This window comes from Poecile atricapillus, chromosome Z (genome assembly GCF_030490865.1).
Source record: "Poecile atricapillus isolate bPoeAtr1 chromosome Z, bPoeAtr1.hap1, whole genome shotgun sequence".
NCBI classification, from domain to species: Eukaryota; Metazoa; Chordata; class Aves; order Passeriformes; family Paridae; genus Poecile; species Poecile atricapillus.
The window spans coordinates 120,875,472-120,947,560 of NC_081289.1; positions in this window are offsets into that span (position 1 = coordinate 120,875,472).

A 72,089-nucleotide genomic window follows, 5' to 3' on the forward strand; every position below is an offset into this window, starting at 1 on the left:
CATGCTAGAAAGCACTGGTTTCAGTACCTCAGCAGGCAGTGCCATGGTATCACCTCTGCATGGGGGTATTTCACCTCCCCTACACTGAATATTGACAGTCAAGGACAAATAGCAGAGCATAACGCCCAGATGTTTTGGGTGTCAGGACAGCACATTAACAAGACTAACCTGTCCGTTTAAAGCTATTCTATGCTTTTAATCTCAGCTCTGTATAGTCTCTGGGCTGTTTCCCACATTAAGATTTCAACAATTGGCATAAAACTCTCATTCTAACCATATCCTATCATGACTTTGTTTCACAGAAAACTTTTTATGACCCTATGACTGTTAAAAGCAGGAAAAATGTTTATTACTTTGTACATAGGCCCTCAACACTACTGTTTTCCATTAGACCTATGGGTTGGCTTTCACAGTCTGCTGGAAGTTCTAGAACAAGAAGAAGACAAACAATCAATCTGAAAGCCAAGCAGAAGCCTACCTGATTATACACACTGATGACTCTCAGTAGCCACTTTTTCATGGATTTAGCTATTTAGGTAAAGTGTTTGGGTGCTTGGGCCAGAAGAGGAGGTACAGAAGTCACCTGAGGAGAGGCTGCAGGACAGGTGCTGAGACCTGTCCTAGCAAGGGGAGGTGGATCACTCCACCTCCAGGCAGAGGGCATGTGGCAGAAGATTTGCTCTGTTCCAGGAAGGAAACAAGGACTGGTGTGTATGCGTGTGCAGGTGGGTGGGTTCAGCAGTGGAAGGGAACATGTCACACATATCCTGTGCCAGGAAGTAATTTCAACCTTCTCCTGGAGCAGCAAAATTGAATTTTTGTGTGGGGTACAGAGACACTTGAGCACTCTCTGCCAGAGTAATATAAATGAGTGACAGCAGGCTGAGAGAGAGGTCTAGCTATGAGAGTAGGGAAGCCAGCCAAGTGTCGCCTTTCCTTTGTTGGTGTTACCAGCATGTTGAGGAAATGCACTATAGCCATTGGTGTCATTTGTAGGAAGGTGAGATGAGACACAGCTAGAAAGTTATTTTTGTAGCAATCTGAGCAAAAGGGAAAAGGACATCTGCTTCATTGCTCTTCCCTGGTATGCTATGGTCATAATGAGAAGCATGGGGTTTTTATTCATCCCTGCATTTCTGAATATTGACATTAATTTCATTCTGTATGGAGAAATTTGTAGCTCATCCCTCTCTTTGCTATTGTGCCATTTTTTCCCCCACAAAAGTTATAATATTAATTGAAATCTAAAATTAATATCTGATTGGAATCTAAATTGAATAGGGAGCCACAGTTTTCCAGTTTTCTGCAATCATAAAATGACACGGCTGAGAGAGCTAAATCTAATTGTGTGGGGATTTAAAATAAAAATAAAAATCTTCCTGCTTCAGCACTTGCTTTTGTATTGTAATACGCCCAAACATAGAAAGCATTTCTAATCAAGTAACTAGAATTTCATGTCTGATTATGGATGCGTATTCATAAGAAATAACCTGGGAAACAACTGGGATTGGAGAACCATTTCTAAATGATATGTATCTGGTTTCTTCCAGCTGATAACATTTTCAGCATTTCTTGGGTGTGTTAGTTTTTAATTCAGTGCAAAGCTTCTACTCTAGTGGCACAGGAGAATGCATTGCTAACCTTGCGGCAGAGCAGTAAAGATGTCAGCAGCAGGTTTGATATTCAGTACTACAGTGCTCTGTGTAGAAGCTCCAGTGAACTGGGACTGGGTCTGTTCCAGACAGCATTTTGGTAAATCTTGCCCATTTTTAAACACACATTCATTCCCATTAATTTTATGGGAAAAGTGTGCTGGAGAAAATCCATAGGAAGTCCCTCGGTAGTGTGGGCACGATGACTCCTTTTTAAGCAGCTGCCACATTTTTAAGGTGTGAAAGGAAGTAATTTTACAATGATTCCCTTATGTGTGTTTTCAGTTTTGTAGCCTGAAGTGGGCAGCGTGGTATTAGTGACAAAGCTTCTCTTGATTTCATTGGTAGTAGATGAATGTAGGTCCTCATCTGAAGTTCTTGGAAGAAGCATTTGTTGGCTCCAGTAGGTTGAATAAAACTGATCCCTCTGTGTTTCAGTCACAAACTATCTAAGGGGCCTATCTGGGGAGTCTGGTGATTTGATTCTCTCTTTGAGAAACATCAGTTGTTATATGGGCACCCCTGGAGGCTGCCTGAATGTGCAGCTGAGATAAATTGTCTTCCAGCACTGCCTGGTTGTTCCATCTGGGATGGCTGGGTCAGCTGTGGGCCTTATTCAGGAGGTTTGGTTTATAGGTAGGGCTTAAGGCTGATTGTGGGTCTTGTGGGAATCACTCCCTTCAGCTGGTGCAGGGTCAGTGAGAGCTCAGAGGCTCTGGCTCTTCCAAAGGGATGTACAGAATCATCCTGGAAGAAGCTTTTCTTGATTTCTGAAGGGGTATAATGAAGATAACTAAAACAGGTTCTTCACCAGTTTTTCAGCTATAAGGTTGGTAAAAAAAATCATTGCTTAGTGGCACACACTAATCCTAGTATCAAAGAAAATTGTCAGTTTCTTGTTATCTGTATGCAAAATTGCTGTACTCTTATTTTGCAATATTATAAACTAATTATTGAATTAGATCTGCATAAATACTCTTGGGATGCTGTCTGCATCAGATTAGCTTCTCATTTCATGCAGATTACAAAGACACAGAGCTACATGCCAGTGGAGGTGGAAAGTACTGCCAGTAGTTTCTTTGCTGAGCAAGTATGCTGGTGGTCACAGACTCTGTCCTGCCCTAGTTATGGTTCTGTTGATCTCTAAATTGGCTTTTTAGGCAAAGGTCACATTGTGGTATCAATTACTGGCTACTACCTGGAAAATTTAATTTCATGCCCCCTAGTTGGTCTGCTTTATTCTCTACTATGATTGGCAACTGTTTCCCTGATGGTAACCAGAATAGCTCATTTACATGACGTGATTAAAATCCAGGAGCAAACTGATTTGGAAGGACAGCTTTAGGTTGCTAGCATAACCCAGTGAGCTCTTGAATAAGTGTGTTTGGATGAATAGAACAAAAGCTTCTTCTTGGCCTTTACAAAGGCTCTTAAGAAACTATGTTGTTTGTGATTTGTGTTGTGTCAATCTGTTCCTTGTCCAGTAGATATTTAGTTGATTCACTTATGAAAATCAGAGGAAATTAGTGAGCTAAGAAGTGCCTAATTTTGGATACTGAGATATCATGGTCTTGTTAATATTACTTATTTTTTAACATAAAAACTTTTGCTTGAAGATTGTCAAATCTTTTCTGTCTTTTGGAAGCCTCTGAGGAGTTTCTTAAATGCCTGGTTTGCAATTTAACAGATCTCAGTGCTATTTCTATGATCCAGAAAGCTGCACCTTCATTTATTCTTGGGAATTTCTTCACAAAGGATACATTATGTCATTTACTTTAAGGGGTAACTGCTAATCAAAATAAAGGGACATTTCTGCTTTTAAATTGTTTATGTCATGTAGGAGGTGACAGGCTGAATTGGGCCCTGGACAGCCTGGTGTTCCCACTCATGGCAGAGGGTTTGAAACAAGGTGATCTTTACGGTCCTGTCCATCACAAACAGTTCTATGATTTTATGAAACAGATCCTTTTCATGTGTCTTGAGGAACACAGTTTACCCACTTACTTATATGTTTACTCAAGGTAAGAGGACTGTTTCAGCTTCATGAAGAACAAGAATCCTAAAGAAAATATCTGTGAGGAATACAAGGAATTTTTAACTATTATTTATGTGAAGAAAGGCTTTTTTTTTTTGTTGTTACTGTGGCAGTAGAGTTTCCTAGACCAGGTACTCCAGGAATTTCACAGTCCAGATTAAAAACATTTCAAACAACTACTGCTTGGTTACTGGAATGACAGCTGTCAGCCTGCAGGTGCATTGTAGAGGCCTTTCTCAAGGGACATTTTGCCATAATGTGAAACAAGTCAATATTATTTGAAAATTATTTGTACAAGGTTCAAAGATGCATGTTGTGGAGTAGGATCAGAAGATTTCATAAGGCAGCAAGTTGGAATTTGGCCAGCTGAAGGATACAGGGCACTGAGTTCTAGGACTCAGTGTTTCTTTAATAGCATCCAAGAGGTTCTCCTTTTCTTTGAATTCAGATCAAATTGTCCAATCACTTCTCATCCATTTTCTAGCCTTTTTTGCCTATAGTACAGTTATAGTACAGTATACATAGTACAGTATAGTACAGTATACAGTATAGTATAGTTGGAGTTGTGACTGTTCCACTATGGTAAAATTTACTAAATAAGGGTATATATTCCTACCCCAGGAACTGGACAATATAGAGGTCTGCTCATCACTAAAACACTTTGATAAGACTCAGGAGACACAAATAAAATTTCTTTTATAATAATTTTCAATACAAAGTACTACAGACATAGCAATATCTCTACACGTTATTTCTTTTCTTGGAAGTGTGTTGCTCCCAAGAGTAATCCAGTTTCTAGCCCCAGATCCTGAAGTTATGCACTGGCATGTTGGAGGCTAGTGGATAACTAGATGATCCCCTTCCTCTTCGTAAGACTCTGCACTTGACCTCAGTCAGTCTCCAGAGGAAGCAGGGAATCCAGGCATTCATACGCCAGTTATGGGGTTTACTGTCCAGAATCTCTCCGAGGCAAAAGATTTTAGGGTAGATGCTCAAGCATTTTTACAACACTTGACAGGAAACCCAACAATGTCAGGAGGCAATCTAAATGCTAATACAAAGAATACGTTTGTCCTTTGAAATCGATGAGATTTTCTCATTTGAAAGGACATATGCATGTACGTGCTTTGTCAGATGACAGCAAAAATCCACTTTTTTTGCCTTATTTTAATTTTTAGTGAAAATGTAAATGTGCCATTATTTGTAACAGGAGCATTCCTGTTACAAATAATTTCACTTAGGATAAGAAGTTAGAATTGACTATTAGAGCACCAAGTTGCCAGACCCAGGCTTTGCTGGTAGGAATGTAATGAGCTGCTAGTGGTTTGGCATAGCAGTATTGTAGACAGACTGGCAGAAATCTGCAGGTCGGAGAGAAATACCATAGCTCTGGCCTCTAGAAAGTGAGGCAATTAACTCTCCATTCTTTTTAGAGGCCCACCCTTCTGTGACTTCCAGGAGTTACTCAGTAATGCTTGCCATTTTACTTTCCAGTCAGCATACCAATAGTAAGTACCTGCTCTGGCAAAACCAGAGCACTACCACTCAAACAGCAATTTGACAGTTTCACCGCTGATGATGGCTTGCTTCCAAACTGCACAGCACCCCTAGAACTACCTAAACTGCACACTGACATTGTGCAGTGACTAAGATACACTTACTGCCTCAAAAACTAACAGAGTTAAAATGGTATCATTTAAGTACAATGCATTAAAATGCATTTATTTTGTATAGATGATAAAAAACCAGAAATATAAAGCTGTTCTCAAAGTGCATTTAGCTTTTAAATCCTTGGTGCAGCATGTGCCACATCTCATTACAGATGTAAAGAAGCAGATACTTCTTGTTTTCTCTGTAGGCTGAAGTGGTGCTGACTTCCTGCAACATGTGATCTGGTACTCTATGAATACTCAGTTTCTGCAGCATTTTATAAGTACCACCAAATCAAATGCCAGCAAACATATGGGCTCCTGCCAGTCAATGCTTGATTTTTTTCCTGTCTTAACTTCTGTACTGATTGATATAAAACCTCCAACCAAGTTCTAGCAGTGAGGTTCTTTAAAGAATCCAAAGATGAACTATAAATTCAGTACTTTGCCTTTGTTGAGGATTTCTGGTATCATAAATCCAACTTCACATTCTTCAGAGTTCTTTGGTTATTTTTCTAAGGAGGGATCACCAGTCGCATGGAGGGGATTTAAGCACAGGGTAGGAAGTAAGTGCTCAATTCCTTTTTGTGTCTTTGTGAAGGTTTCCCACTGATGCCTACGATGAAGAGAACTGGAACAGCAGGCCTTACTTCATGCAGTCTGTAAGGATACTCTAGGCACTCTCCATATTTTTTGATATCCTAAGAAGTTTCTCATGTGGAAAAGGAATTATTGAATTCTGAATCCTAAATATTAAGAGGACATCAAGGATTGTACTCATTTCCAGGGAGAGGCAGTACAATACTTAAAAAATGACTTCTAATTCTAGTATCTTATTTTTCCCTGTTCTTTTTTCACCCTGTCTTTCTGTCCTCTCTTTCTAGCTGAAAGTCAAGACCCATAGCTGGAGGAAATAAAATGGCTATTTTGCAATAAGCTTTAAAATTAGCATGGTTCAATTTCAGCTCAGAACTAATAGATCTCTCTGCAGAAGGTCCTGAACCTCTTGTTTTGTGCATCTGTGTCTTGTATAATGAGAAGAACATAAGCAGCTGCCCTATTGGGAAAAAAAATCAGAAAAATTCACCACTTACCCGTTCTCTGCATTCAGGAGCTAGTGGTCATTCTAGCTTGGTAATGAAAGACTATTCCAGCCCCTCAGCATGTGTTATCAAGTAGCTTCAGGTTGTCCTTAATCACCTGATTACTTTTTCAGAGTTCAGACTAAATGATTTAACGATTCTCATGTGATTTCCCCATAAAGACTGTGTGCTGTAGGTTAGGACACACCACAGCGGGAAAGCTGAACATACTTGTTCCACTGCAGCAATAGCAGCAAACTTCCTTCCCTCCCTGCTTTCCCCTGCCCTTCGCCAAACCCTCTTCTCCCAGACCACATAACCATATGGTCAAGGTTATAAAACATAAAGGCCTCTGTCACTATAGCAATCCCAATAAAAAAGCCAGGGTAGAAGCCTTCATAAGGCTTAACCTTCATTTACATCTGATCCCTGGAGTGTTTAGCTCTGCAGTTTTTAAACACTGCTCATGTCCCCCATAAAAAAAATGTTTCCTATTTAAGTAGTAAAAGATTTACTGCATGAACATCCTTTTCCCACTCGGCTGGATTACACCTCTCCAGAGACAAAACACCAACCAGGCAGGGTAAAACACCTGCCTTATTAATACCGTTAATCACAAAGCAATGACGAGGAGCCTGACATGAAAAAACCTGGACCCTCTTTGAAGTTCAAAGAGCCTCTGCTTGGCCAAACAGACTTCAGCTAGGAGTAACAGGTGCCTTTCCCCACAAATGATGCTCTTCTACCTTGGGATAGCACAAGAATCCAGAGAGCTGCACTGCTCAGAGAGCCAGCACCCATTCTCTTGCCATCACCCACTCTGAGGAGGTCCCAGGAACTCTTTCTGATGGGGAAATACAGGCTCATCCTCCCAGCCCAGGCAGTCTGAATTAAAGAGGCATCCCACAATCACACACCCTCTTCTCAGGCAGGGCAGCAGCCTTCCTTGGGCCAGCCAAAGTGGCACTGCTGGCTTGCTCTGTTAAGACCAGACCACATGTCTTCACTAAACCTATCTATGTGCTGTGTCTGCGTTAGGGAGTATTTGGGGCCAGCCAGGTTTTTCCCTTGCCACAGCCTCTCTCTGTTTCTGGTACATGATGGAATTAAATATTACGGTGCCTAGGATGCCCAGATGGCTTATATGGCACAAATCTCTGCCCCAGGATGCCTGCAGAGAAAGGCAGATCATTATATTTTAAAGGTATCCTGACTTGGGTGACAATATCCTAAGCACTACTGGAACTAAAACTTAGACCCCTGTGTATCTGAAGGAGTTAGGGTCCTGTAGAGAGTGTTTGCAGCACTTTTACTTTAATCCAGGTCTAAGCAGCAAAGCTACCAGGAGGACTGTAGAAAATCTGTGGTTTCAGGGGTTAGCAGGAAATTTTGTCTCTACTGAGGCTTACTCACTACTACTTTAAAATATTAGCTGTCCACTAAAAATAGATTTTAATGATCCAGCATATTTTTACTTTGTATCAATAATTATATTGTTCAGTCTTCAAAATCCTCTTGGTATCTGACATGATTCAGAAAAAATCTAGCTGTATTTGCAGACTTACTTTGAAAACTCTCAGCACTGAAGCTCACCAGTATATCTGTAATCTTCTCCCCCCATTCTCACTCCCCCTCTTACTGTAGTCAGCTTCTGCTATTTCTGTACTGCAGTAGCATTTGCTGACATTTCCATGGGGATGTCATATATTAGGTAGCACTCCAGGCTTTGGTTAGCAGTACATGGTACATCTTGAAACAGTTAAATTCCTCATGCCATTTTGAAGTCAAAAGCCTGTTTCATTTAAAAGCTGGACTCCTGGCTGGTAACTTGTCTGGAATAGTGGGTGGCAGGTCAGTGCAATTTGAAATAGCTAGGACAGAGAAGGAAACCATGAAAAATGGAGCAATTACACTGCAGGTCAAGGTTTGTTATTGGGTGGCATGGTTTCAATTTGGCACTGAAGCATGGCAACAAGTCTACCAGGCATGTTAATGCATTTTTGTTATCTGCCATTTGTAAGCAGTATTAGAGGAGGGGGAAGTGGGAACATTTAGGAGTCCAATACTATCTTGAAGGCTTTGTCTATGATAGAGGGTTTTTTTTTTTATATTTTTTTTTTCCAAGGTAACCATTGTTAACTTAAAGTCTGTAATAAAAGCATTCACATGAAACTTTGAAAACTGTGAACTGTTTGCCAAGCTACAGATCAAAGGTGCTTGAAAAGATTGATACAATTTTTTTTTAGTAAAAAGTGCACATCTGGTCTGAAAATTGGTCTGCCAAGTTTCAGCCTAATGAACTTTGAAATCAGCCTCCTACCAGCAATTCTCTAAACCCAGATTTCTTATAGAGTATCTGGACAATTTTTATAGCCAGAAGGTACTCATATAATGACTATGTTCTGTGCTGGCAACTAATTGACTGACTCCTGATACAGTGTTGTTTCAAGCAAACAAAATTGGATTTAATTTGTCCCCCATCATTTATCAGCTGGCACATGAAGCCTGGATGTTAAACTTTTAATGCCTCAGAACAAGTTAAAGTAGCCCTAAGTCCAGCAGTGAAATGCACATCAACAAAAAACTGTTTATGCAGCACAGCTCTTCCCATGTTTTTTTCTTCCATGCCTTTTGCTTTATTATGCAGACACAAAGTTGTTTGGAAACCTAAAAGCTTTTGCTGAAGCTGGCGTTTGTTGGAAACACCCTTTTGTTCTGCACTTTCCTGATTGCCAGATGGGATGAACTCTTGACAGTTTAAAAGAAACAAAAGATCCTTGCTCATGCTCTGCCCTGAGAGTCAGCCCACAGAGCCAGAAGCTCATGCAGAAAGAAGAATTTCTTGCCATAACTAAAATGAAAAGCATATTTTTCCCAAAATTAACCCATTTAAAAAATCCTCAATCATTTGAACCTCCCTTAGAAATTAGATTTATTATAATGACAAAAGGTTTGAAAAACTGAATGCATTGGTTTTGCAAGCTGACCCTTGCAAAGCCCAACCAGAAAGGGGGCATTTAAGTTCACAAAATTTCCTTGCCCCCAGGCAGGTAAATGTGTATATCTCCAATAATCCTTCTGGCAAATGCCCTCTGTGTGGACCAGCAAAGCTCTTTTGTAAATGCTTTATCTCAAACCCACTTATCTGAACTCTGGCAAACTTCAAGTGAGAAGGTAATTAAGCCTCAGCACCATTTGTTTGTGTCCAGAAGAGTGATAGCATGCACAGAATCTCTATTATTAAATTACTTTTCTTATTGTTTCTCCACCATTATTAAAGCTAGAAATGTCTTCCTCATGACTCATTGGTACAAATTTGATAAAACTCCCGATACTCCTAAAAAGTCATATTTCTGAATTTACAGAAGTTTAAATTATCCTGGTTCAGTTTGGAGACACTGCTCAAGACAAGATGACAAGCACTTATGACTCCTTTGATTGTACTTTACAGATTTCCACTGATTTTAAAGACAAGCATCCCTCAACCAGACCCCCTGATGATCCCAGGTGCAGATCTCTGTTCCTAGAGACACCAGTACAGACAAAGTGGAACAAGAGATTCCCATGTAATGTCACAGTATCCTGTCAGTACATGGTCCGTGTGTTGATGGACAGGACCCATCTCTGACTGATTCTTTGAGTATACCCGCCCTCCTCAGAGTGACAGTGCTCTAGTAGCTCTCTGAGCTCTCTGAGTAGCTCTCTGAGATTTCCACCTTATCCTCTATTGGCAGGCCTTAGAACTATGTCTTAAAACTAGAATATAAGCAGTCACAGAAGAAATGAGATAACCCCGTGTTCTCTTAGAAGCACAGTGCATTGAGTTCATGCACTTGGATTCTTCAGACTCTTAACAGCTTTTTGTTGCTGAATATATGCAAGAAAGAAGCTGGGAAGAAGTACCGTACAGGAAAATTAATTATAGCATCTTGTTATGTGAAAGGCAAGCACATCTTTTGCATTTTACAGCCAGTGCCTTTGCAAAGAGCTGAGTATCTAAGTGGGTTACAGACTTTCACACTGGCACTACAGTATATTCTGGTTAGAGACATCCCTCTTTTGCAGTGTAGACATTGGAAAAAAATGATTTATTGATACTGTTTCTGCCTTTTGGTTTTTTTGACCCAAAAGGAGAAAGGAAGACAAAATGAGGGCTAGGAAAGATTTCCAAAATGTCATGCCTTATACTGTCCTAACTACAGTAAAGAATTTATGATAGTGATTTCCAGACTTCAAAAGTTTTCAACCAAACTGATTCAATTAAACATACTGCAACTTAAGCCAATGACATGCTTGTACAAATCACTTTTTTAAAATAGATTTTTTTTTCTTTTCTGGAATGTTGTTACCTTGGTTGAGGATTTGAACACCCAGTACTAACATCCACATTTTAAAGTTTTGTTCTTGCACAACAATGCAACAGCAGGCTGTGGTCAGAATAATTCAAACCCTTCTCTCTCCAGATAGTGATTAAAAATAAAAATATTTTTCTCCTTTTCTCAAAGTTATAAAGTTATGTGGGCACCAGATGACCAGACACATGTGAAAAGGAAAAAGAAAAGTTCTTTGAAAGACAGAAAGAATATAGTATTGCTGCAGGGAAGTCCAGCTGAGAAGAGCTAACCTATTATTTTCAGACAGGAACATTTCCTCTTTATACACTGGTGCTCCCTGTGTTGAATGGTAAACTCTGTACTTTGCTGTCACTTTGAGTATTGCTAACTGTAAGACATTCCTGGGCTCACATCAGGTATAAAATCTTCCTTGTTCTAACAGATATACAAGAATGTATTCCTTTCAGCATCACTCAATAGAGTTTACATTTAGATTACAGAGCTATACCTATAGATATTGCAATAAAAATCACAGGAATCTGGAGGACCTTATCTTTCTATGCATTGAAGAGTATAATTTCCAGTGTCAGCTGAGTCTGCATCTCATTGTGCTCCCAGGTATACAAAATATATGTGAAATTTCCTCAAAGAACTTACTGTTGCCCAGCTGTTAAGAGAGGCACATCTGTGGGTGCAGACTACAGAGAAATAGAGTAACAATAATCTGAAAATCTGCCTACATGATTTTTCTCACCATTATGAAAGAGAATGATAGCAAAATGAGGCCTGGCAAGAGTGGTTGTCATTTTTGGAAACACTTACGTACAGCCATAGCAAGCAGGAATAACATACTCATCAAGGGAAAGCTGATCCTATCTTTCAACAAATATTATATCTGTATGCACTGAAATCCAACGTCTGCAACAACTGTGACAATGATTTTCCAACCAGTGCTGAACTAGTTCATGTCCACAGAGCAGTCCTGCCTAAAATATTTTCATTTAAATATCTACTCAAAATGACTCCTGAGAACGTTAATCAGTATATGCAAAAGGGGTCTTGAATGATCTCTCACTCTTCTAGTCCTCACCTTCCCAGCCCTCACTCACAACTGGGTTATTACCATCCCTTTTGCTGTGTTATGTCCAATCCAGACAAGAAGACACAGGCTTGGTCTTTTTAAAAATTGTTTTTAAAGCAACATGCACACTTCTGTCTTTTTATTAGGAACAATTAGATAATTGCATAAACTGACCATTTGGCCTTTAAAAGAATAACAAAACAGTTACAGTTGCAAATACACCATTTGCATGTAGGCAATCCCTTACCTGCACTGCTGCTGATATAAACCTTAATATTTATTGTGACATTGTTGGACAGCAGAAGACATTATTGATGGTTTCCAGGTATTTATAAGGAATTGTACCAGTCTGCGTTGGAGACACAGGCCTCCCTTAGCAAAAGTGTTAAGGCTCTGGACTTCTCTGCCTCAGGGCTGACTCTACAGAGGTGTTGCCTAACCCCTGCTAGCAAGAATCTCCACAGTTTCCTGGTGTGGAGAGGAAGGAAATAGACTTTCACTGCCTTCTTGCATCACTTTGGGAACCTGGGACAAATGGCACATCTCAGCTTTATCTTCTCTGACTTACAGAGCACAGTGTCATTCCTCCATGTTTCAGATGTCTCTGAAAAAGCTGGTGGGGCAGAAGTGTTTTGCTACTCTGCAAGGATGCATGTGGCACTGGCCATACCTGCTTCAGAAAATTCCATGTTGTGTGATGAACTCACTCCCCACAAATATCTGGAAAATGTTACTATCAACTTACAGTTAAGTCAAGACATGAACCTTGGCTGACCTATTTGTGTAGTTCCCTCTAATCCCTCACTTCCTCACAAAAGAGGGTGAATGGTCTGAGAAACCCATGGACCTCTGTGTAAATTATAAATCTGCAGGGTTTTTAGTTTGGAGGATTTGAGGAAGGGATTTCAGGAAGTAGTGAGGAATAATGATGCTCTGGGGTATTTTATCATTTTTCATTGCAAGGGTTTGTACATACTGTCTGTGACTTCCCCAGGTGACTTGAAGGAAGGAACTGAACTATCTCAATATTTATATTTTGAGTGATATTAATCAAAATTGTATGTTAAATGATAGTGCTCTGTAATGTGAAAATTGCCATATCTCCAATACAGAAATAAGCTGTCCATACAAATAAAGTCAGACCTGATTTATATATAGTCCAGTAGAAAAGCATTCTTGACAGCAGCATTATTATAATATTTAATTTTTTCTTCTGGTGAATTATTTTCTGTACTTTCAAGATGCAAATGGCTAGCCTGATTCAGAGAGTGTGGGAAATACAGAAAGATATATAAGAGTATATGTAAGTGTACATGCTGTGACATTGTCAGAAATGTTCATACCTTTAGCTCATGGTTTTCTGCTGTTTGCTGTCCCAGGACCCCAGGGACTATGGTTGTTAAAGTACTCAGCTAAAGAGCTTTGAAAGTTTGTTAATGTGCTGTGGCACTTTTGGGCATGTATTTGATCAAAACAGATGAAACAAAGAGAGTGTGAGACTATGCCTTTTGAAAACTTATTTATACAAGAAGAGAGGGATGGTGCAGAGAGTTTGAGGTAGCTTCAAATTAACAGGTTTGAAGTTGATAATAGCCTTGTCATAGCAGCTCAGAGCTCAGTGAATATTAGCATACTCTGCTAAAGAGCAATCAAAATGCATATTAGTAATCTGAAATTATTTTCACTTTCCAAACATATCTCTGAATTATTTGCACCTGGTTCAGTATAATTTTTTCATCTGACACCTTCCAGAGAGCAGGGTCCTGCAATGTGCAATGTGCAAAGTGCAATGGCAACACTGTGGAAGGATTTCTTCCTTCAGCATTCACAGTTAATTAGAGAGGGTCTGCTGCAACACTTCATCCCTGTACCAGGGCAGGATTATTTCTGAGGAACAGTGTCTCGTTAAGGACTTTTGGGTTAGGTTCTTTTCCCCCTTGAACTGAAGATTGATGAGAGGGAGGCAATTTTCTCTTATTTGGTCTCAGTTATTTATTCTTTTCTTATCAGCATTACAAGGTACAAGGAGCTATGTGCACTATGATAGAAAGGGGTAAAGTGGCTAACAAAGATTCTTTTCAAGGTCTTTTATATGTCCATTTACCCAATTAACAGATGCCAACTAAATTATTTTTCTTAGTGACCCAATGACCCAACACTGCGGCATTCTTTATCCAATCACTTACTACCACCCAAAAACCTCTAGGAGAAGAACATGAAGAAAAAAGAAGAAAGACAAGAGACAACACCCTAAATCCTCCATCTTGTCTTCTGCTCTCTAAACTACCTTAAACTCTAAACTTCAACTCATTCACCCAGTGACTCAAGAAACCTTCTAATTCACACACATTTTCAGTCTTTTCTACTTAACTCTAACAGTTGTCTCCATGGTGCTATGTGAAACTCAGTGCTTTCTTGGGTGTCAGAGTTAGGCATTACAGATAAAGGTATATATCTTGCATCTCTGACCCCAACAGAACAGCAGCTGATATGTCCTGCCAAAATCACACATCTGTGGAATTAGAATTGTCTGGGACCTCCTCTAGAGCTCAGGAGAGGGTTATGCATACAATAAATTATGTGGAGAATAACAGATATATGACAACTGACTACAGAAACACAAAGGGATGTGCTAAAGAACTATCATGCTTGTCATTTATGAGCTTATAACAAAGGGGTAGATTTAAGATTCAGTTGGGAAAATCTGTCATTATTACTGGCCAGCATCTACAAATCTCAATGGCTAGTGTTAAGCTCCTAAATCTACTTTTGGGTATTTAAAGAAAAATTGTTCAGGTTTTCAGAGGTGGTGAAAAGTTGCCTTCCCAGTCCTCCTTTCCTACTGCAGAAAGCACAAATCCCCCTAAAGAGAAAAACTTCCAAATCCATGAAAATTTTAATCTCCTATAGACATTTCTCTCCTTTATTCTGGTAATGTGCTTCTTGTTCTGTCAATGTTGTCTCATTAGAGGAATCGGTCTGTTTAAAAATCGTAATTTTTAAACAGATGGGCCAAATATTTTCTTGGATGGCTCTCACTTGCTTCTGCAGTGCTCTCTAAAGCAGGAACATCAGCACATGGTAACATGACCACCTCTGCTCTGCTGTTAAATTGCAGTGTGAGACATACTGAAACCGAGGGCTGTAAAACTCCCTGCTTTATAAAGTCATATCCTGCAACCATGTGTGTACAATCTGTGTGTGTGCTGCCAGATTGTTAGGAAATTACTAAGTAAATGCAGAAGAAAGTTGGATTCTGGACCCAACTAGGAAGTAAGATCTACAGGTGTATGAATTAAAAGGAAATGACGAGGTTAAAAAACCCACAAAAGTAGATCCAGTGTTTTTGTCTGATGTAAACAGTGTTGGATGGCCTTGGCCCACATTATATTGAGCGAAAGGTCTCTGAATAAAGAGCTGCCCTTTTTTTGCAAAAAGTGAATGAATCCTCTCCTCAGGCTGCATCCTGCAGAAGTGGCATGGCAACCGGTTGGGTTTGTGCTTGGACATGAGGTAAAACCACTTCTTCATTGAAAGACCCCCCCTCCTTGCTTCATCAATACACAGCCTGAATCTAGATTATGTGTAGAGAAGTTTGCACCACCATCTGGTAAAAGAGATGAGGTTTATTTGCTGCAGAGGCTACAAGAGAGAGTTATTCACAGCGCTGGTAAGCAATAGGGCACAGTTTTCTTCTGCTGGGGTGGACAGCTCACTCCTACAAATAACACTTCTGCCCTTTCAGCCTCTGCTAACCCTTAGAAAGGCACCCACCTCTGCCTGATGGCCTTTGGGTGTAGATACCAAGGATCCTTGAGGTGCTTCCTTTCCTTTGCTTGTGTTTGCCTGTACCTGAGAGGTCGCAACCCTCATTCAGGTCCTTGATGGTATTTAGGAAATGGCAAAGACCATTTCCCTTTCCCACCCTGAGGCTGAACTTCCGACCCTGTGGTTCACCTCTGCCTGGGGTGCAGGTTGCCCTGGTGTGGGTGGGAGCAGCTCTTGGGAAGGCCTCATGGCATGGGAGGTGGCCATGGGTTGTGGTCTCAGGCAAAAACTCAAGCTGAGACCCAGGCTGCACATGGTGCTTGCTGGAAAAACTGCCTAAAGAAAATCCCAACAAACAACTCTCTTCTCCAGTGTGAATCCAGTTGCTTTCAACTTTTCCAGTTGCCTGCATGTGGTGCCTGTCCTTCCTTCATGCTATTTTAAATGTTCTCCACAACCTCTGGCCTGCTGGGATCAGAGGTGAAGCACCACTGCCCAAATGCAGAAGCAGCTGAGGGTCCTGGTGAGGTGGCATTTCCTCTCCACCCTGGATCCCTCATTTGCACTTCTTCTCAACAGTGTGTGCATCATCTTGCTGCCTCTGCTCTTCTTTTTGGAGAGGACCTGCAAGGGAGTGCACCCTGTGCCATAAGCCTCACCTTGCTGGTAGTGTGCTTACGTGGAGAAAATGCTGGATATTGGGAACTCATGAAATTGCAGTTAAATTCCTTGTTCTGCTTCCCACAGGACTCTGGGTAGCACCAATCTGAATGAAGATACTCATCTATGCTGAGAAAAATGCCTGGCTAAACACTTCTGGATCACCAGGAAACTATCAGCCACTTTGGGGGCTGAAATGCCTTTTTAAATGCCAGTCTTTAAATACATGCTTCAGCTCCTTTTAGCACGACAGTTGCAGCTATGGTTGTAAAATGCTCATGTGCTCTGTAAAGACAGCCACATAAATGGAGAAGCCTAGCCTTTTTTAGGAAGCTTTCCTAAATAAATTTAAACAAGCTGAGTTTCCTTGGTTTTAAAGGGCCAGTTTGCATGAAGAGTTATACCAAAAAGAGCTGGAGTGAGGCCCCAGATCCCAAACTTGCCATGCTTCTGCAGATCCCATGCCCAAAACAAGTGAACCAATGGGCAAGGTGTGTTGCCTGTAGCCATCTGACCATCTATCACCTCTCCCAGAACCAGACATAGGAGTGAGGTGCTTCTGTGCCAAGAGTTCCTACCTCACATACTGGGATTATTCCATAACCTGCTGGCAAAAATGTGTCTGTCCATGCAGAGTTCAATAACTTGCCTCTGTTGGCAGCTGCTGCCAGAAGCTAAGGATGAGGATCAAAGCAATCTGTGTGAACTCAAACATTACATACCTGTCCATGAAAAAGCTGCATGTACTGGCTGGGTGCCTCCAGTGATTCCTGACTTTTAGGGAATTTTCTCTGGGGACCCGATGTTTACCGCTCAGTAGAAGGGTATAAGGAACATATTTTTGATAAATATGGAGTGTTTCAATGACTTTATGTAATGAAACAACTGTAGAAGCATTTTGATCATAGAATCAAACCATACTTTATTATTTATAATCATGTATTTAACATAGAAACAATTATCTAGTTTTAGAATCCTGCTCTGTATAGCTGTTCACTTTACCAGTAACTAATTTTAATAAGGGTGCTATGAAAAGAAAATTCTAATTAGAGAGATGAATATAGACACAGAAAAGGAAAACATATACCTACTTCGATCTCAAAGTATTACATGTACTATTTTAAGCAACATATTTACTACAAACAGAAGGACAAGCAAATGTTTATTGCTTCTATCAGCACTAATGCAGAGTCCCTTTCGTTATTTCTTTAATCCAAACAGCTTCCTGGTAGATCCAAGATGTGAGGCCTTTCTGTAATGACTTGGCAAGAGAAAGGCTCCAGAACTTCTCTGCAAACACAATTAAGTTGCCAAGACAAGTCCTGTATTTGAATTAAAACTATAAATCTTTCATCTGCACCTACTCTACATCAAATAGCAGGAAAAGAGGCCCTCCCATCTAACAGTCTTAATTACCACAGCACTGCAGCCTTTGAGCATGACAGAGCCAATGATAGCCGACCCTGTGCTCCAGCCCGAGAGTGGGATCAGTGTGATGAATGGGAAATCTTGCTTGAAATATCACAGCAAAGGGAACAGCCTCAGATGGCAAATTAAGTGCCTAGCACACTGCTGGGGCTACACAAATACATAATAGTACCCTTTGCTTTGATCTGTTTATACTGGAATGAGCAGTATATTGAGGGCTTCAGTGTAAACACATCAAACTTTGTCTAGGAACGACCAGCCCTTGACACCTCCTTTCCCACACAAATGCTTGGTGGGATGGTGGCTTTTCCCCTCTCAAATGCCGCTTATAGCTCTGTTGTGCTTGGATTAGGAGAGATAGGCACTGTGGGTTTGTTATGGTTGTCTCTAATACTCCCGCCTAATTGCCCATACTAAGTAAAATAACTGTGAGTCTCCAGGGAGAACAGGACTTAGGAAGTTTCCTTTTCCTTTTCACAGTATTCAGGTAGCAGGTGAATCAAGTACTGTGGCAGCTGAGTGTTTGTTTGCCTTACAGCAGCTGTTCCCACCCTATGTAGTGTGGGTGTTGAGCAGCCCTCAAGACCCCCAGTAGTGTTTTCTCTTTAATTCTGAATGTTTTTTTGGTCAAGTGTTGAAGAGGGATGGTGGTCCATAAACAATGCTTACAGTATTTTATTGGCCCAAAACTAGGCAAATGAATATCTGAAGGCAGAGCCACATTTTCTGGTGTTGTGTGTGAAACAACTACTCAGGATGGGTTACCACACTTTCTGGTGTACTTATGATTCTGAGACACATCTGAAACTCTTTCTTTCTAATTGCTATATTGACTGCTAAACATTTCCTTTCTGGTCTTACTTCTATTTAATTTCTTAAGGTTTCACAGCATATTTCTTCCACTAAGGGGTCTTGCTAGCACAGTTTTCAATTCTGTCATGCAGAATTGAATATACCTTGTCTGACTAGCAGTATCAGTTATGAAGGAGAAGAGCTCATATGAGGTTTTGTATTTCACATATAGAGTGTAGAATGTTTTAATTGAAAAGACAAGAATACCCCTTCCTTCTTCCTTTTATTTTCTTGGAAAAAGAAACCCTTAAAAAGAAGGTATCATTAATTTGTACATTTAACATGATGAGGCTACAAAAATCTGCTTGTGAAAAAGTTTTGTAGCAGATGTTTTACACCAGTAGGGAATTCTTTAAATAATATTTTTCAGAGGAAAGGCTAAAGAGTGAAAATAAAAAAAAATTTAGCACACAATATATCAATGCATGAAAATAGTCTACACTTACAATCTTGTTGTATTAGGTTTCTATGATAAATAGAATATGCTATCTTGTATCATATAAATATGTGTCTGTATATATATGCATACATGTGCTTTTCTTTTTACATTTGTGTTTGTTACATTTCACAAAGAAATCCATCTGCATTTTGTCTTATGCATGGTACTTACTGTGCTTGCTACAAGAGCATTTGAAATTCACAACAAAAGCACATTAAAGCAATCAGGTAAACAAAGAATATGAACCCTGTAGAAAATTTATTTCAGGCATATTTTGAATCTGCAAAATCTGTTAGATTATACCCACAGGCATTACCCCCATGTAAAAAGGGAACTATCCAGCATAAAAGCAGACAGGAACAACAACAAAAAAGGTGACAGTGAAGTTTGTGCTGTCAGATCTGCATCCTTCACATATTCCACAGGAGGTATTCTCTTCATCTGTTATGCGTTTAGGCAGTGGTGGGTAGAGGGCTGTTGGCTGCTCCAGGGATATCCTGGGGGAAGCATCTCCTGATGGATGCTGCATGACTACAGACAGAGGTTAAAAGTGCAGGAGAGACTGTGAGAATCAAAGGATATAGCCAGGCCTATTTGCTTTGAGGAAAAACCATGTGAGTGTTTTAGGGTTTCCCTTCCAGTGCAATTAGTGGAGCTGCTTCATTAGCAGAAGTGTGTGGTGGGAATGCAACAATCCTGGTGGGAACACAGCCTTCCTGAATGTCTGGGAGGCCTGCCACTAGGTTTATCACAGCCTGAATTTCACCTCATGAGCTTGTAGTCTCTTGCTACAGAATATGAATAGTAAGGATGGGAACGGGGTATACATAATGCCATATTGCCAAAAAGGGGCAGAATTTTATTAAAAGCAATCCACTTTCGGCAGGCAAAGTGTTGGAACATGGAATTTAGAACAGGAAGTAGTGTAATTAACTTCATATTTCAGGGCAATATTATGCTAAATTCAATAAAATACAGCATGAAATAAGTGGCCCAGATTTTCAGGATATAAATTAGTAGAAACCAAATTTACTCTATAGCCTCAATGCAAAAAGGTACTATTATCTGTATATTATCTCAAATGACTGCTGTGTGCCCTGTCCATGCAGCATTTGCAGAAAATAAAACTTGGCCTGCTAGGTGCAGCTTCACTTTCAAGCGTACCGTGAAGGACATGTTTTATTTTGTCTTTTTATAGGCTTAATCAAGTATTTTAGATTTAAGGACTGAAACAGAAGAGTAATGCTAAAAACAACTGGGAAAGACATCCTTAGAGAGAAAGATTTTAGATCCTTAGAGAGAATGAGCACGACTCTGACACTGTATAAACATGATCTATCATCTCTCAAACTCTGTGCATGGACATGTTTTTGCTTGTACTTCCTGTCCACACTGCTTCTGCACAGGGTTAGCAGGGTCTACATGTTGTGGGTGAACATCATCAACATTCAGTTTGTATATGTTCAGTGTGTACCCAAAGAGTCACTATGTTGAAATGGAGCTGTCTGGGGAGAACATCCCCAAAACTGTGTGCACTCAGTTATGAAGAGAGTTGAGATACCACAGACAGCCCCTGCGGAACTTTTGTGAATTGTATTCACCCAGGACTGCTTTGATGGAAGGTGCACTAGGAATATTTCTGGGGATATGAATATTCATGTGTCTGTATTTGCAAATATTTGGATCTACCACCAGATATAAATCATCTTGGATTATGTACATTTTGTTAGGATGAAGGAGTTCTCCAACATAAAAGAAATTTTTCTCCCAGCTGTAACACCGAACTTACTAATGTGTTTAGCACAGTATACAGAATTCTTTTACACAGATTGTTGGTGAGCTGCCATCCTTGCTTTCTGTTTGCCTTAGGGGAAAATGACTCCCATAGCTGTAATTATTAGAGGTTATAATTGCTCCATAGGGTATGGAAAATTGTAGTGGTGAGGCTGGGCACTGAAAATTTAGAGAGGATGTAGAAAAGGAAATCAGAGAGGACTGCACAGGGGAGAGATTAGCTCTCATAAAATGACAGGCTTTACTGCTATTTGACTACAATCTGCAGTCCTCTTTAATTTCCATGTCAAAGAATACTAGTAAAATGAAGCCGTTGAAGGCATAATTTGTTTGTTATTTAGTGCTCCCCTACACAAGCCCACAAATGCTAGGTGTTTGAACAAAGATTCTAAGCCAGGCACCCCTCCCTTGAGAGCATGGGATGAGCAGGAGGCTGTGCTCAAGGGACAGGGAACCCTGTGTCCCCCTTCTTTCTCCCCTTCTCAGAGCAGCTGACCAGGCTGCAGGATCAGCTCTGCCCACAGTAACGCCCATGTGCGTGGCACTTGACACAAGTAGTAGGCTTGAGCTTATCCAGCTCACATGGGCTGAAATGTTGAGGGTTTATTTAATGGTATCAGCTTGTTGGATGGACAAGAAGAGAGGGGCCAGAGACTTCCAGTTGCTGGAGGGACTGGCAACCAGCAGGCAGAAATGAGAACAGGGGTCAGGTTGTAAGAAGAAGATGTGTGACTACAGATGGGATGTACAGCCCTGAGGAATTTAAAGCCCTTGAAAAACATTTGTTAAAATAACATATCATAAAGCTCAGATGTCACAAACTTGATGTTCAGGCTGCTCTAAAAGCCTTCAAAAGGCGGGAAGAGAATACTCTGACTTCTGCGAACAGCAAATACACACCATTTAGACCCAGTCACTGGCAGTATTGGCAGATAGAGCATGAACTCCAGAAAAAATGGGGTCTGGCTTATGATAAAGTGTTCTATTCCTTAGGAGTGAATGACTCCAACAAATGTAAAAGCATTACGATTTTCAAAAAATTCCAAGCAAATTCTTTTACAAGTAGGTAGTGGGAGAGAGAGGAGTTAAAAATATTTTTTTTTTACTTCTTTTTTTTCTTAAAAGTGGCTATGTCTGAAATTTGAGACCCAGACACACAAGGATTTTACTGTGATGTTTCCTTTTGCAACCGTAGGTAGAAGACTTACAGAGGTAGGATTGTGTGCCTGCAGTATCCAGACAACTCTCTGTGCTCAAGAGATACTTATAATTTGGCTGCATGATAGGAAAACAGTCAAGCTGTACAAGAAAACCTTTTAAGTTTCACTGAGTGCTGTATACTGTTGCTTTCAGTGTCCCGGGTAGAGCTATTATCTGAGCTATATATGTCGTGAAGCAAAGTTTGTTTCATCTCTTGCCTTTCTCTCTGATTGTAGTGGGAAAGGCAGTGGATGGCCAGCAGCTTTGCCCTCCTGTTCTCCTGGGGTCACGTTCTTTTCCCAGTCCCTGAAATCACAGCTGGTAAGGACTGAGACTGAGCAAAGTGTGAATTCAGCAATGAAAGCTCTTTCACTGCAAGCATTTCTTCAGCTTCGACTCCTGCTGGAGTTTATATGTTCAAAAGGATACTGTCTGTAAATTAGAAAATGAGTAAGGCTCACTCAGTTACTCCTAGTCACTCCAGTTTCTACAGCCACACCAAGCAACTGCAGAAACAATGCTGGCTGACAGAAAACTTGGTGAGTGAAGGCAGAATGAAAAGTCACCTGGATTTGTATTAAAAAACGATGAGTTACACCAGCAGCCTGCTTTGGCTCTGTTCTTAGTGAGACCCATCTGTTCTGAGGAAGCTGAGAACATTTCAAATAAAAGCATTTGTAATTTCAAAAACTCCTTTACACTTTTAGGGCAAAATGTCAGACCTTACTTCAACAGATTTCTGTCCCCAGAGTCAGAATTTGAGCCTACCTAAAGGACATTAGTCATCTCATACCAAATGCCCATAACTCAGCAATTTCCACCCAAAACAATTGATTAGAAACAATTGGATCCAGGTGGAATGGGCAAATCACTTGTTATTTCCCTTTTCTATTACTTTTAACTTATTGAATCTCTTTTAGAAGATAAAACATTGTTTGTAACCTAAGCAAACTTTCAGCTACAGCTGGTAGTTAGATTTGGAAATAGATGATATGTGATATGGTCCATATTTCAGGTGGCAGTGCCTGAAAACTAATAAAAGAGAGACGGGTTTGTGTTCTGATGTTATGTTAACATCATTTACGGTGTTATGTTTCTAACAGCAACTGGATTTTGGATGCCATTTAAGCAGTCGTATTCTACCTAATCATAGCATGATAGTCTCAACATTCATGACAGTGTGCCAAAAGATAGTTCTGTTCAGTTTGCAAGAGTAAGTTCAGTAGAAGGTTGCTCCAAGATTTTCCATCAGGAAATAAAGCGTAATGTCTTATTTTTCATTTATGTTCATTTTCTTCCTGAAGAAAAGAAGAAAGGGATCAGTAGGAGAAAGTTGTAAAAAAGATAAAGGAAGTATTTTAAAAGGGAAAGGTGAGAAAATTAGAAATTGCTAAATATGCTTACAGGCCATTCCCCCCAGGGTCTCAGAATGGCATCACTGGAGCTGACTCCACACTGACACTACAACATGAAATTTTCATATGAACCTTTAATGTGGGAAACAGCCTTTAACACTAGCAGAAATTGAAACAGATGAGCCAAAGAAAGCTGAAGGGCTTTTGGTAAAAACCCTAGGTGTAGGCACATGAAAGAGTCATTGCAGGGTGAATTAGAAGGTGAACTTCCAACATATCTATTGACCATCTGTAATTGCTTGTGTTACTGGCTCCTACTCTTCATACACAAGGGAGGCATGCTGCTCTTCTGCTGAAAGATAAACAACCTAAAATTATCTGTCATTCACTGTGGATAAAACCCTCCACACTGGCAGTTAGTGGGGGTTGTTATGATGCTCTGCTCATGCAGTGTGTTTTTACCCCACAAATTGTTCAAATATCTGTACCCACAAACTAGCCATATCCTGTGTGCTGATATTCTAGATATTCTTGTCTTGTATATTGCAAGGTTGCAGTTCACAGCATCTTCTGCCCACTGTTTTGAATGGACTAATCCATTAACAATGTATTAACAAAATAGCAAATTCCTAAGTGTGCTCATTAAAGCAGCCACTTCATAAATAGTGACCCACTAGGCACCACACATTCCCACAAATTTATTGAAGCTTCCCCAGAGGAAGAAGTTAGAGTCCCTTGAACAGGAGAACATTCTCTCTCAACAGGTCAAGAGCTTCCATGGCCTGTGAGAGAGGATGAGGTGAGAGCCTTTCCCTTCTGCTAAGGGATGCTAGCTGGCAGAGAAGCAGGGTAAGAGCAAGCTCCTCCCACAAGATGCTATGCAGCCATGTTCCTTCACTGGTATGGGTTTTGTTCAACTTTCTCCTGTCTGGTTTTCTCTCTGAAACATTTTTGTAGTATGCTATCAAATACAGGACACAAGGTGAACTCATTACATCAGCAAAGAAGCCTTGAAACAGACTGCTGTGAAACCCAAAAATTGGTAGTGAGGAACTTTGATCCAGAAATATGTCACATACTAGTCTCCCTCCTCACCATGCACTATAAAAGCCCAGCAGGTCCTAGAAACCACATCAGTCATGAGTGATTGAGTTTTCTTTAAGCAGAGAGCAATGATTAAAGTGGCAAAGCAGCTTGCTAAAAGATTAAACGTTGTTCTTGCCAACATGTTCCTCTATGCACTGTGTGCCCCATCATGAGATCTTTACCTGGGGCCCTGCCCAAGTCACCCCTGAAAACCCATCTCAGGACTATACAATTATCTGCACATTAATACTATGAAGACCCAAAGAAAATTACTATGAACTTTCCAAAATGCACCCACTCTGCTTTTCAGAGAGTGACGGGATCTCTGTTCCATTCAAAAGACTCTCTTTTCCGAGAAGTCAGGATATGGGAGATTTGGAGAGTACAAGGTATGAACTGCTCACTTTAAATCCTGAACTGAAACACTGTCCATAAACCTATCTGAAACATCAAACTTCTCAAATTCAAGTCTGAGTTTCTTGTGGCCTGACCCCCTCATAAGCCAGCTACCTTAATCAAGAGATTGTGTATCTACACTGACAAGCTTAGAAAAGGTTTACTTTTCCTTCTGAGCAAAAGTAAATTCTCATTTTACAATGTTGCATTGCTGAAAAAAATGAAACTTTCTTGGAAGGGCTTTCTGTTTCAAGTGAAGATGTCAGTCTCATTTTCAACTCTTCCAAGTCAGTGAATCTGTCTGGTTTAGTCACATGTCTTCATGGGAAAACCTCTTAGGAGCTGAGCCTCTGTCTCAGGAGATCCAACCTCCCCAGCTTGTTATTGCACAAAAACTCTGTGAAGATTGTGCTGCACCCTGTATTCCTCTGCAGGAGGACATAGCGTTTTGCTTAACTGCTACTTCCAGGAAAGTCTTTCAGCACCATCTAATTGCATTAGTGTATTTGTGACAGAGCTCCTAGAGTCATAGAATATGCAGCATGGACAAAAGGATATTGAAAAACAAGTCCTAAATTCCCACCTGAAATGTGAAGTGACTTCAATATCACACTGAAATTTATGGATACTACAAAAAGCTGGAAAATGGAAACCACAATTCTTGTCTCTCCTGCTGTGGTGTTGCTGTGTCAGGATTGCTTGACAGAATAAAATACAGAACTTAAAATTCACATTTCATACAAAACCATACCATTACTTATCATTCTGCATTTCAACATATTGTCTTACTTGAGTGTGAAGGAATATGTATGGAGTCCAGGAACATGTATCCTCCAGGACATTGGAAAGATAGGATTATCCAGATATACAGGCATGGATAAACTATTTTCCCAGAAGCAAAGTCTTTTAAAGTGATGGACATAGTAGGATTCAAAAAAGGCACACATATGGATTAAAGTGCTAGATTTTTTCCACATGAACTGTAAGGAAATATTGTTTGTTCTTCATATTTTGAAAAAAATTGACTTTTTACTGGAGCCTGAACCTGAGATTTAGGAACATGTGATCTTTTGGGTCACGCAATGATCTATCACATGCAGAGCTTGACTGAGACAAAACCCTGCTAACACCTTGGGCAGTTCACTTTGGACTACCTAAAATTCCCACTGCAAATGCAAATGGAAGTCCTGGACAGCCTCCTTGTATATCAGTATGAATGCATATTGTATGAATGCAGAAGAGAATTTTTTTTAAAAATATATGTATGACTCACTACATGAGGACAAGAGACTGATTTTAATTTTTGGTTTTGTTTTTGATTGGGTATTTTTGGGTTTGTTTTGTTTTGTTTGGGATTTTTTTGAAAATTCAGACGTCAAACCAGAAAACCGTGACATCTGGATTTTATTATGGATCGTGAATAAAATTTCAAAGTGTCTCAGATACCAGTTTTCAGCCTTATAACACAGGACCAAAATCAATATGGTAATTTTGAAAAAAAAAGTACCTTAATAATCTTGGAATTTGAAATAATTTGAGTCTTTTCAACCCAATCATCAAAGCTTGAGTCTACAAATGGGAGATGTTAAAGAACAACAAAGGCTTTGGACCAGTAAATTTGGACAGTAAAGATCTGTTTCATCTCTTCAGGCAATTTCAGTCTCATTTTGAAATAGAGACTAAAGAGTAGAAAACTCTTATCTGAATTTCATGTCAACTTTCTGACCTTATTGAAAGAACATTCTACCGTGAAATGGTCACCCATTACAATTAACTGTTTGAACTCAAACAGAAAATCTGAAACATTGAAATACCAAATAGGAACTGAGATGGCTGGTTCTCTTAAGAGTCTAAAAAGCCAGGGATCATAGTGTGGTAGTCTCTTTGGTCAAACCCAAAAGCTGCAGTATTTCCATAGACATCTCTAGATGCCCATCTCATTCACGGCAAGGACGTGTGTTGTTGACAGCAGTCTATTCCTAAGCAAGCTGTAGCGAACATCTTTGAGGGATATCTTGTACCTGAAGAAATGGAGAACAATTTGCCATGCATAAATATGAAATTAAAAATAATCATAAATCTGAAGCTAACCATCCAGTACTTATGTTACTGTGATCATCTCAGCATCTTTCCCTGAATTTAAGAGAATGCAGCATTAAAACTGTGAAATAATGTGCAACTGAGAATCTTCATTGATGATGTAGAAACTCAGATTTTGGAAGGTCAAAGCTGTTGTTTTTTTTTGAAAAAAGCCAAGAGGGTTTGTTTTTCACCCAAAGCATTTCATGTCAAGGACACTACACTTTCCAAGCCCTTACAGAGTAAAATCTATCTTGTCTTATAGGATTGAATTATTGAAACTGTATGTTTTGGAACTGAAGACAGCCGTAACACTAGTGTGACATTATGTTGATCTATATATCTAGGTTATTTTATTTAATCTGAGATTTTTAATATAAATGTCAGGAAGTCTGACTTTACATACCAAGAATTAACCTAGATCAACCTAAATTGTGCTATATATTACAGATTGAAGTAAAATTTGTGAGAATATAGTGAGAATAGAAAAACCATTTTGCTGAACTGTTCTTTAAATGTCTGTTCTGAAAGAAGCTCCCACTGTCAGTGAGGCAGCAGCTAAGTCACTCAACCTATTTACACACAAGCAAGTAGCTCTTTATACGGGGCAGAACAATTGAAATAGAGGTGAGGTCCCTGGTGGCCCAAGGCACGGACTCCTGACTGACAGGAGACTTGGTCCTGAGCTGATTATTTGACTCCAGCTGGACAGCAGAACCTGAAGACTAAAGCTTGTGTAAACAAAAGGGGTAAAATTAAATCATAAAAATCTTTGCCTGTCTTAGGGTTTTCTCAGTTTTCTCAGCAATATAGTGGCTAATTTATGTGTAGATCAATTATACTGATTTTCTACTTCCATCCAATTTCTAATCAACTGGTGTAATAAACTAATCCAATGCAGATTTTATATACAGGGAATTATTTTAATTTACATTATATTAGTAAGAATGCAAGACAATATAAAACATGTCACAATGTTTTTATAGTACTTCTTACAAGTCCTCTTGAATGAAATTCTAGTAGGCCATGCAATTGCATATGTAGATGGTATGGAGGTATCAAGGGAGTCTATTAGTCACACTGACTGACCCAAAGAGGACTGAAAACACAGGATAAAACCAAAAAATTGGTCAAGGTCCTCAGTTTTCCAAGTTCCCTTTCCTTTTATTTTTAACATATGAAAACACATCAGTTACAAGCATTACTTCTAATTTTGAACACAGAAAAGCTTGCAAGACATTGAATATCAGTTAAGATTATGTAGAAGTGTAAGGGCTTTGTTAGTTCCTTCCATTTGAATACTTTAGTTCACAGAAACTACAAAATGCATGTGCCTGGTTTATTTGTGTATTATTTATATCACAATGATTTCAGGATCTGGACTCAGTGTTTACAGAGCCTGCCATATGCTTTTGTCAAACAATCGTTTCTCTAAATAACTGTAAGTGTAAATAAGTAGCACAGTGCATTTTTCACAATTTCATATCTTTTATTTCTTTTGCAGTGAACTGTTCATACCAAGTTTGTATAAAAGCAGAACAATTTCCCAGAAGTAATGTAAGCAATTGTGAACAAATTACTCAGTTTGATACGGCTTACAAATAGTTTGTGGACAGCGGGTAAACTGAAGAAAACTTTCATGGAGTCCCCTTTTTACTTTTAGCTTTTCTTCATGTAGACTTGCATGGCTGCTGTCAGAAGTTCAGCAGCAGGTGTTAACTTCTCACTACTGTAAATTATTTTGAAGGTGTTGTTTTCAAAGATTGTACACTATCACACCAACTGTATTGGCTATTTCTCAGTAAACTGACTAAATTTTACTTGCAGTGAGCTTCAAGCTGTGATTTATGATACCGTCAGACTTAGGAAACCAATCGCCTCCAAGTGAATTATCTAAACCCAAAGTGTTGTAAATTCCAAGAGAACATTCGCAATTGTTTTCTTTTTCTCAGCTGCACAAACCTATTATTCCCATGGCACACAGATGATTTGTAATGGGCTGCTAGATGTATTTGTTAATACATTCACTCTCAACTTAAGCAATGTTCTTCAGCAAATCTAATAGATGAAGGACTGAAAATAAACAGAAAAGGTCTTCAATAGTATTGACTTGGGTGTCATATAAAAACAATTTGGATACTTCAATGTGGAAACAAGTGTTTTGTTACAGAAGCTGATTGTTCCCTGCTGTACTATTGTATCATGCTAGCAATTTCTTTCAGATGTGTTCTCACTTGAACATTCTCCTCAATCACATTGCAGCTCCATGGAGCCCATACTTCCTCCTGAAAGGCATCTATCTCTCTTTGACTCCCTGTCATGCATTAGGTATCAGGAAAGTAGCTAAAATCATGTGGTTTACTCATGCTCATAATGATGTGCCCAAAGTGTGTCAGCTGGTACCATCTGCAGTGCCTGGAGCAGTGTCTGGGAGACTGTGACAACTCAATTGCAGGCTGGAGGTTTGGAAAAACAGGCAATAATTACTATTCCTGCTTAGGCAAGAGGTCTCCTTTGTGCAGCATTGGGGAGGCCACATCTGTTACAACGATTACTAAGCCTCTGCTGATCATCAATATTACAATCAAAATAGTCATCAATCTGGATAAAAATCACCATTTCTTTTCACTTCCAGCCTACTGATCTGATCCAATTGTAGCTAATAAATTGATGCTCTGTCACCCTTTCCTTTTGTCCTTTTCTTCTCGTTCTTATTGTTTTTGCAAACCATGCAGGATCCTGCCACAAACAAGCGCTTAGCAGTAAGATAAGAAGACAAGAAAGAAAGCTGCAGTTACTCTTGAAGTGAGGAATTGGATATTTTGAATTTGAATTTTGAAGTCCTAGCTCAAGAATTATCTATAAAGCCACTGCCCTCAACTAAGCCTGGTTTTTAGCTATCTTGAATAAGATCCTGACTCTCAGTTATCTGTCTGATAATTTCTAGGATGCATTTTTAGAAAAAGTTTGTTATCTAAGATAAAACTGAGAAAAGTATTGCAGGATATTTTCTGTCATTTATAAAATGCATGTCATTTGACTATTTGACTGTGAAAATTCACGGCTCATTTTAGTCAACTTCTTTTTAGCCTAACCTAAGACCTAACTGACCATTCATAACTCTTCTGGGGTCTTACCTAGCAGTAAGCATGTGTTTTGACAAACCATGACATTCTTCAATCCTTTTGCCCAGCACTGATATGTGGAAACTTGATACTGTGATTACTATAAGACAACCCCCACATACTCTTTCTGTGAAAATTTAAATATTGGCTATGATACGGATTTCTACACAGATGTTTCAGCTAGCCCTTCATTTCATGCTAAACCTACTAGAAATAACACGACAAAGCTGGGTTTCCAATCAGAAGAAATGAAATTTGAGCTCTTGAGACTGTGAATGAAGATGCATTTTGAAATGGCCAGCGATGGAAAACATGCAAGAGAGCTTCTTACACGATATAATTGTGCGTTGCCATAAAACTGGTAATCCCGGAAGGAAAGTCTTCAGTGCCATATCAGATATCTTAAAACAATGGTTGCTGCAATGTTCCAAGTTTTGTTTTCTTCATACAGTCTAACAACAGACATAACAACAGATAAATATCAAGACAAATTTGTTAATATTGCATTATTGGCAGACAAAAAATGATCACTTTACATTGGAATGCTGAGCTCCTGCCAACCGCCAACAAGTAGATAGCTAACTCTGTTTTAGAATTTGCTGCTAATAGGAAAAAGAAGTGTGTTGCACAAAAAATAGAAATAATCTGAGGATGTTTGAAAAGGTTGGGGTTCTACTCTGATAGTCCCTCAATCACCTCTGATGACAGAATTTGAATAATATCACTTGTGTAAAGGCAGCAGCTAATTTTTACATAGCCCTTTGCATCTCTTCCATGCTTTGAGAAAAAGAAGCACAGTGAATCTGGTAAATATTATGAGTCTAATTTAGAGATGCAGAAGCAAATTTATACAAAGAAAGAGCAACTTACCTAAGACCACCCAGAAGATGATCAGATACCACAATGCATGGCTTGGGAAGAGACAATCTAGAGTAGCAAGGCTGGTTTGAAAAGCCTGAGGGTCTGAAATGGAAAATTAGTTTCAATATGTTTAATTAAAGGATAAGAAGTATTTAAATATGTATTTGCATATGAAAAATGCTATAGCAATATATTTTTTATGCTGCTGCAAATATTTCGGGGTAGTGAAAAGAACACTTTAAATGTGAGAAACGCTTAATAATGTGTGGATCAGGTAAGGGCTCAGATTCATATTCATGATGCTTCCAAGGAACCTGGCCTTGTGAAGTTGCTGACAATGGCCTTGCAGGAAGCAGACTTGGACTTGTGGATGTGTAGGTAAGGATCTAGGAGATTTTCTGAGTTCATGTAAGACTGATGTTGGAAAAAAAGAAGTATTATGGAAAGGCTGTGTCATTGCCACCTCCTCATGCACGTCTACTCTGTTTAGGCAGAGACTGTCCACCTTCTAGCACACAACACCCTTTTTACAGCATGTCCACTGAACTTCAGTCCTTGTGTGATGGTGGCCTTCTTGGAATGTGTGCTGCGACCAAAACATGGGATTCCATGCACTTCTTGCTCTGGAGTTCTCTTAACCTCCTTAGGTTGCTTTTTGGTATCAAGTTTTAGACAGGCCTGTGGATTAGGCACACTAACCATTAAAGTGGTGAGGTAGGTCATAGGCTAAATGCAGGTGTGTACATTCCCATCCTCTCTTGTAGAAGACAATGACACACAAAGAGGAAATTGGTGAAATAGGTGCATTTAACAATGATGAATGAATAAACTGAATTGTAAAGGGCATGAGCCCACCTGTCCCTCAGGATCTTCAACCAGGAGATTGGAGCAGCTAGAGAGCTAGAGTGATCTCATCATATGGAGTAAATAAAAATTCATCTTATAAATTATTAGATTTTTGTCTGCCCTTTTGTTTTGTTTTCTTCAATTCACTGAAGAGGAAGAAAGGAAATAAAAGGAAGATTTTGACTGATCTGGTAAATATGGATGTGGCTGGAGACAGGAGGACTACATTACAGAAGTGACTGATGGCCTTGATTGTGGTCAGCATACTGAGAGCATTGGCTTTCACTGTGGCTGCAAAGTGCAGGTCACTATTCCCTCACTTTCTGTCTGGCAGAGCTTGTGGGTTTTTTATCTAAAAAGGGCTGCAGTCAAATAACAATAGAATTGTGAGCATACTGGTTTTTCTACTGGTCAGTTGGCACTGTCAAATTGCTCTGTCAAAGACCCATCTTTACTGGAGTTCAACACACTCACACAGTGGATCCAGATGGCAATACTTATTTGCTCATATTTGCTTTGTAAATTGCTCCAGAAAAAAGTCAAGATTTCAAGTAATTTCTTTGGACAGGAAGGAAGACGTTTTCTGATGCTGTTATATTTTAGATATTTTATAGATCCTGCTAAATAACAACGGATCTTCTTTAAATTTGTCTGGTTTACCATTTTCTTTGTCTTTTCAGCTAACATGACTTTAATATAATAGTTTAAAATAACCTCCTGCATATATCTGCGTCCCACCATAAAAAAAAAGCTTGTCTAATGCTGGAACTCTGTCCCATAGGAGAATATTGCTGTAAGAAATCTCCTGTGGGAGTCTTTGGCCAGTGAATGCAGAAGACTGGAGAATATTTTCTATAGTCTCAGATAAATGAATGTATCTAGCATATATACAATTAGTGAAGGCCACAGACAGGCAGACTAGATGGGAAAGAGAAATCACAAAGGTGTCAACAGCTAGAGTAGCAATGGCAAGGCATATGAATGGCTCTTTTCATTTGTTTTCTTCACAGCCTTGGCTGCCAAGAGTGATAGAAGGAGGTGGTTGTGGGAGCAGCTCTGGTGAGGGCAGAGAAAGAGAGGTTGGATGCTTTTGTGAAGCAAGGGAGGTAGCCAGCATGACCCAGTGGAACTAAAGGGATAGAGAGAAAAAGTTAGGCTTAGCAAGAAGAGCTGCACAACAGATCTTTGAGACTAGGATATCAGAAGTCTTTAGAGACCACTAGGGAAAACAGGCCAACATCCAGAGAAGCAATTGCCATGGCCAGAATAAGAAAGATGGCTTTGGCAGAAACATCCCGCTGGCCCAGGAAAGGGAGAAAGAAGTCCTGTGAGGAAGACTGCAGTAGCTGAAAAAGAAAGTGATTAGGCGTGTAAAGGTTGTTTGGCTGCAAGACTGGAACAGAAAGGCTTGATATCTAAAATGCTGTAGCAGGTGTGGCTCACTTACTCCATCCTCTCACAGGAGGAGATCTGGGAATCCACAGAAAAAGACTGAAGATCAGTGTGGTGGAGACAGTCAAACACACTGCAGGAGCTTCACAGAGGATACTCTGTTTTGCTGGTTTTTTTGCTGTTTGTGAAAGTCAGCCAGGGGGAAGGAGTCATTTGGAATGTTTATCAGTATGAGAACACTCTGACAAAGATTTTGTGGAGTGTCAGCTCATTTTCTAGGCTTGTCCACTTCCTTCATCCCGTTGACACAATGTAACATCCACTACATTGTTGTGCAGAGTAAGCTGCTCATTATTTGTGCAGAACATGTTAAGACTGCAGTGGCATAGTAGATATATGACATTTGCACATAATTGCTGTGACCTGATACTTGTGTAACTAGATGATGAAAATGCTTTGCTTTATCTGAAGTGGATTTTCCATGTAATGACCATGTAACTAAATTAGAGATGGATAAACTTGCTGGGATTTAATATGAGGTCATAGCAAAAAAATTTGTTTAACTAAACTTCATGTTCAGATGGGTTTTGACAACCGGCAAAAATGCTTTTTCTCATTCTTTACTAAGATATGATCTCATTACACATGAACAATCCCTGCAACACATGCAAGAAATGATATAAGAAAACCCCCTTTCTGATATCATCTCTGGTTGTCAAGTGTTAGATGCAAGGCTAATGAGCTTTGATCCAAAAGCCAACCAGTTTAATTCTCTCCATTATCTTGGCTGAATGGGGATATTTATTAAGTTTCCCCACATGTGCTTGCTCTGGCACAAAGGCAATGAATCACTCTTATGCCACGATAACATGGGCAGTGACTCTCTCCACCAAGAACCAAAGGTGTGGCTCTTGCTTTGTTAGAAAAATTCATCCCATAGGGTCACATACAAGGGGATCTTATTCTGGAGGTAATCTGGTTCATGGAGAGAAAGGAAGAAACTTGACTTTCTTAGTCTAATAGTGCTGCTGCCACAGGTCTGATGCTTTTCTGGTAGGAAGTCACAGCAAACTCAGCCTTGTCTTTGGATTACTATTTTTTTCTTTGGTATGGAACTAACACTTTACACAAGGCTGCCCTGTGATCCACACTGCAGACTTATTAGCTGTAGTAGCAGTTTCTACTGCACTGTGTTGATGAAGTACACAGACCTATCACCTATGGGAAATCAAAGCAGGTGGTGTAATCCAAGTACAAAGGGAGAGTGAAAGAGGAGAGAACAGTGTTACCCAGGGCCACCCAGAAAGAAGAGCAAGAAATGGCTTATATGCCCCAAGACCTTCCTCTGAGAGATTGAAAAGAACCTCAGATCAGGGGGTGATGAGCTGTCCTAATTAACAGAGAGCATCAAGCTCAGCTGATCTGTCACAGGCCTCAAAAAGTACTTGTGCCTGCTGAAAGTTAGTATGTGTAACCCATCAGTTCATGGGGATACACAGGGAGGTTCACTGCCAAAATCAGAACTTCAGATTACAGTCCTCAGTAACTGGCAGTTAGAAACTTTTACTTGGCTGGCTTGTACTTCGGGTTTTATAGAAGTGATCATGGTGAGAGTGGAAGCCTAGGATGCAAAAAGTAAGCAGAGATTCCGTTACTCAGACCTCTCATATTTGTTATATTTTACAGAGTAATGTGATGTCTGGGGGATGGGATGCCAACCCCAACCTTGAATCTGTCTTCTTTTCTCAGCTTCTATCAGCTGTGTTTCCCTAACATTATTTCAAGGTCCTTCTATTCCAACAAGGCATTTCACAAGCCATTAGACATGCCTATGTGTAAGTTCATACCCATTTGACGTGCCAGCTACAGTTCACAGTGATAAAGGTTTATAGGAGGCTTTTCAAATATATTCCATTAATTAGATTCAAGGCAAAACCTTTCTCAGCCTACCTTGAATAGACTTCACAAAGAGCATGTACCATGCAGTGCTGCTTATCACCAGGTAGGAAACATCTGATATAAAAAAAATGCTCATCAGCAAACCAAGCTGGCAGAAATGTTTCTTGACTGCATGGAAGAGATAAAAAGGAGACTGTTGGATTTTCAGGACCAGCCCATCCCAGGTTATAATTTCTAACCTTCACATTTTCACAGTATTTAATGTAGATTCATCAATACAGGATGACTTAATCAATCTTAACTTTAGTAAGAGGCATGAAGCTAAAAGCCTGTGTAATTCAACAATTAAGCAGAGAATCAAAGGAAAAATGGAAAAAAAACCCCAACAAGAATAACAAATTGTGACAGATAAATAAGAGAATTTTTCACCTGGGAAACTTGCCTACAGGAGTCAGGGTAAAGAATTACCCAGCCACTGAGGGAAGGGCACCATATTGATCCACATATCTAAGACCTTTCTAAGACCACAGAGTAGGTCCCCTTTTTAATAACCTAAACTTGATAACATGTCTAATGTCTTCAATACTGACATATTGTTTTAAAAACAAACTAAACACAAAAAACAGCAACAAGAAACAGAAGCATAACATTCTACATCTTATTAATTTCATGAGACTTGTTATTTTCCGGTTGCTTAAGGTTTTACACAGAGATGGACAGGAGGCTAAACAATCTCTTATCCACTGTTATCAGACCATAGGCAAAACAGCCAAATACTGGTCACTGAAAGGAGTCAGATTTGAAAAATACAATCTCTGAGTGACGGTTCAAATTTTCCATTTAACTGCACCATGAATCTTCAGAATTTTGTGTGAGACTGCTTCACTTTGAAGGAAACCCAAGCCAAACATGGGAAGACACACTGAAACAGAGTGAAACTTGGCAGTGCATTGACTCTGTTGGGGCAAGAAGAAAGGCTCGGCTAGCAGCATATGCTATCTATTAAATTTTGTTCTTTGTGTATGTAGACAGAGAAAGGGAGAGAGAGGTAAAAATTCCAGCTCTCTTCTTGATTTCAAACAAAGCTTTTGCCCAGCTGATAGCTAATGGAGTCTGGAGAGAGCTAGACATTTTTGAGTATTATTTCACACAGTGAAATTTTTAATTTTATGTTCTTTCTCCTTTGTCAGAAAGTTACCTATCCACCACAATATAATCAAATTCATTAAAGAATCTGTAAAAAGCGGGCACTGTTGCAGCAATTGTCTGCTTTGTTTTTTATTAAGAAAACTTTTCAAGCCAGGAAATCTTTTGTTGTTAGGAGACAGAAGGTATTTCCAATTAAGTGATTCACCTGAATACTGAAAATGTGTGGGAAACCTAAATTGGAATGACAATAATTCTTCACATCCTCCGTGAAAATTATAAATGTTAGGCAAAGTCCTGGAAGAAAGCCACTGAACGCAACAATGCTACAGGCAAGGGTGCCTAATAATGAAGAGGAGTTTACTCAGTGTCTTTTTCTTATAGATTGAAGTCCTCTCTCCACTGAAAACAGCAGGAGTTTAAGATGCAGGAGGCAAAAGGAAAAATTGAGCGTCAGTTTGAAAAGAAAACCTAAAAGCCTGTCCTAGTAGGAGGAAATGGCAAAACCTCGTCAGTTTTCATTAGTACCAGGATTTATCCTGCAGTTCAAGAGGGTTAACACTTACTGGGATACTGAAGACTGTTTTGGCCTTCTGGATCAGTACCTGAAAAGATTTATTTCCTCATTTTTGTTCCCTGGATTTGGACGTCAGTACAGTTACAGGAATACTGGAAGCAGTGTCTGGTATACCAGAGGGTTGTGCTACCAGTCAGACAAACCTTAACAGGCTGGAAAAATGGACAAACAGGAACCTCATGAAGTTCATCAAGGGGAATTCTCAAGTCCTGCACCTAAGGAAGAATAACTCAAAGTACTGGTACACACCGGGGCTGGCCAGATGGAAGGCAGCTGTGCAGGAAAAATCCTGGGAATTCTTTGGGACAATATGTTTCCCGCTAGCCACCAATGCATCCTTGTAGCATAAAAAGACCAGCAGCATGTTGTCCTGCATTAGCAGAATGATTTTGACCAGGTTGAGGGATATGATCCTTCCCTGCTACTCCACACTGCTGAGTCATATCTGGAGTACTGTGTTGGGTTCTGGGCTCCCTAGGATCAGAGAGACATGGACCTGCTGAAATGAGTTCAGCAAAGGGTCACTCAGGTGGCTAAGGGACAGGAGTACCTTGCAAAGGGAGGCTGGGAGACATAGGATTGTTCAACCTGGAGAAGAAAATTTCAGGAGGTGCCTTATCAATATCAATAATCATCTGATGAGGAGAGTAAAGAGGATGGAGCCAGACTCTTATCAGTGGTGTCAAGTGAGAAGCCAAGAGGAAGAAAATTCTATCATAAGAGAAGAAAAAAACTGTTACTCTAAGGTCATCAAAAACTGGAACAGATTTCCATCCTTGAAGGTGGAACTAAGTCAAACTTGACTTAGAATCATAGAATGGGTTGGGTTGAAACACATCTTTAAAGGTCAGCTAGTCCAAGCACCTTCAATGAGCTGGGACATTCTCAACTAGACCAGGCTGCTCAGAGCCCCATCCATCCTGAGCTTTAATGTTTCCAGGAATGGGCAACTAATGGGAAGTCTTTCCTGTGTTTCACTATCCTTATTGCAAAAGTTTTCTTCATTTTGTCACGTCTAATCCTTCTTTTTTAAAGATTTTCTCCTTGTCCTATCACAACAGGCTCAGCTAAAAATTCTTGTCATGGTCCTGGGCAACCTGCTGTCAATGGCCCTGTTTTAATACTGGGGTTGTTGTACATGATCTCCAAGGGTCCTTTCTAATCTCAACCATTTTATGAATGCTCAGAAATTTGGCAGCTGCATCACCATTGAGATGCAGGTATTTCTGGGCTTGCTTGGCCACACGGCTGAGCAACTGACTCACAAATTTCTCTTGTGAAATGCTGATCTTTGAGAAAATATTTCTACAAGGTGGCATTTTGAGTAGACCAGACATGACACAGTGCAATATAGTTACTGAGACATGCAATAAAATGTAACAGATAGCAGTCCATAGTCCCCATAGAAATATTGTTTAATTTCTTTGGCAAAATGTACTATTTTTGAAATACGATTTCCATGCTGAAGTGAAAATGAAACTGCCTACTCTAAGCATAGGCATTATGTGGCACAGCCAGCTATTGGGAACACAGGAAATACTCATTGATTTGAGTTGCAATTAGAATGAAATGCTACATCTCAGTCAGACCAAGAGATTGGATTTATCCTCCTTTATACCACAGAAATACCCTGGAGAACCATTTAGTTTGGTATGTTTCACACAGAAGTTTTATGGAATCATCTCCCAAAATATAATTTTGTGGGGGAAGAAAATTTCCTCATCATTCCAGTTAACATACAGCTGTACCTAGAAAAGGAGATGATGAGACTGACAAGCAAATGTTTAACTTCCTGTCTGGAGCAAGAATAAAGATAGCCATCATCTCTAATTATCAAATAAAATTATTCTACCAGCACGTCATCAAGAAATATTTCTATGTTTTTAATATAAACAAATGTGTGTAGTTTATATTAAGATGTCAGGCATGGTAAAGTGATCCTGAACAATTACTTGCTGCACTACATCTGCTAGGAATTTTTGTCCTTACTCACATAGAAAACTCTGTGGATGCATCTCCACTCTCAGTAGAGTACTTCACCCACACAGCTCTCTATGCAGGCAAGACTAGATAAGGCTAGCATCTAGCTTTTCCAGATGTGGCTCCTCTTTCCCAAGGGAATCATGCCTTGTTGAATCATGGACCACCACAGATTTGAAAATCTGTGAAACTAAAGCTATGGCCTATGCTGTGCAGGTTGCCTATCAAGCATTATGCCAAAAGGGACAGGCACAGTGAGACCAAAGGCCTCACATGAGAGCATTGGCCTGACATCCACAAGTATTTGTGCCATGTATGGCACCTTGGTACCTCAGCTCCTTCCAGTGCCTTCGTTATGCTGCTCACATTTGGTGCAGGTCTTGTTAGTCCCCGCCACAGCACAAAGCCAGAACACAGCTGTTTTCGGTGTGAGAGCAGATGGGAGCTATTGATCACAGCACCCTGCTTCAAAGTTTGCCTAAATTCTTCTCAGAAAAATGGTTCATAAAGGATATTAAGAGTATAACCTGTCCATAGGGGTAAATTGCTCTTTAACACTGTAGTTTTGTTTTGACTCAAATCACACAGATGTCTTTTCCTATTTCTTTTCTTTTTCCAGCAGAATCTTTCTGTTCCCATTGCTCATGCAGATGTCTAACTCACCCATTAACCATTATATAAATGGGATTGTTTTATTGGTTGTTAAATGTCTTGCTACTTACTTTCATGTCCCGATGCTTTTGCTTTGTGGGGAAGGCAATCTTTCTTACAGCAATAATTATTTTGTACATTTCTGTCATGCTGTCACTTCTTTTTCCTCTCTAATCTAACTATCTCTACACTTTCCGCACTCTCCTTACATAAAAGGCTCACACCACATTTCCATTCCTCTAACCATTTTTGTCATGTATTTCCCTGGACCCTTAGTATTTCTGCAGTATTATTTTCAAGCTGTTTGACCTAGAAGGAATAGAGAGGACATGTCACTGGCTTATATAATTATATTATATTGTTTTAAATATTGTTTTATATATTTTTCCTGCTACATTATAGCAGTTTGCCAACACTTTCGCTGCTCTCAGAGCATATGGTTTGGCTAAGATGTCTGTTGTGATACTTTTTTCGTTGCATGGTTGTGATTAATTTAGAGCCAAGCAATATGTCATTCTGATTTTCCCTTCCAACTTGCATTAATTTGCTTTTGTCTGCAAGGAATTTAATCTACCACTGAGCTACCTAGCTTTCTGGACTCCAGCAGAAGTTCCTCACAAACTTGTTTCACTTGGACTACCTTGCTTATGTCCAAGTGATTCACAAACCTTATCTCCTTATTGTGTCACTTGTTTTCTAAAATCATTCCAAGTGAGGCTTTTCTTTTCTTGAAAAACATAATTTTTATCCTCATTTCACAGTGCCTTTGTAATTGTCTGAATTAGCAGCAGCACTCCATAGAGTGCCACAGAAAAAGTAACATAGTGTGACAGCCTTTTTCCTGAAGGAATATTGTAAGAGAAAGAACAGTCAGCACAAATTAAGCAATTCTGATACATTGACAAACCCTATCTTGCTTCCCTCCATGACATTTTAGACTCTGGTGCTAGTTTTCTTATGAGGATGAGAAATTCCCTGCTTAGCTCCTCAAAACAGGAGGCAAGGTCTTAGTCCCACAGCAAGAGAAAGACTGTGGGGTCTGTGAACAACCTCACAGGCAGGTTTGATGGAAAGGATGTCATTTTCACAGCTCCAAAGTCACAGGATTGTTGTGCATGGGGCACTATTTAGTACAAAGTGACTAAGGTTTTATATTGCAAAGTGGAATTGTACATGCACAGAAAGTGAGAGACCAGTGGCAGAGATGCAGAAAAAAGAGACAAGGCTGCATGTGGAGATATGTAAGGAGCTGAGTGGTGAGAGAGGAATGGAAGCAACAGATAACTTGCATTTTATGGGTCCAGATGGGCTTCCTCCCTTCTGACACACACAATTGGAGTTTCTATTAATTTCCTTGATTTTGATGCACCTAAATGTGAAATGATAAAATGTCTTTGTCCCTCCCAGAGTAATCAGTCCATCCTGCAGTTCACTCACCTGACCTAGAAAGCTGAGGGAAGGCAATCCCAAAGACAGCTCCATTCTCCAGCACTATTTCACAGCCATGAGCTCTTCTCCGGGCTTTCTGACTGTTTTCACTCACCTTTGTCTCTGTCTCTCAGGAGTTCAGGCACTTTTCATGGTGGCTATTCCCCAGGCCATATGGCAACAGGGGTATGTGAGGAGCAAGTCTTTGCATGGGCATGGTTAAAAGCAACATAGACCTGATCTTTTCATTCCACAGGACACAATATGCATTGCCATTCAGGTCCATAGGATAATCACTGATTTCAGCGAAGTCTTGGTGAGGATTTTTCAAATTACCTGTCATAAGCTATTTCTGCCATTGGAGTAAATTCTACAAAAATTTTGACTTCAGCAGAGCGAAGTTGCTTATCACTGAACATAATGATAATCTATGCATTGCAAACATTACTGCTAGAAGTGCAGTTGCCTCATTCATTCCTTAATTCCTTTAAATCCCTGCATATCTTCAGTCCCACTCTGGAAACTTTACTTGTATGTCATGTTTCTTCCATTTCATGCTTTGACCATTCACTCTGGCATATGCTATCAACTGTTTACCTGGAAAATAGTAGATATTTCCCTGGTATGTCAGTGATTGACATTAGCACATGTTTTATCAGAGCAGCATGGGAACAGAATAATTGTAGTGTCCAAATACCATGATTAGTTGCTTCTGCTCAAACCTCTTTAGCATCTGAGAGTTAAAAATGTCTCTGGGTAATCTGTTTCCCATTGCAGTTTTAGAGGTCTGCAACATTTTTATAGGCACAAGGACCAAAATGACTCAAGACTAAACTGTGTTGGCTCACCCTGGGGTAACCCCTCTAAACGACAAACAAATCAGCATTTCACAGTTAAAAACAACACCAAGTGCTCTACAAAATCCCCCAGAAGTTTACTGCAGTGATGCTAACAATGCTAGACATTAAGGCAAGGAATTTCCTTTTTGCATTTCAAGAGAAAAAACACCACAGCTGTTTCAAAGTGGATTCCCAGCCAAGTTGAAAAGGTCACTGACCCAGCCATGATGTAACACCAAATACTGGGAATGGTAACTCCCTGAAACATCTCTTCTCCAAAGCAATACCTAATAACAATTTTCACTCTACAAATAAGATATTTATCTAATATGCCCCTTGCACTAAAGCTTTAAAAAGGGTGAGAAGAGTTTTTGCTCTCCTACTGGTTGAACAATCTGCACAAATAGTTTTTAACAACTGGTAGGAATAGGGAAAATCTGCTCCTGAAAGTGACATGAATTATCTTTAAGTACTGTGGAGTGTCAATGTTATCCTCAGCACACACTGTATAACCAATGGTGGGACTGTTAGAAACTGCAAGGGTAGTAATTTCATTTTCTCAGCAAAACACCTGAGTTATTATGCAGCCTAAACAGTAAAGGCAGAAGCTGGGGGCTGGAGGAGCTCTGATGATGACTCACATGATGAAACAGTAGTGGAAGCCCTGGGACTGAAAGCATGTGGAAAAGGTTACTGGTACAGCTGATTGCAATTTCACAGGCATCTGCCATCTGCACTGGACTGGCAGCAGCAGAAAAGCAGGGCGAAGTGGCTTACTGGAAGGGGATGCCTGTGGGAAGAAGCCCTGAGAGCTCATGGTGGGGGATAACCAGGGTAATGCCTCCTTCAACAAAACAGTGAAGAAAATCTGTAATTTGCAATTCATTCTCCTTGGAATTAATGGTACTAGGAAGTGAGAAAATACAACTCTTTGTCCACAGATTGACTATTTCTCAGCAGATTTTCTAATTTTAGCACGCATTTTCTTTATACAGTCTGTATTTTGAAAAGTTAAATGAATGTATCCCTGAGTGGCTTCTACAGCCATGCATAGGATTACCTCAGATCTGCTTTTAGCTATAAGGGTAGATTCAAGCTGCATGAGCCACTTGACCTTACCTCATGCCTTACCCTTGACTGATGCATATAACAATTACTAATTCTACAGCAGTGATCTCTCATATACTTAGGTACAGGGATTTTTGGGGTGTGTTGGCAGGTGGGAAAGCCAGTATGTTTTAGAACGAACTCCAGTGTGCATAGAAGAGGGAGAAAACATCCATTTTCAAAAAAGAACAGCTGGTTTGGAAAGGACAGTGCCAAATTGGCCATGTTCTCATTGGCAATAGTAAAGTAAAATACCCATTGTAATGTTCACATTTGCACATGAACAGGGAGACAAAGTGCAAACCAAAGTGTATTTTCTGCCTTAAGGGGTTATTTCCCTCTGCTGCAAGCTAAACAAACCTTGTGTACATTTGCACTTACTTTTAGGTGTGCAGTGAGAAGCTTTTATTTCAAGTACACTCACATTTGCCTTCCTTCCTTTCTCAAATTAGAAAAGATTTTGAGGAGGAAGTATATGTTGGTAAACAAAATATCAAAAGCAAAAAGAAGTATTTTTGTCTCTTTACAGCTACACTTCCTCTGTGTCAAAAGCACATACCTTGCCCAGAACATATCTTTATGGGGCAAAAATGGTAATTTTTGTCATATTTCTCATTTCTAAGTGAAGAAAGTCAGAAAGGAGTTTGCCTGAAAAAATTTTGCATTACAAAATTGTTTTATTTTCCTTTTAAAGATTTTTAGAGTTGGAAATTCTAAGATTTCTATAAATAATACAGAATCCTCCCTATAAAGAGAGGATTGAAAAAAAAAAAAAAGTCTGGAGAAAGGTTTAAAGGGAAAAATGTCTTTAAGATTTAACTGGCTATGAATTTAGATCTCAGTTTTGACAGGTCTTGGGAATTCATACTCTATTTATGCTGTCCACTGCAGTTCTGAGTAGAGATGCCAAAATAGGTATCAGCAGCCTGTCTGGAAGCCAGCTGTGATAAAGTTCTGCTGACACAACAAAACCACAGCCTTGTGGATCTTCTCAGACCAGTGCCAAGTGGAGGCAGAGACTCCATGCCTGCATGTGCCTGCCTGTGCAAACACAAGTCAAATCACTCAAGTGCTTCAGATATGATATCCCCAATTTCTGGAAAGCACTACACACAGATGTACCCCATAGACACAGGAATTGTCCAGTATCTCACAAAGCTCTGAAGGGAAAGCGTTGTTAATATTTAGGTCAACCACTCGATAACTTGGGTTGAAAACTATTGAGTAAACACAATCTGCATGGGAAAAAAAAGATAAAAAAAAAGATAAAACCAAACTGAAATACACTTTCATGCCATTACGGGGGAGGAAATCAATTTCATGTCATTTAAGTGACTAACTAGTTACTTCATTGGGAAATTTGATTTTTTTTTCTATTTGCTAGCTGCCCTTCTTTCTCAGCTACTTACCTTTTCTAAAGTTTACCTTTCCCACAGTTTGTCTATTAATAAACCTTGCTTAGTGACTGATTAGGAGCCACTTCATTGTCATTCATGGTTCTGGATGTAAAGCCAGGAATCTAAAAGGAATTTACATAAATAATCCCCATCACAGTTTACTTCAGTCTAATAACCGGGTAAAGAAGGAAAGACCACTAGTTTAATTTTTTATTTTTTATTTTCTTGTTGTTGTGGTTTGTTTTTATTTTGTTCTTCCTTTTTAAATTTAGACCTGTGTTCTAAAGATGTTGGTGAGTCTCTGTGCAGCAGACAAAGGATATTGCAGGGCATCCAGGGTCTGCAGTTCTGAAATAACCTTGCTATGAGAGCTATTCAAAGCCACAGTCAATAGGATTCCCAAAGCTTCCTTGTTTCCTGTTTGGAGACATCAGATCAGAAATCTTCAAACCTCAGGGAAACATGGCTCAGCTGGGGCAATTGAATCTAGGGAATTCCAAGTAAAGACTCCTTTTGAAAAGAGATCTTTGTGTGACTTTGAAAATATTTTTTGTGGAAGATGTTTCTTCTCTCAACTACTTTTTAAGTTAATAATGAATATTTTCACCCATTAATTTCTATAAAATGGAAACTATAAATTTATATATAGATTACTTATATTATTTATACATTTCTATAAAATAGAAATGTAGCCAAATCTGCTTATTTACACTATTTACTGTGCACAAATTAAAGCCACAGTCAAAATTAAGTCAAGAGCAACATCCAGTCTTGCTAGCAGAATGTTTTTCTTTGTTTCCAGAATTTTGTATTCTAAAACTACTACTTGGAAAGAGCATTAGTACTTTTTTGGACACAAAATGCCTGTGCACTCTGCAGTGTATTGAGTGACAAAAGGCTCCAGATCCAGCTCACCAGGAGGAGGGAATCTAAACTGTAGAAAGGTATGAGGAAGATTTGAGATCTTTTATGCTTTTATTTGCTCATTTGCTTTTCAAGTCTCAATCTTTTCAACAACAAAGAGGGCAACAAAGTCATCTTATGTCCACATGTCAATGAACCTGGAAAAACCCTTCTCACTAGCATCACAGTTTCACCCCACTCCTACTGGAAGTTACCTGCTGGAAAACCCTGCAGCAGACAACCCTGCCCATGGCCAAGTAGTGGTCCATGAGTGGTTCTGTCCATCTGCAAAGCTGGATAAGCCCCATCCAGCCCTGCTCTAGGGGCAGCGCAGCTGCATATGCCTGGCACTTGCTTGTGCCAATATTTCTTATCACTTGCCTGAATGGATATTGCTTCTAAAGATCAATGAAAATTAAATACCCAGCTCAGACGAATGAATGACTGTACCTGATCATATGATCATGTCTTCTAAATTTTTCAACCTCAGAGTCCCAAAGCAAAGGTTTGAAAATTATATCCTTTATACCTTTATGCCTTTATAATGCAGGCACTAGAGCAGGCCGAGTCCTCCCTTGAGCTGTCAAAGCTTTATGTCCTGCTTCTGAGCAGATAGGAAGTTGTCTTTGGATTGAAACATGGCAGCCATTTAAGGCTGCAGCAGCACAGAATAATTTGGCAAAGGAGTGTGGAAGAAACACTGCATCCAATTGAAATGACAGGAACATTCACAGGTAGGAAGAATGCAATTATCCAGGCTGGAAGCAAACCAGGATGCCATACATATTGCAAACTTGGCATTTCTGAAAACAAAATGGCAGATGTTTTTCTGAACTTCTGTCAAGCATACACTTTATGAATAAAATCTGTTAAGAGCTACTCTGCCTTTCTGCCTTTGGATTTTTTTTTTTTTTAATTTTTTTTTGCAAATAGGTGCAATAAAAATGAAATGTAATTTTATATAAATATATAGATAAATGCAAATGTATTTACACATTTCCTTCTTTTTGTTCAGAACAGATTAATATTCTGAAGATGAAACAGGGAAAAGTTGCTCTCTCTGGGACCTCATGATCACCTCTAGCCTCCAGCTGTAAGAGAGATCCAAGACCGACAAAACATGAGAAGATATTCTGGAGGCAGCAATTTAGACTGACAGCGTGATAGACTAGGAGATTGTAAAGATCTTGCTACTTTTAACCTCTCAGAGGTCATAAAATAGCTACAAATGCGGGGGAGGACATGTTTTAGGGTAGACAGGAGGAGAGATGTAACTAACCTATTTAAGAAAAGCAGGCGTCCAGCCCTGCAAAGAAACAAAACTCGTTTCCCCACTCTGCAGCTGACCTCTGCAGGATCTGCCTGATGAATGGAGGTACACAATACAGCTCCTGGCTGGGGGTTTTGTAATGGATAGTGTACACACACACAGACACAAAAAAACTGCCATGAGCCCTTTCTCACTATTCAGAATTCTACTACCTATTTATTTAAATGCTCTAACTGTGAAGGTAGGGTGAAACAGACTTGCTATGCTGCCAGGGGAAAAACCAAACCAAAACAAAAAACAACCCCACAAAACCCTGCCCCCAAACCAAACAACCAAATAACACAAGAAGATTTTTTTATATTAATTCTTTTTATCAACAAGAAATAGAAACCACTAGGCAACAGAGCTAACCTGTTCCTAGCAGAGGGATGTGTCTGTGAGATTCAAGTGCCAGGAGACGCTACAGCAGCAGAAAACTGAAGGCAAATGTATCAGTGTAGGCCTCCCTCCGGGTCTCAGTGACTCAAATAACTACATTAATTGGTCTTCCTCCATTGACATGGGAAATTCAGGTGACTCTCTGATGCCCAACAGTTCAGTCCCTTCCGCCAGTCATCACAGATCATTCACCTTCTCCACTGTGATGCTATAGCATTAGGGATGAAAGCAAGCTCTGAGGGCAGTAATTCCTTCCACTTGAAAAGAGAATTCTTCAAGCAGCACTAAAAGGGAAAGTCGCCACGGAAGATCCTGTGTCTTTGACCTCGCCTCTCCAATTAAGATTTCCGGATTTGCTGAGCAAACTAAAACACTCATTTACATTTTTTCTCAATGAAGAATGAGGCTTTTTGAACCAGAATAAATGAAGCCAGAACATTTATCTTTTTGTCAAGTCTTATTTATACAGGTGTCTAGAAGTTGGACAAGATCTTTGGTAAATAAAAATAAGTGAATTAAATAGCAGTAACAGTCTTACTCTTTCAGCTGCGGTCATTATTTTGATTTGGTTGAATATGAACATAGGGAAAAAGCAGGTATTTTATCTCTAAGCCATTCAAGCTAGCCTGATTATTGTTGTAACTGTTGTTGACATGAACAAATGCAGTAGTATGTCCAAATCTGGTGTTCCCACTTAAAGCTGATGTTGAAAAATGAGGAACAGTTCAAAAGAGCTACATGACTCAGTGAATGAATGATCCATAAAACATGCCTGGTGGTGGGAAACATGATACACCCAATCTATCTGCTTTATCTGAAAAAAAAATCAAAAGGGAAAAGTCTACTAATAGCAGATGATTTTTTAGGGAAGTAGAGAAGACAGAACATGATTTCAGAGTGGGAAATTTATCATGGCTGCAAACAATAAACAATAAACAATAAACATTATTGACATCAAGGGTGATTAGCACTAAAATGCCCCTCCTAGGGCAGGCTCACCTGGTGCAGTGCAGAGCCTATCAGACATTTTCCATGCATGCAATTTCATTTATCTGACGCCATGCCAAGCCAGGATGCTCCTGCAAGTACTGCAGTGCATTTGCATGACATTGGGTTAAGCCTGGTTTCCCCTCTCTGTCCCAGATTCTGAGCCTGGCTTGTCCTCACCCTCTTTGCTCAACTCTGCTCTGTGCTGTACAGGCACAACCTGAAGTATCCAAGTAAAGATGCTTAGTTTTTTGAAATGGCACCTGTGCACAAGTCAGGCTAGGGTTTGTGCTGAAGTAATTTTCAGTTCAGGTTCAGTTTGAAAAATAATAGTTCAAACTAGTACTTGGTTCAATCTCAGTTAAATTATCTGATGAATGCAGAGTTTTGACTGACCATCTTTTCTGGATTTAACTGAGGATTTACCCGGAAAATATAAAATCCGTTTGACAGTGTCTGTATCAGGAGCAGCATGGCAGAAGAGATGCATATGGTCACAGTGAGACACAGACCTGGGCTACACAGTCAAAGCAGCTCTCTCCTCTTTCTCCCTCTCCCTCAGACTTGTAAGGCAGGAAAATCAAGTACAACTCCCAGCACTGTGTTTTGGTTCCATCATGAGGTGAAGAGAACTACTAGGGTCTACCATGAAAAATTAATGAAACCTCCAGCCATTTGGTGGATGAGTCTTGTATCTAAAGAGGATGAAAATTTGTTTGGAAAGGGTTGAGAAACCTAGTTATGTATTCCACGAAGCAAGAAGGTAGCCCAGCTGAGGGGACAGGGCACTTTCCAACAGAAGTGTGAGGTTTACAAGATTAACCACAAACTGAATTCCGTATACATCTCAGACTATATAACTATACTCAAATAATCTCTTCACATTTTTTTTTCAAGCTAAGCTAAGTCAACAGATACTCCTACTTTTTGAAGAGTTAGTGCTGGGTTCTAGTTATCCCAAGATCAGATGTGGACCCAGTGGTTGTAAGAAACAGCCTTCTTCCAGGTGTGTGGATTCTTCAGAATCCAAACTACAACCAAACTGCTTCAGATGCACAACCATTAATAAGGAGACTTTGTTCAGTTCGGTAAAGTGATGGATCATGAAGGATCTCTGTAGATTGACTCATCCAATCTCCCTCCTTAAAACTCAGTCATGACAGGTTACTCATGGCCATGTCCAGTTGGGTTCTGACTGTTTCTGAGCACTGATAACTCCACAGTGTCTCTGGGCAACTTCTTACAGTGTTTGACCACTCTGACCATTAAAAAAAGTAGAATTATTTTCTTACACTGAAATGGAATTTTCTGTATCTCAGTTAGTGCCTGTTGGTTTTGCCCTTTCACTGGATTTCACTGAGACAGGTCTGCTTCTGATCAAAATCAGTAAGGAAACTATTACCAAAAGTGTCATCTGGTTAAGAGGAGACTTGGGACAGCCACAGCACTAAAGGATCCTGGACTCAGGAGGACTGTCTTTGCCCCTGACTGACTTGGTGGCCATCCACTGCCCCTTATCTTGCAAAGCACCATGAGACCTGTCATGACTGTTATATTTTATTGGCAGGCAAAGCCTGTGGGAAGCAGTGATGATTTATATGAAGCCAGCAGATACATCTCAGAAGTCAAAAATCACAGGGTTTGAGTCACCAGCCCTATTATAGCATTGTTCATTCTCACTGGAATTGTAAGTGAACAGAAAATTTTGACCCTAATAAGCATTGCAAATGATTAACTCATAACTGAGGTATTCACTGTAAAAAGCCTTTTTCCAGTATAAAATGAGAAAAACTGTTTAGTGTAAGAAAGCATGAAAGGTATATTCAAACTAAAGTAATGGAAAAATGATATGTTTGATCAGAGTTGCAAGGACTACTTCTGGTACTAATGCCCATGGGCAACCTGAATTTCCAGGGCAAGGCTTGTTAAGGCTGATATATGGCAGTTTCATCTCTGGTAGCTGAGTGAGACTTACAGTGCTAGGGGGATGGTACAACTAGTTCACTGGGACTGTTATGAAATCTAAGATGAAAATAACATAGAACATTGACATAACTTTTTGTCTTATTTGGCATTGACTATAACCCTTTGTTCCAGTGACACAAAATTGTATCTTAGACCTATATGGTATGCTGGCTCAATCCTATATAGATCTTGTTCAGGTAAATTATATTTATGTCAATAGAAATTTCTCTTGAAACAGAAAGGCTTTAACTCTGAGTATATGCAACCTAATGCAAAATCACTCACAATTGAGCAGATGTCAGTTTAAATTTCAGTCATGTTATCACTGGTGTGGTAACAGAATTTCCTGTTGCTATCAGCACAAATCATCTTCAGATCCAAAGAGATGGTATTACAGAAAATTCAGTTTTAAGAAGAAATAAGTATCTCTGAAAAAGGTGATTCCACGGTCCCATAACTGCAAAGTTTTGCTTTGCCTTGCCTTGCTTTGCCTGGCCTTCCTGTCCCGTTTTTCCTCTTCCTCTCCTCTCCTCTCCTCTCCTCTCCTCTCCTCTCCTCTCCTCTCCTCTCCTCTCCTCTCCTCTCCTCTCCTCTCCTCTCCTCTCCTCTCCTCTCCTCTCCTCTCCTCTCCTCTCCTCTCCTCTCCTCTCCTCTCCTCTCCTCTCCTCTCCTCTCCTCTCCTCTCCTCGAGTCTCCTCGAGTCTCCTCGAGTCTCCTCTCCTCGAGTCTCCTCTCCTCGAGTCTCCTCTCCTCGAGTCTCCTCTCCTCGAGTCTCCTCTCCTCGAGTCTCCTCTCCTCGAGTCTCCTCTCCTCGAGTCTCCTCTCCTCGAGTCTCCTCTCCTCGAGTCTCCTCTCCTCGAGTCTCCTCTCCTCTCCTCGAGTCTCCTCTCCTCTCCTCGAGTCTCCCCTCCCCTCCCCTCCCCTCCCCTCCCCTCCCCTCCCCTCCCCTCCCCTCCCCTCCCCTCCCCTCCCCTCCCCTCCCCTCCCCTCCCCTCCCCTCCCCTCCCCTCCCCTCCCCTCCTCTTCCTCTCTCTCCTCGAGTCTCCTCTCCTCGAGTCTCCTCGAGTCTCCTCTCTTCCCCCTTCCACCTTCCCTCATACACTTCAGCTGAGGAATAGTAAGGGAGTCATGCCTGTAACATCTGCCATCCATGACCCTCACTAATTCAGACCTTCAATGAATAGACCTGTCAGCAGAAAACTGTTCATTTCTGTTTGTCATTGCTAACAAACAGATCTCAAGACATGCCCAAAATGCAGATTCAGTTCAGTTCAGTGAGATGAACTGAGAATAGCGTTGACCCTAGATACACTATGTGAGTCTCAGAGGTTTTGTCTAGGTTGGACTAGCAGGCAAAGTACCAATTTCTTCAGACTTTGTTGGAATGGACAGATTGCCAGATTGGGGTAGAAATCTCAGGAGAGCAAGTTTGTATGAATAAGTTTTGGCAGCAGTCTGGAAGAAATATAGCAAAAGAGTTGTGAGAGTACAAAGGGTACTTATGAGGCAGTTCAGTATTTCCACTGTGCATCTCCAAAAGAAGCAAAGATGCCCAGAAATGCTAAAATGGAGAAGCTCATCTCAATTCTCCAAGTTACAGGAGGCATGCAGTCAGAATTGCCTCTTATTTTACACAGTCAAGACAGCCTATTGAACTTAAGACTTTATTTTGTAAAAGCTGTTTATAGGACTGAAGCATAAATGCTTGATTTTATCAGTTGTTCCTTCATGCCTGAACATCTTCAATCAGTCAGAAGCAGAGTTAGGACATCTCTGCTACAGGTTTCTGACTTTAAACAGGTTATAACCTAACTCATAATTTTGACTGGAGGCTTCAGGCAGAGGAGGACAAGATACAGAGAAATTATTACAACTATTAATCAAGATATAGTACTATACATACTAAAGGAGCCTGGCTTCTGCATATTGTTGCTTATTTCCAAGCCACTTATCACTTGCAGTCTTTTCAGCTCCATAGCTTTGGGAGCTCCTGAGGTAAACAGGAAGTAGCCAGGTGCAGAACTGGGGCAATTGAGGCCCTGGCCTCAAAAGCAGTCAGTACCATCCTCTTCCTTTTGGATTCAGAGATGGGAGTTGGAGCCTGGTCCAGACTGTTGCTTTCCAGCAAATACACATGAGAAAATCTTTGGCTGGAGTCCCATTCCTGCTGCCAGCTTTCCTGGTTGCTCTGGAGGACTCAGCTGAAATCCTACTCTGCCTATGCAAGGTAGGAATACAGACCTTGGTTTCTCTCTCCCACTCAGCTGCACTTCTGTTCTCTGTGAGCAGTGTGGCCTGGTTATTTTGTACAAGGGACAGTCTAGGAGGCAAGTGACAGAGACACTGACCAAGGCAGGGAGGCTGCTTGGCAGTCAGTGAAAGAGTAGAATACGTTGTGGGCTTCTGGGCAGGACTGGCTGATTGCACATACACTCAGTGTGTGGCAAACATGTAAGTGCCCAGGAGGTTTCACTGGAGGGAATTAAAGAGCAAAGGAAATCTGTCTTCCTTTCAAGTTAGGCAGCAGCTGAACAGGAGGCTGAAGGATCAAAATTTTGGACACAGACAATTAAAGTGTCAGTCTTCATGAATGTAGCTACTGGTGCTTAGAAAGAGATTAATTTAAATCTGCATATCAGATCCACATTAGAAGAAAGGTGCTTTCAGTTCAGCGTAGGATTTAGAATAGTCAAAGAAATGTTAATGGACTGCAAATATTTTTTTAATTATATTTTAATTATACTGGTGATGCTACTGTAGGTATTAGTGAAAATGCAAGTCATATGTTTTAGAGCAGCAATTAAAAAGGATGTCTTGTAAAGTGAGAAGTACTGTAGAAGTACAAATATGGGTATTTTTGCTCAGTCAGAAAAAAATTGGAAACTTGACACCAAAAAAAGAAATCAGCTTGCATTAAAATGTGGGTTGGGCAAAAGAGATAAAATTTTTTACATACTTTATACTCCTTCTGTGAGCAGATTACAATATAGTGAACTTCTTAATAGTTTTAAGAGAAACTAATTGGCAAGTTATTTTTGCATTTTGCACGTGATGCTAATCGTGCTTGTAGCTTTATAAGAACAATGACTGTTTTATTTCTAGAATTCAAGTAATGCTTTCATAAACTTGTCTCATGCTTATTTTTTTATAAAGCTGCACAGAAAGGTCAAAGAAAGGGTTTTCTTTTATATTATGACAGCTCCCAGTGAGTTAAAGAATAGAAGTGGTTTATAAATAAAAGCCTCTTTTATCTGTTCTTTGATCCCTGCCATAACAAAACTTCCTTGCAAGTACTTTGCTTGAAATAGTCATCATTTCTTATTTGTTTCAAAATATCTGCAAGACAATGTCTAGATCATCAGTTTATGGGTACACTCTGCTGGGAACAGAGAAAAGGCTTTATTGTGCAAAGAGGGAAGAGGCCATATGCTATTTCTTTCCGTAATTTTTGGCTCCCTGGCCCATGATAAACTGGGCTGGTGGCTAGATCCTCTACCTTTCAGGACAGGTTCATAGCTGGTCAAAGCTGTAATTACCTCCAAAAATTATGTATCTTAGCCACATGCTTCATCCCAACTGAGCTTCTAATGTGCCTCTCTGTCAAGAGGCTATAAAAATTAAAGTTCTTCAGGGCAGCCCTGGACATTTCTGCTGGGTAACTTAAAAAGTTTGTGCCACCAGTTCTCCTCCTGGCCTATCAGACAGAAAGAACAGGAGGTACATCACATTGACGCCTCTGCCTCCAAACTCCCCTGCTCCATTTTTGGCCTGACCTGACACCTGTGCTGGGGTCTTGCAGCCCATGAAGAAAGGTAGCAGGTTGAGAGGGTGACCCACAGATCCTTTCCAAACTCCAGTAGGGATATTTGATGAATTTCTGAAGAGGGGGACATCTGACACACAGGCAAAGTGCATCTCCAAGGCTAGAAACAAGACTTTCAGCCTCTCATTTTTGTGGGCTGGAAATAAAAAGGCCATTGAAATCAGAAGAAATCCCTTCCTTTTAGAACTCTAAACTGACTAGGATATGTGAAAGAGAAATAATTATTCTTGCACACTGAAATAGATGAAAAACAGGGATATTTTAAAAGGACCATCTTTAACTCTGCCAGTGAATAATTTTTCACATTTAGCTTTTGAATTTTATATATCTACTTCGACTATGTTGTTTATTCTTGAACTTTGCAGAGTTTGTTTAGTCCCTTTTCCCTTAAATAATTAAATTTTACAAAAGCATTGCTAATTTTCATTTATTAAAAACAGTTTTCCTGCATAAAAGTAATTCCAACTGTTCATTAAAAACAGATTTTAAGAGGTAAAGAAAATATATCAATTGCATAAAATTTGAATGGCAAGAATTATGCTTTTAAATATTGTTATTTTATTAATGGACAATCACTATCTTATTAAATCTAAATTGGATGTGCACTGAGGAGCACTAATGCAAACCATTCCAAAGACAAAAATTAAATACACATTGGTACATAATAAAGTCCCCATATATAATAGACGTGGTGTACAAAAAGATCTTTCAGCTTTTGAACAGATCAACATGCAAGTATTTCACCATCTGAGTTCATGGTAAGGTCCCTAGCACAAAGTATATTTCTTGAAAATCCTGACTCTTTTTTCTGTTGGGATATATTTATGTAGCTTCATTAACTGCTTCTGTAATTTCAGAAACTGCTTCCAGTTTCTAACAGTTCAAAATAAGATTTGGGCTGGGAAAGCTGCAAACATCCAGCTGAAATGTTGTAGGCTAGATATAAACAATCAAACATTGACCCCAAAGAAATGCATTTCAATGAAATTAAACTTCTGTGTACAGCAGAAGACAGTCACTTGTCTTGACTCCCCTTTCCTTCTTTCACCAGGCAGTTTTATAATCATAGTCAGGAGTCAGAGCATCTGGAGATGATTGTGCTCAGTGTCATGGACCAACTTCACCCTCTCAACCCTTCTGGTGTCTGGCAGCAACCTGGGTTTCCAGTACATGGAAAAGTCTTCTTAAATTTGATTTTGGTCCAACAACATAATAGACTGACTGGAAGCAGTTCAGGCCCACTCCAGTTGTTTCTTCTGATACACTCACAATGATAAGCTGGCTGTCTAATCCTGTCTTTCACCAAAATACCTAGGAAAGCCACAATGCCCACACATGTGTTACAGGTTCCTTTGTTTGGAGCAGAGACAATTATTTGGGCTTTCAGTACAACCCTGCTGTTGCTTCACTCATCTGGTTTCAAAGAAAAAACAAGTGTATTTGGTTATTCTTTAATGAGCGAAGGTTATTAGAACACTGATCTGAGCACACATATGTCTACCCACAGCAGCAGTGGGTTTTTCCAAGACATATTGGAACACCAAAAAGGAATTTCCTGTATTTACTTGGAATAAACTATTTTCTGCAGCAAGTCTTAAGAATATGAACACTGTTTAGAGTGAGAAGTTGAAGGCACATAGACACAAAGCTTGGGTTTATTTGTTCAAAGAGAAGTTAATGACTTCCAGTTGTTCAGTGTTTCACAAGCAACTCCCTCAAACTCCTAGCTGGAGCTTCAACCTTTCTGATGCTGGGGATTAGATGCCAACATCAGGGCACTTGTTCAATCTAGTGGAAAGATCAGTTAAAATTCTTCTGTCATCCTGTTGGCCATGGGAATAAGGATACTTCACTGGAAAGGAAAGTAATTCTTTTTGGCTCATGGGTGAGAGGATGGAGGGGTGTGTGGACAGATCCTGTTGGCTTGTCATGGAGATGACAGTGTGCAGTGGCGAGGACTGCTATGGCATAGAAAAGAAAGGCAGAGGGTGGCAGCTTTTCACATTTCAGCAAATCCACTGAATTATTCCTTTGGCAACATTATTCTTTGCAGTCTGGGAAGATGAGGAGACAGGTGGGCAGAAGGGAGTTATTGCTAGAGACCTTTACTACAGCAGACTTTTGCCATAGCACATTCTGACACCCTTGAGAAGGCAAAACAGGCTACTGTTGCTTCCCTGGCTCCTTTGCCCCAGTGCCAAGACTGAATCATGGGCTGGCAGATGACACTACATAATGCACTGCTAAATTCCCTAACTCTGATCCATAAATTACATTTTCAAGTATATTTAAAGAATTAGTTTGTTTGGTTTTTATATCTTCTGTCTTTAGAGGTGTTTGAGAGAGAACAACTACCACATAAAATGAACCAAATTGTGATGATTTCATCCTGGAAAGCATGCTGTGAAATCAGTGAGAAATTTCCCTGTCTTAAGACCCAGAAAAAGAGTCTGAATCCTGAAAGACTATGCCTTGAGGTGTCTTGGACTGCCCGCCTGCATTCATGGCACTGAACTGAAGCTTTTCGCAGATGGTATTATACCAGTAATTACAGTGTATAGTTCAGCTACTGAGGTTAGAATTTTGATCAAAGTTTCTAGGACTTCACATAAAAGGCTTACTATTTATACAGAGTGTGGCTCCTTTGCCATTAGCTAAAAAAAAATCCAAAAACCTCCCAGACCTAGAATATTCTGGTCCCATAGAACAAGCATTTTCCAACCATGTTTTTTATTTAAAGAATTTTTTTTTCAGGTAAAAGTAAGCAGCTTTTCAAATTTTGTTTGTATTTCACTATATTGGGAGTGTAGTTCAGTCCAGATTTTAACATGCTCGGAAATAAAAATAGTGATACAAGACATAAGGTCCGCATGTAAGTTAAAGTACATGCATTTGATTTTCATTAATTTAGAGTGAGATGCAGAGCTGTACTCTCAACCAATGAATCACTATTATGTGCATTATTGAAGTCCTACGATGGGTTTATGGTAGGATGAGGTATCTACATAGTGAAGCTATGTAGCTAAATTTCCCTAGCACTTGTATCCTTGAAACCTTCATAGAAGAGCTGGTTACCCAGATTTCTGCTCCACAGAATACAAGTGTCAGGGTACTGAAACCTCACTTTGAGTGAAGTATCCCTCTGCCAGGCTCCATGTGAGCAATGAATCAAGCACAGCCCCAGAAGCTGAGCACAGCAGAAGACCATGATCACAGGCTCTGGACAGCTTTGGAAAGATTTGGTGCTGTGAGGGTAAAGCTAAACAAATGCAGATGACAAGAGTGTGTTGTGCAAAGAAGGATGGGAGAGAATGCTATGGACATCACTGAATAATTGCTCGAACAAAGAAAGAAGGGGTGTGATGATTTCTTGGAGCTGTAATTTACACAGGGAGGTTTAGGACTAACATGGTCGTCTGAACCAGCTGTCATAGAACATGGCTGCTTGAAAACACTCAAGGAACAGATGCAATCCTTAAGAGAGCGCTTGAGAAACTGAGGGATTTAATTGAAAAGGCCTTGGTCCTGAAAGATTATGACAATAAGCACAAAACTAACTTGTTCAGGGGTGCATCTCAAGAGAATATTGGCACAATACTCTTTCAATAACACAGTTGAAGCTGGAGACAAGTGGCTAATGCATCACAGCCACTAACAAAAACTGAATGTAAATATGCTGAAAGAATGAAGGAGACTTTGGCCTTAAGCCATGGCTGTAAAAAAAACTCCTTTATTTATGGGACACCACTGTTAGCTGAAACTGACCATAAACCATGTACTGCTATTGCCAAGATAGGCCTGATAAATATCTCCTGGAGAGAAGAGAGATTTTTTTTTTCAGTTACAAACGTGTGTTTTACAAATTCAGTAAGCTTGGGTGAGATTTGGTGGTTGCAGGCAAATTCACAATAATTTTACAGAACTTCCAGACATCGATCATGGATGTGCCAAGTCTCCTAAAAACAACCCCAAACAACCATCTCCACTTGCAGGCAAAATGTAGATCATGACTGCCTGCATCACTTAGAAGTTTTACGTAATGGGAAAGATAATGCAAGTTTTGGTGCAAAGCTGTTAGTGCCATATTGTAGCCCCTTATTGTGCCTTGGCAGTGAGCCCTGAACAGTACATGTGGATTTTGAAGAGCCTGAAAGGAGAATACAGAATGTATTAAAATGTATTAAAAAGAAGCATTTGAAAGCCATTTTAAAAGAGAGCCCAAACACTGTTGAGAAATCAACAATTATAATAAACAATTATATTAAAACAAGCTAATATTATCTAAAAATTTTGTTTATGCTAGCAATGCAGGACAACTCCCTCCAAAAGAACCCAGGAAGATGGCAAAAGAAAAAGAACTGTAGATCTTATGGTGATATTTATTTATTCCATTAATAATAAATAAAGCACACTATTATTGCTATTGTTGTTGTAGTTGTAATTGTTTCTATTTTTACAATTACTTCCCCTACAGAAGTTCCTGCAGTCAAGTAGCCAGCCATATACTCCATATTCAACCAAACATGACATAGCAAGTACAATATCTGATGATAGTCCACAGTGCAGTAGGTATCAATGAAAGCAGCTTGCACTGAAATACAGGTATAGGTTTATCACCACTAATCCCTTTCAGGCTTTCAAGGGTAATGGAAAAGTGTCAGGAGAACCCAGTGATGTCTGTAAAATAAAAAACTGGAACAGTGAGACTGATCCCCCCTTAGTGCCAGTGTTGGATCTGGGTGTGAACTGGACTCTAGTAATGGCAAGATGAACTATGCTCTGTTTCAGAGAGGCTCTTGCTGCACTAGGCTGGTGGTTCACACTCAGAGCAGTGACAATCAGAGCTCCAAACTCCCTGCTATAGTGGTCCCTAAATGCTTGCCATGTAGGAAATTTCTGTAGTGTTATAGACACATGCCCATACTGGTGACACTGTTGAACAATAAATACAAGCATTCTACAGAAAACCGTAAGAATATAATGACAGCTTTAGCTGCATCTACACAAGAGTATTTGCTGAGATGGAAAAACCATTGAAAAACTTTTCTGATAATTTCTACATCAGGAACCATGCCCACTGAAGACAGTCCTTAAGAGATACTTTCTGAAGATGTCAGTTCATTCCTGGCTAACACACATAAAGATTTTTTACCATTGCTGCTCCTAAAGTCCTGTCATTACTCAAATATTGAAATGAATTACGAACTAGTAATCCTCACCAAAAAAAAATATTAGGTCCAATGGCAAATGTAAGGACCACACACATCAGCTCTTTAACCTCTTGGACATGGCAAAGATCTTGATTTTTTTCTTATTCTTTTTTCTTTTTTTTTTCCTTTTCCTTGAAATACAAACCTGGCATTTCAGATTTCCAAATTTACAGAAATCAGATGAAAATTCCCTCTGAGCATCAGTGGTAACATTGCAGGCTTCATCTGAAGCCTGATCCCATACGCCCTATTGTGAGTGAGAAGCGTGGAACAACTTCAGTGGTTGCATGGAGAGACTTGCAGACTCAGGACTGGTTTGGCAGACAGCTGAGTACACCTTTCTTTCACCCAGTGGGTGTCCTGGCCTCTAAAAGAGGCTATCAGAAGGTCAATATTTCAGATAAGGATGCCATCATACACAGGGGGAGTTCTTGAAAAAAGCTGCCTCTTGAATAAACAATGGGTGAATATGTCTTCAGAGAGGGCTGGATACTCTCCCTCTCATGCTTTATTTCTGAGTGTGAAGGAAAGGAAGTGTTTAAAGTACAAAGTTACCTACTTGTTGTGTTATCATGAAGTTGCAGAATGTTTAGACAAGATTTACTTTATACTGAAAGTTAGGCTTAGAGGATTTTTTATTTTTCTAAGTGCCTGATGCTTTGAGCCTACAGAAGATAAAACAGACTCCATTTGTTGTATTTCCTTTCCCTGAAGTTTTATTATTTCTTCTGTATTTGTCAAGCTACCTCTTCGTTAATAAAGATGTCTTTTTTTCCTAAAGTATTTTTAGTGGTAATTCATTAAAACCTCCACAACATGGATTCATTACACAAATTGATAAACATAGAATTGTGTTTTGTGTAATGCAGCTGATCTGGTAAGAGTAATTTCTGAACTTTCTAGGAATGTAGAAAGTGGAATGTACTGTCCTTACCCTTCCTGCTGTTCTACACTCAGTTCACTTGTAGATAAAGATTTTTGACCTGAAATAAGATCAGGCGTTGCTGCCATTCATTAATGCATGGACTAACACACAAAACTGATGGCCAAATGGAACAAGCTTTGTTATAATCTTACAGGTCTCACGGGTCTCATATTAATAGTTTAGGAAAATGGATTTCCGGCCATCCACAGGAAATGATGATAAAATGAAATTTAACAGCTCTTGCACATGAGAGGTTAGCAGGAGGCTTGAGACTGCTTCAGCCCTGAGCTGAGTGAGATAAATGCCACATGGCATTGCAGCAGTGTGGTGCGGGCAGTGTGCACATTCTTGTGCCTCAAATGCTCCACATGAATGTCATGAAGAAATGAGAAAATATTAAAAGGAAATGCAACATTTTTTTGCACTCACTGTGGGCCAAAGTTGTCTTTGGTGTAATTTGAAAACATTATAGAGCTTTCCTTCATCTATACTGTTAACACAAAAATTTTTTGCTAGTATTTTCTTGGGAAGAATTTATTTTCTGGCAACAGTTCCAAAGTTAAGACATATTTATTCACTAGAGACCCATTTTGTATTCCTTGGGTAGAATCCCAAATACCCTCCACTTTCACCTCCAAGGAGTCATTAGCATTTATCAGGTAAGTAATCTGCAAAAGGCAGATTATACTCCTATAAATCCATTATAATTATACTGATTTCAAAAGTGTTACTGAAGATTTATGCTCAGGTGATTCAGCTCACAGTTGGTAAGCTTGCTATGGAAGACTCTAAATATTTTCTCAAGAGAAAACAGCCTTTACAATGTGCTATTTTTTTCTCTTCTATATGTCCTCACCTGCAATCATAATGTAGTATTTTATAAATATACAACATGAGGTAATGACAGTAACTGAGCAGAAAAGTAAATTCACACTAGAATATCAAGCTGAAGTCTTCCCATCTGCTTTTTATTAACAGAGACCACCATTTAACAAATAATTTAACAAATTTAATAAAATAAATAGTGTTACGTTATTAACATTATTTAGCATAATATTCTTATTTAATTCAGTTTACTTAATTAATTCAGCTTATTTAATTCAGTATACTATTCCCTCGTCACCTTACCTACATGACAAAAACCTTTCTTCTTGCACTTTAATACCAGGAATATCAGTTCAGTTGTCATCGTCACAGACCCCCCAGACTAAATTCCATTAAAGAAAGGCCATTCATCAGCTATTTTCTCCTGCATAGCCAGACACTAACACACATTTCTGTGCCAATGAACCATTTTGAAGTGCCAGCTCAGCCTTCAGTGAAGCTAGGCTGAAGCCTGTGATTTACTGTGGATACTGCTTTGGAGAGGTCCGCAGGAGTCCCAGTCACAGACCCTGGAGCTCTTTGTGCTGCTGCTCTATGGACAAGTTCACATTCATTATTTCTTGACAAAACATATACACTTAATGCACTGTACAAATATGAATAATCTAATTTAATGAAGATTGCAAAAAGCAATTACTCACTGATGCAGAAGTTCAAGTGATTGTAAGATCTGACAAAGTCTCAGAAGTGACTTATATTATTTCTGTTTCAATTATAACTTTCTAAGACTACAATTGCAAAAAGGCAAAGCAGTATTGATCATTTGTATGTTTATTTGTGAAAACTTAACTGTGACTGTTGTGGGAAGAATTGGAGACATGTAGTATACAATTGGTTATAATTCAGGTTACCTTTTCACATAATAGAGGCATGCAGAGGAGCTGTACTCCAGAGCAACAGTTCAGAGGTGCAGGAAGGCTGCAATAGCATAGAAAGCATGAACAGATGCTCTCTTGGAACTCACTTACTGAGGATCATGCCATGAACCTCAGATTAGCAGCTTCATTTAAAGTGCCAAATTACTTAACAGTGTAACCAAAGGAAAAAAAGAAAACCACATCAGGTTAAGAAAAAGCAAATGGTTGGAGAAAGAAGAAAACAGAAAGAAAAGCATATGATCAGGTTCACCAAACATTTGCACAGATGACTGCAGTGATCTGCTGTTTATTACACAGATATGCTTATTTCTTGCTTTAGCTAGTAACTTTCACAGTTCTGTCACAGTTCAAGGAGGAAAAAAAAATCTCCTTTTTATTCCAACAAAGAAGGTGTGCAAGAAGGGTTTCCACCTTTGACAAGACTCTCTGGTTGTACAGAGGGATACCAAGATTGTTAGCAGAGTACTGCTTGTCCCCATAATCCTGATCAGTCAGGAAAAACCGTGTTTAAGCCTGTGTCACTGACATCTCCCAGGGGCAAATGCCACCTGGGGGAATAACGGCAGTATGTCCCAGAGGGTTAGGAGGGGTGGCATCATCAATGGTCTTAAGAAAATGACTGTTTCCCCAAGCAAACTTGTGGTGCATTCCCCCATCCTCCAATCTGCACTGTGATCTGAACAATGCTGGTCAGGACTCAGCCTTGGGCTGAGCTCCTCTTGAGTTTATGAGAAATACTGCCTGATCCCAGGAACACATGCAATCTAACAAGTTCCTGCCTTTTTTTTTTTTTTTATTTAACAAATATCCTTGGACACTTTTTGTGTGAACAACCACCCAAGTGAGATAATATTTTTGTTTTGTTCTTTCAGAGAACCTTCTGATGCAAAATGTAGCCAGGATACAACATTGTTATAACAAAATTCCGCTCTCTTATATGGCCCTATAAACAGCATGATTCCACCCTCTCCCCCCTCTTCCATCTCCACATGGATAATTTTGTGTTTAATTTTGGTGAGGTTTTTTTTTTTTTTTAACCATCTAGTTCGTAATAGTAGAGTGAATCTTGCCAACAAATTTTGTTGCCCTGTTGCTTTTATATGAAACTTGTTTTTACTGATACCTTGGCCAATGCCTCTTTCAACGATCTTAAAACACTCATTAACAACAAAACTGTAGCCCTTCCTCTCATGAGACAGCAGGCTTACAGAAACATAGAATCAGTTAAGTGGAAAACATCCTCAGAGTCATTAAATCCAGCCATTAACCCAGCACTGCCAAGCTCAGCATTAAATCCTATAAGAGGCACATCTACTGGTTCTCTAAATCCCTTTGAGGACAGTGACTCAACCTCTACCCTGGGCAGCCTGTTCCAATGCATAACAACTTTTTCAGTGAACAACCTTCTTCTAATATAAAAACTAACCCTCTCCTGGAGCAACTTGAGGCTATTTCCTCCTATCCAGTCACTGATTACTGAGGAGGAGAGAGTGATCCCCACCTGTGTACAGCTTCTTTTCAGGCAGTTGTAGAGTGGTAAGGTCCCCTCTGAGCCTCCTTTTCTCCAGGTTAAACACCCCAATGACCTTCAGCTGCTGCTCATAGGACTGGTGATCCGGACTCTTCACCAGCTCCATTGCCCTTCTCTGGACATGCTCCGGCACTTCAATGGTTTCTCTGTAGTGAGGAGCCCAAAACTGAACACAGGATTTGAGGTGCAGCCTCCCCAGTGCTGAGTACAGGGGACAATCCCTGCCCTGCTCCTGCTGGCCACACCGTTGCTGATCCAGGCCAGGATGCCATTGGCCTTCTTGGCCACCTGGGCATACCCTGGCTCATGTTCAGCTGCTGTCACCAGCACCCCCAGGGCCTTTCCAGCCACTCTGCCCCAGTCTGTGGCACTGCCTGGGGCTGTTGTGACCCAAGGGCAGGACCCAGCACTGGGCCTGGTTCAACCTCACACCATGGGCCTCAGCCCATGATCCAGCCTGTCCAGATCCCTCTGCAGAGCCTTCCTGCCCTCCAGCAGATCAACACTCCCACCCAGCTTGGTGTTGTCTGTAAAGTGACTGAGAGAGCACTCATTCCCCTCAATCATATTACTGACAAAGACAATAAACAGTACTGCCTTTGTACCAAGTCCTGGAGGATAGCACTTTCAGCTGAGGGCCACCTGGAAGTAACTCCATTCACCACCACTCTCTGGACCCAGCCATCCATTTTTTGTCCAGAGAAGAGCACCATCCAAGTTGTGAGTGGGCAGTTTCTCCGAGAGAATGCTGTGGGAAACGCTGTCAATAAAAACCTCTTTTACGTTCTGCTCTACACTGTCGTTCTGACACCAACAGCGACACTACACCACAGGGGTGGGTTTGTGTAAATGTTCTTAAATCATCCAACAGTCAACCCATAGTACACTCAGCCTCAGTACATCCAAATCAGTACATGTTTCTTTCCTTATCCATCCCACATAATAATTTTCCATCTTGTCTTGCAAACCTAAACATAATCTCTTATTTACTGAGAAGAGAAACAAATGCTGGCTCTCAGTGCCTGTTAATGCATCCAGATGTTCTCCCATTTGCACTGCAGGGCAATATGGCAAGAAGGCTAACTGTGACTGGTTGTGCTCCTCTTCTCATACAAACACAGTTTCTCAAATTCCAGCTTGCTTCCTGCAGAAAACTCAAAGAAATAAAACCTTTATGAAAGGCTTTTCAGCTCTTTTATAGCTCATCTTTGAAACTACCCAATCTTTCTAAAAAACACTGGGTTCACTTTCCAGTCACTTCACTTTGACCTTGCAGATGTTAAGAAGTGGACCTGGGATGTCTTTATTATCTTGGGGTTTGCTGCAAAAGCTCTTTATTTGTGCAGGTGTCCCAGAGGACCAGCTGCAGTATGAGAAACCAGAATCTTTGGCTACCATTCTTACCTAGAAACTCAGACAAGTGAAATTGTTATTCAAAGTTATTAACAGATATTGAGTTACAGGATCATGGTCTAGATGAAAAATAAGATCCATTTCAACAACAAAACTTATGCTGATGAACCTGCACACACCTGCACAATAACAAGACATACTTGTTTTTGGCTGACTCCAGGTCTGGTTTGGGAATGCTAATCAATCTGTGCAATGCCATAATTTTTGGATTTGCTTCACAGCACTTCATAATTATCTACAGTCTGTTTTTCTCCAATTGGCTATAATGCACCTCTCTCTGACACAGTGAGGGACATTCAGGCTTTGCACTGTACTGGCTATAGCCTGTGTCTGCTGTGCTGATGTTAATGTGTAACAGTAACTATTAAAACACCTCAGGAGTTTATGAAGCCACTGTCAGGGAATAAAGTAGAAATTTAACAAATAGTAACACACATGGGCATGTAACACTTTGCTGCTGCTACTGCTGTTGCTGCTGCTATTAGCAATTGCTCCATTTTTTTAAGCCTGTCCCCCTCCGACACACTGGGCATAAAGTACTGATGGTAAGTGCCATCACTGTATGAAAATACAGCTGTCTCTGCCCCACTGGGTTGCAACCAACCAGAACAAAATAGGAGAGTGGGAAAACTAATTGAAAATGTTTAGGACTATCAAAACACAATCAGTAGGTTTTTACCATGTCTACTTGATTACTCCCTTACTTTGGAGAGTATGGTGCTGGCTTTGGACAACCCCTGACAAAACAGCACTGTGATTTCTAGAAGGGGCTCATAAGAGTGTGGGGCAGCCAAGGCCACACCGATGCAGTTTCCCAGAGGTCCAGCTTTCATCTCCAAGTCTGCAACTCTGTAGTTAAAACCCACCCTTTGCCTCCTATTGAAACCACATTGTGTCATTCCTGAGTTATTTTGCATTCTCTTCTGAGTGCTTATTATTTTGTTTAAGTTATTCACACTTTCTATGATAAAGTTGCACCAATGTAGTAATCATGTTAATCATGAGAGTAATCCAAGACAACAGCATTGTTCTACTTATCAGTATAAGTTTGTTCTTGCTTTTATTCCTGGTACATAACAAAGCTTTCCCTAGGAACTGAAGGCACTGCTGGGTACTTAATTTCAGTCTCTAATAATGAAATGAAGCAAATAACAACCTTTTTGAAGTTTCACCCTCTGGCAAGGCTCACAGAGTCTGGTGCTGCCTCGTTCAAAAGGTTTAATGAGACATGGGTCTTGTGTGCATGTGTTTATGGAAACAGAAAGAAAGAAGAGCTGTCAACAGCTGGGAAGCATGAGACTGTGAGAAACAAAATAGGCCTTGTGGGCTTTGTGGGCTGACCTTGGGTATCCCTCACCTACCTGGGTCTCCACACAGAAAATAGGTGGTGCCAGAAGAAGGTAAATATGCGGAAAGGTTCATGTGCCTCCAAGCTTATCTGTTTTCTGTGACCAAAAAGCACTACCTCTCATAACTAACTGCCTTGTTTATAATCATTTTATTATTTTGATCCAACCCTGAAAGAGTTTGTTTAGAGCAAATTGCAATCAGTTTTCAGCAATGCCTGGGGCACTGGCTCTCCTGGTCCTGAAAGACCAGACCTGTAAGTGCCTAAGGGATACACAGCTTGAAGAAGCAGTCCCTGGGAGCAGCAGGACTTCACAATAGAGGGGTTTAATTTGGCAGAGAAATCCATGGGAAAAGAAGCTGGCAATTGGTAGAGCAAGATGTGCAAGATGGGTTGCCCACAAAAAGACCTCTATCCCAGAGAAATTAAATGAATTCAAGACATATGAGGACTTCGGTCTTTTGATTTAGAAGTCATGCATGTGTAGAATGAATTTAAGGGGTTATTTAAAATCCCAATTAATAATGCTTTGCCTCAGACTTTGCTCAGCCATCTATTTAGTTCCCTCTCTATCCCATGTCCACTTTTTGACATATTTTTCAAATTTCTGTTTCACTGCATAGTGCAATAACAGCAAGTAGCTCTAAGAGAAAAGGAGTGACTCTTCAGTGCCCTTACTGAGTAAACACATGCCTCCTGATACTGATATACTTCTGTTGTGTGATATTCCAGATGACCACAGACATAGCCAATGCCCAATGCTGCCTCTGCCAATAACAAATCTGTTTCTCCTCTGGATTTGCACAGATGTCTTCCTTTTGAATATCCTAGAGAAACCTTTTTCTACCACTTCCAAGCAGACAACTTAATTATGTTAAAATGGCCTCCCTTCCAAAACATAGGTAGTTATCTTTGCTTTCCTTTAGTAGTTCTAACAAAGTTTGTAGATCCTATAATGTGAATACTAAGAACATAGTTCCAGAAACCTGGAAAAGGGATTCATCTCAGTGATGCCAGCTAAGATTAGAAATTCATGATCCCAGGACAGTTTAGTGGAAGATTACAGCTACTATTTCTCTAAACCTGAATGTTATAGATCCAACTGAAGCAACATGGAACCCTGGATATTCACTTTGCATTATTCATGATCAGAGATTTTGCTATTTCCAGAGCTGGGTGAGTAAAACTACTACTACTACTACTACTACTACTACTAATAATAATAATAATAATAATGTGTAGCGTGATTCTGCAAGACAAATCTCACCCTACAGGGTACACAATCTGTTTGACATGAACACTGAATATATTAAGGACTCAGTTTCCCAAGCCACATTGTTTCTTTTCTCTGAAAAGATAAACAGAACTTTTCCAATGAGCTTTCCTCTGCAGATACTCATCATCTGGAATTGGATTTCTACTTCATATTTTAAGTGCACAATGCTTGCTTAAATTTTGCTCTACTGGCAAGTAGTTTTGAAACTACTTTTATTGGCTATAAGGGGCATTGCAAATGGAAGCAAAAGAGATATAAGGTCATTTTGAGCAACTCAAAGAATGTGAAGAATTCCTCTCAGATAATCTTCACAGTGTGTTTTCATATTACGTTTCAGGGAAATGTAAGGAAAAGTAGGCTTGCAAAAAACAGGCCCATTCAGACATTGAAAATAGTTTGGTTCTATCTCAAAATTTCTTGTAAGTTGTTATATTTCAGAGCTTATAAAAATGGCAATAATTAACACAATTACTTCCAATCTTTATTTTTTGTAACTCTACTGAGGTTGTCATCACTTGGCAAAACACTTGCTAAAAAAGTATCACATTCTTCAAAAAAATATCCCCAGTTATGCAGTATAATGTTGAAAATGCAATAAAAGTTAAAAGAATAATTAAAATTTTCAGCTTTGCTTGAGAATGAGAGCTACTAGTGCATGAATCACAGAAGATTTCTCTGATAACACCCTCATATTCTTCCTCTGGTGTTTTGATCCCTACTATTCAGCAAGTATATTTTCTTTATGACACCAAGGCCTGATACTTCCTTATGCTACACTAGATTTTTCTTTATGTTGTTTTTATTACAAACATGGAGTAAAGCAGCACTAGCCAGCTTGCCTCGAAATTTCCAGCAAGTCTGGTCTATTTGTTAAGAGCATTGTTCTCTATTCAGGGGATTTCCTTTGTTTATTTTGCTTCTGGCAACATGGTTTGTTCAGTTTCCCCATGGAGTTTCAGCCAGGGAGACCCAGGTCTCCCACACTTACTTTAGTCATGTTCTCCTTAACTGGAATCAAATGGTGGAGGCTTCTGCTGAGACACCTCTGTCCCTTGACACTTGCTGTCTCATTTTGAAAATGGTTATTTGGACTCCATTGTAAGGAGAGGTTGCACATACTCAGCACTCCAGAGAAGCTATCCCATCACAATACAGGCCCACTCAACATGAAAATGTTTAACCTTAGAGGTGTATCAGGAAGAAAACTAATTTTAGAAAACAATGTTTTTCCTCCATGGTACTGTAGTGAGCAATTTGTGTGCTACAAGGACAATGTGACCTCACACATAATACATTGCATATTTCTGTACTTGTGGGCAAAGCCTGCTATGTATTTACTCATGCTTATTTCTTGTTTCAGTAACAATACCTTTTCCCCCACTAATTACAACACTTAAAACACTGTCATAACTATCTGAATAATTCATCCTAGAGATAAATAGTACAGGTGACAAGAGAAGAACGTGCCATTTCCCTGCAAATTTAAGCATGTATTCTCTTACCATATACCAAGTCAGACAAAAATGCCATTCTACAGACACTCCTACAGAGGCAGGTGTCTCACAGCTGAATACACACGTTGTGAAATACTCTTTCAGACTCCCTGTTCACCCTCACTCTCCTTTACCAGTTTTGCATTCTGCCAGGACAGAGCTGCACAAATTTCCTTTCCCTTCCTCCTTCCCTAACAGTATCCTATAAGCAATACATATTTTCTTGTCATTTCTGCATAGCAACAGAATTGCAGAAGGAAAGATGGATCAGTGAGTAGGCCTTCAGAAATCACAAATCACACAGTTCTTTCCCCACAATTGATATCCTACATCTATACCTGGTAAAAAGCAGCTTGGAAAAAAAAAAATACATATATATATATATATATATATATATATATATGTATTTTTTTCCTTTATAAAACAGAAAAATTTCATTGAGCTAGATCACAGGCGCATCTTTACCTCCAGAGCAAGTTAACTGAGATAACCCAAGCAGCCATAACTGGCAGAAGCAGATGTCTCTTTGAAGCACTTTGGCAGACTTAGAAATGATCAGCACTGAAGTAACAAATACAATATAACTACCATGAAACTTTTTGCCTCAATACTTAGATCACCTCTCAGTCGGTTGCTTCAGAACTAATCTAAAGGCATTTTTAATTTGTGGATTTTCTGCTCTCTTTATGTAGATGTATTATGCAGTATCTAAAAATAACTTCACCATAGTCCCCAATTTTGCATCTGTCCTGCAAGAGAACAGAGCCTGAGTTACAAGCTTTGCCTCAAGCAAAATGATAATTGAGAGAAAGGCTGTAAGAAGTGTCAGTGTCTCTTTCTAATAAGCAGGCAAAGTGGGAAAAAGCCACAGGCAAAACGCCGTGCTAGTTCCATAAGGTGAGCTAATAGAAAATGTCAGCAGTTTTCATATTCAAGGGGCTGTTTTTTGTTTCAGTAAGTCTTTATTGAAGCTGGTAGAATGGAAAATATTTGCCATCCAGCACAAAGGAATCTGGTGCTCTGCATCACCTTGGAGAATCTGTCAAATAGAAAGGCGAAAAAAATGGCTTTATTATATTCATGACCCATTTTCATAAATTTAGAGGATTACAGGAAAGACAAAGGAAAAGACAAAATTATCCTGCTTGGTCTGTGCAGTGTAGTCCAAGAATCCTTCTTTTTCAAGAATAATTCCTCTGTCAAGTCCATGTCTTTGTGATTGGAAATACAACATGATTTCTGAAATGCAACACATTGTTCAATTAACTGCTTTGAAGCAGCTCATGCTCCCAGATAAACAGGACAGCAGTCAACTGCTCTCATGGGTATCTGTGAATTTGTCCAGCAGCAGCCACCCGCCATCAGATTTTGTAAGTTGTTGTCTACTAGATTTGTCATGTTGTGCTCTCCCTCTCTCTCCTATCAGAAAATGTATTTTTGTGTAGGTTTGCATTAACTGCAGTAAGTCACCTTTTAATCTTCTCCCTCTCCTTGATATACTATGTAGATCTTCCTACATTTTTTTCTCCACAAGTAAGCTTGCCAGACCTTAAAGCATCTTGTTCTTTTGTGGCCCACTCCTAAGTTTCCAGTGCTCATCATTTTCCATAGCACATGTTAAGACCTGTGTTCTTCCGTACATGAAGAATATTTGTAGAATGGCTTTACCTAGCCATTGCACCATTAAAATCAGTTAAACTTTTGATATAGGTGGAATTATTCACATGCAAAATTGTTTGCAGTATCAAAATCCACACTGCTCACCCTAGCTAAGTATAGAAAGTGTAGGAAAAGCCTTGACAGTTTCCCTAGCATGCAAATCCCTTTTTATCACCAGCAGAATTAGTGATGCAAAAGTCTGCCTACGTAAGCTAATCATGGGATTGAAACAGAAGTTGAAAAATGGAATTCAAATATAGAGGTAATCCTTCTTTTTCAGTGCAGGGCCATGTTTGTGACAGAATATGGATTGATGCAAAGGGCTGTGAAGGTGAATTGGCACTAAGACACATACAGAGCAACTTCATGGAGAAAGCGACATCTGAATAGGAGTGAAATGCCTACTGAGGTTATAAAAAAGCAACACAGTCTTCACCTCAGTGAGCTTTAGCTCAGACTCTGAATTACACCATTGATTTGTTTCAACCTGAAAAAGTAAAAATGATACCATTCTTTGAAAGACTGATGCAATGCAGTGGGATATGAATTTCAAGACAGTGCTAGGATTGTTTTGCATATCCTCTCATGTTTCTTTCAACACTTGAAAAATGTTTTCTTCCATAGAGGAGCCCTTGAAGTCCCATACTGTATCTTGCCATGGGAGAGTGATCACAGTATGCTTCACTTGGAGGCCTAGTGGGGCATCAGAGGTCATCAATGCAGCTGAATGCCAGTGTTCGCACTGCACAGCTGGGGAGGCTTTGGGAAGGACTCACTAGAGGGTTACTCCGTGGAAATAGCTGTCATTTCAAAAGCATTTCCTTCCATTATAAGAAAAGACACTCTAAGGAGTCTCTTATAAAACTCATGAAGGCCATTATATGTAGGATCAGCAGGATACCCCATACACAGCACCTTATGAATCGCAGATTACTCTTCTCCAACAAATATGCCGAGCTGAAGTACACAAAGCCTTTGGTCTGATTATACCCTGTGTACTGCAAGTTGCCGTTCAGCAGTATACTGAGAGGCTCTCCCAGGTTTTGGGGCTGTTTGGATTGGGATCTGAACCTTCTCATAAAGACAATTTCCAAACAGACCTGCCTGCATCCCACCACTATGTATTCCATTGTAGGAAATTCCTGTGATAATGGAGTAACATACCATAGCTGCCACAGAACATATCTTTCTAACTTTTATCAATAGCTGGAAAGAAAATCATTCTTTGCTGAAACAATTAGTGTCATCTAGCTCTTTAAAATGGAAATTGCTGCCCATGCTGCTCAGATTTTACAGGCTGGGAATTTCCTTCTAGCATCAAAGAATTTGAAAGTCTTTCTGCTCTTATAACAAATTTATTTTTACTATTCATGCATCAGGTCCTCAAGATAATGACTTATGAAATCATTATTGTAACACTCAGGGCATAAAAAAAATGTTGGCACCTACCTAGAAAGCAGCATGTGTGATTTACAAATGTCGCCTTCCTCTTGTTTCCCAAACTCCTATGCTTTGGCCCCTATGTTTGTAGGACAGGCACACACAGAGGTCTCAGACATGATTAGGACATCTTTGGGCTGCCTACTGTATTGAGAAATGTATGAGGACCCTATTCCTTAAGAGGATACTCACAGAAAAGACACAGCAAACAGGAAATCTTTCCAGAATTTGTATTTCTGATGCCTTCTGTAGGTCTATGCCATCAATAACCCCTAGCTCCTCATTATCTCAGCTGTTAAATACAGCTCAGGACTAAAACCCTTTCCAAAGTGAGAAATTTATCGAGACACACCAAATGCTGAAACCACTGACTGCTAGCTCTGAGGCATCCCTGTTTCCATGCATTAGTGTTGCAAGGCACATGGCAGGAAGGGATTTATCACCCCTAAAACCTCCTAGCTGCACACACTACTGATCAAAAGGAAAAGAGAAAAAAATGAGCATCAG